Source organism: Solanum dulcamara, chromosome 12 (assembly GCF_947179165.1).
Source record: "Solanum dulcamara chromosome 12, daSolDulc1.2, whole genome shotgun sequence".
Classification (NCBI taxonomy): Eukaryota; Viridiplantae; Streptophyta; class Magnoliopsida; order Solanales; family Solanaceae; genus Solanum; species Solanum dulcamara.
This window is the reverse complement of record NC_077248.1, coordinates 50,929,112-51,001,200: the sequence shown is the minus strand read 5'-3', so window position 1 is coordinate 51,001,200 and position 72,089 is coordinate 50,929,112. Positions and strand designations below refer to the sequence as shown.

The following is a 72,089-nucleotide window of genomic DNA, read 5'->3' as shown; positions in this document are numbered from 1 at the left end:
GAAAAGGAAACGAACATAAAATATAATAATAAAAATAGAAAAAATAATCAATCAATCAATCAATCAAACCCAGTGTAATTCCACTATGTGGGGTCTGGAAAGGGTAAAGTGTACGCAGACCTAACTCCCACCTTGAAAGGTAGGACGACTATTTTCGAGAGACCCTCGGCTCAAGAGTGAAAAGCAAGACAAGACAAGACCAGATAAAAGATCAAATAGGGCTAATCATATCGAAGACAAAATGAGAACAAGGAATAACGAAAGCGAGAAAGTCATGGTAGAATAGTACAAAAAGAAAGAGGCATTATGGCACGACCCAAAAATCATTGTCACGATTTAAATAAAAAGAAAGAAAATGAAGAAATTATCCAAAACCTGGTGTCATAAGTATAAAGAGTATCTAATACAAGGTTCGAATCTGAAGACACAACATAAGTCTCTAAATGATACAAAAGACTGAAAAATAAGTATAGACTAGTGACGATCCGAATTCTGGAACCTCACCACTAATCTGAGAGTACACAATCCTCTAGAGTATCAACTGTCACGTGAGGTACCCCGACTAGTATCTGCATCAAAAAGGGATACAGAAGTAGGGGTGAGTACAATTCACATGTACTCAGTAGGTTTTAGCTGACTGAATATAAGGAATTAATCAAACCTATGAAATAAACTAAGGAACGTTTCCACCTGCATAAAGAAAAGTCCCACTTCAGCATCGGTGCCGCTAGTTTATATATATAGTGGTACGAGTAAAGTAAACTCATAATAACAGCTCATAATCACAATTAATCAAATAATTCAAGCAGCACAATTATCAATGCAATGCAATGCAATATGATGATGCAATGATGTGGTGGTATGGTGGAATCAAGACTGTCGCACATCCTGTCGTATACACCTGCCGAGCTGTGCTACCAAGCAGGACCCATGGGGGTCTCGCAGACCATATATCTCAATCAAAATATCTCATCATACTTGCCACCTCCTCGTGGTCAAGGGATCACAATGCATCCACTACCCTGCCATAAAACTGCCTCGGTCAGGGAATCAAGATACAAAGGTTTAAAGGTGTTTCATTTTCTTTCTCAAAAAGAATTTCCATATTTCTCAATTTCCATATTTCATGATATGATGAATGAGGATGAATGCATTAAAACACATATGACATGAAAGTAATATTCAACTCAAATGTGGTACAAGGTTCAAAGTTCTCAAAACTTAACCTACACGTGATATTCACCCTCAATAGGTAGTAATGGGAAGGAAATACTTAAATTAAATATTCACCCTTTCTCAATAATATTTCAATACTTAAGCATGTTCAAAATCTCCAACTCAACCCATCAAGCGAACATCACAAGTCAAATAATATACTCAAGTCTCTCTCTTAGAAAAATCACGAATCACATGCTCTCAAAGCAAATAAGATAACCAATAAGGCCCCCACACGGCTATGTAATACAAATAAACCCCACACTGTAATATATTAATAAATAAGCCCCCACACGGGCATCACAATATGTATAACATTCTCAACTCACACTACAACCCCATCCCAAAGTCTATAACATATGAATGACTAATTGCCCCATTTCAGTCTCAAAAAAGAATAACCAAACCTACCTCAATTGCCTAAACCGCACTCGAACACCTCCATCGAACAAGCAACTCTCGAATTCAATGCCCGTACTGACAACCCACTATCAAAAATAAAACATACACATCACAAGGAGTCCAATGACACCCATATTGATAGGTTTCGAAACTGGGGGTAAAATTGTCCAAAAAAAAAATTTATTTTCGAAAAGGGTCAAATCTGGAATTTAATTTGAAAATTATGTTCTACACATCGATTAGGATTCGTGGCTAAAAATCCCATTAAAATCGAGCAAGAATCGACTTCCAAATCATGAAAATACAATTTTCTAAAAATCACCATAATTTCATTACGAAAATGGCAAACGACAGCAACTTTGAACAACGATTTACCAGAAATGAAGCCTCCACAGCTAAAACTGATCACACCATAATGATCCTTATGAAAAACTCAGCAATTTAGCCTCAAGAATCACTGAAAACGGACCCAAAATGCTCAAGATATCAAGTCTCAAAGTTCAGCAAAAATCTAATCCGAAAATAAAAAGGGCAGCTGCTATAACGCGAATCTTACCTAAAAAAAATCTTCTCCATCACTTTATGATTACACCACTGTATTCCTATGGAAAAACTACATAATTTAGAGCTTTGAATCACTGAATTCGGATCTAAGATGACCAAGAAATCATCTTACAAAGTTTACAAAAAATCTGAATCCAAAAATGGTCGAGGCAGCATCTAAAATATTAAATCTTACCTAAAACAAAGCTTCTAATCAAGATTCCGAGCTCACCAATGGATTCCTCGCAAAAATTTCTTAAAGATAGAATCTTGAATCACTAGATTTGGACTTGAAATGCTCAAGAAATGAGAGTTCAAAGTTGAGAGAAAAGTCTGAAAAATTTGGTGCAAAATCTGCACTTTTGCACCAGATTTTTCTGGTTTTGCATTATTTAAAGTCTCCGAACGGACCCTCGGATTCGTTCGGAACCCGATAAAAATAAACCAGATATGTTACCCTACTAAATTTGATATTCCGGACTCAATGGCGCATTCAAACTTATCATACGAGACCATTTTAATAAAAAGTGAATCTCACATCAAGGTGTCATTTTAAGGCAAATTCCACAATCGGCCTCGGGATTAGACTGAAAACTTCGAGAAGCAAACGAAGGGTCGTTCTAGACCAAACTCGACATTCTGAAACTAACCGCGCTATCAGAATTTTCCGAGTGTGTTTTCCAAGAATATTGACCAAAGTCAACCATAGGCTAACTTTCAAAGTCAAAAGCGCCAAATGACCCAAAACTCGTATCGATTGTCTCGATAGTCATGCCGACAATGCTACTAGCCTAATTTAGCCATTATGGAGCTGATGGAATCATAAAAATATGAATTCGAGATCTCCTTGACCCGAAACTCAAAAAGTCGCAACTAAACCAATTTAGGCCTTCAAAATATCAAAATGGGCTCGGGACCTCTAAAAATTCAGCCAATACTTCTTCTACACCAAAAATCATCCCCCGAATCTAATGGAGTCGTCGGAATTCCATTCCGAGTATCGAAACTCTAAAAGTTGACCAAAGTCAAATCTTGACCTAAAATTCCTTAAATTCCCAACTCAAGACCTCAAATCTTTGTTACAACTCCAAAACTAATTTTGTAAACTCTCCTAGATCAATTTCCACATTTTGGAGTGCTAGAATTGACAAAATTCAGTTCCGACACCCGTAGCTCTGGTTGGTCCCAAAAGTCACTTTTTTACCTCTTAACTCTAAAAAACTCAAGAATTTGCACAATTTACAAACCATTAAGATTTTGACACTTTCAACTAAACAAACCAATCAAATAATACTCGGGGGCACTAATGATAAGGGTAAAATGGTAATTTCACACAATTTTTAAAAAAATAACTCTCAAGGTCATTTCACATTTGCTACTATAGATAAATAAGATAATCAAAGTACATGGCCCCACAACAATAAATAACAATAAAATGCAGAAATCAAATTAGCAGAACTACAACTACTATGGTGTAAGGATATGTTACCTAGCTATTATCGTAATCTGAGTCCTCCACATCCTTATATCTAAGGTCATGTCCTCGGTGAGCTGACATTGTGTCATATCCTATCTAATTACCCCTCCCTAATACTTCTTCCGCCTCTCTTTGACTCTCCTAAAACCATCTATAGCCAGCCTCTCACACCGCTGCCCTAGAGCATCAATGTCTCTCCTCTTTATATGTCCAAACTACCTCAATCTCACTTTTCGCATCTTGTCCTCCACCGATGCCACTCCCACCTTGTTTCGAATATCTTCATTCCTAATTCTGTTCCTCCTAATATTTCCACACATCCATTGCAGCATTCGCATTTCCGCAACTTTCATCTTCTAAACGTAAAATTTTTTGACTGGCCAACACTCCACTCCATACAATAAAGCCGATCTAAGCACCACTTTGTAGAACTTGCCTTTAATTTTTAGTGGTACTTTTTTATTACACAACACTCCGAAGGCTAGCCTCCATTTCATCCGCCCTACACCAATACAGTGAAATATCATCGTCGATATTCCCATGTCCATGTATAATAGACCCAAGAAACTTGAAACTTCCTTTCTTTCCGATGGCCTGGGTACCAAGCCTCACTTCCTCGTCAGCCTCACCCAATAAGCCACTGAACCTACATTTCAAGTATTTTGTCTTGGTCCTACTCAATTTAAATCCTTTAGAATCCAACGTCTGTCTCCTTCCCTCCAGCTTATCGTTAACTCCATTACGAGTCTCGTCGATCAGGACTATATCATTCGCGAATAACATACATCAAGGCACATCACCTTGTATTCATCACGTCAATTCATCCATCACCAAGGTGAATAGAAACGGGCTAAGAGCTGATCTCTGATGCAACTCCATATTAATAGGGAAGTGCTCCGAGTCTCCTTCCTATAGTCCTTACCCTAGTCTTAGCTCCATCATACATGTCCTTTATTGCTCTAATGTATATCACAAGCACACATTTAGACTCCAAGCATCTCCATAGGACCTCTCTTGGCACTTTATCGTACGCCTTTTCTAAGTCAATGAATACCATGTACAAGTCCCTCTTTCGCTCCCTATACTGCTCCACCAATCTCCTTACAATATGAATCACTTTTGTAGTTGAGCGCCCTGGCATGAATCCAAACTGGTTCTCTGAAATAGACACATCTCTCCTCACCCTCATTTCCACCACACTTTCCCACACTTTCATAGTGTGACTGAGCAGCTTGATACCTCTATTGTTGTTGCAGCTTTGAATGTCTCCTTTGTTCTTGTACACGGGAATCACTATACTCCACCTCCATTCTTCCGACATCTTCGTTGTCTTAAGAATGACATTAAACAACCCAGTCAGCCACTTTAATCCTACCCTGCCTGTATTCTTCCAGAATTCCCCAAGGATCTCGTCAGGTCCGGTCGCTCTTCCCATGCGTATTCTACGAACAACTCCCTTAACCTCCTCAACCTTTATACTCTTATAATATCCATAGTTGTGATGCCTATCCGAATGCTCCAAGTATCCCAACACAATTTCTCTATCCCATTCTTCATTCAAGAGTTCATGAAAGTATGACTGTCATCTTTGTCTAATGCGGGTTTCCTGTACCAACACTTGACCATCTTCGTCCTTGATACACTTCACTTGATCCAAATTGCGTGTCTTCCTCTCTCTCTCTTTAACGAGCTTTAATAGCTTCTTATCCCCACCTCTGTCCCCTAGTTCTGCATATAGGCATTCAAAAGCTGTCGTTTTAACCATCAAGACTGCCAAATTTGCCTTATTTTTTGCCACCTTATACTTTTTCCTCTTCGTCCGCTTCTCTTAATCATCCTTGATATCCATCAACTTCACATATGCCTGCTTATTTGCTTCTATCTTCTCTTCAACTTCGCCATTCCACCACCAATCCCCTCGGTGCCCACTATAGTGGCCTCATGAAACCCCCAATACCTCTCTAGTTGTTTCCCTAATACAACTAGCCGTCCTATCCCACATATTGCTCGCATACCCACTACCATCCCATGCTCCCATAGCCATCAACTTCTCTCCCATATCTAGGGCCTTAGGCAGAGTCAAACTCCCCCACCTAATCCTTGGTCGATAATCGTCCATGCCTCTCTGCTTCTTCTTTTTTCTTATCTCTAAATCAATCACTAATAACTTATGTTGGGTCTTAAGATTATCACTTGGAATGACCTTGCAGTCCTTACAGAGTCCATTATCATCTTTTCTAAGAAGCAAATAGTCTATTTGCGTCACAATAATCGAGCTACGAAATATTACCAAGTGCTCCTCCTTCTTCGGAAAACTCGAGTTGGCTATTACCAATCCAAAAGCTTTTGCGAAATCCAGGAGTGAGATTCCTCCACCATTTCTGTCCCAAAAGCCAAATCCTCCATGTACCTCATCATAGCCCCTCGAGACAAACCCAATATGCCCATTGAAATCTCCACCTATGAAAAGCTTCTCGATAGACGGTATACTTACCACCACTTTGTCCAAGTTTTCCCAAAAGTGCCTTTTTACCTTCTTGTCCAAACCCACTTGTGGCGCGTAGGTACTAATAATGTTCAGGGTGAATCTTCCAATGACTAACTTAATCGTCATCATCTTGTCATTGATCCTTCTAACCTCTACAACCTGATCTCTAAGCTCACTATCTATTAAGATCCCTACCCCATTCTTATACCTCGACTTGCCTGAGAACCAAAGCTTGTACCCATCCACCTCCTTAGCTTTAGGTCCTACCCATTTAGTCAACTAGACGTAATCTATTCTAATCCTCCTCGTCTTGAGAATCTTAACTAATTCTATGGATTTACTTGATAAAGTCCCAATATTCCAAGACCCTACTCTCAACCTAGAAGCTCCCTCACCCCTCTTAGCCCCTCAACTCTAGCCCCCGATCCCAACTGAGAATATGACTCTAGTCTACCACCCCTCACCACAGCCAGCAAGGCAAATGTACGCTAGTGAAAGGTTAACCTAAGATAAACGAGGGATCACTACTAAAGCGCAAGTTAGCAATAGTCTATGAGCAGCAAAATAGGTATTTAATACGGCTAACAAATAAAATTTATAGGGCTAAAAGTCAAAAAATGGGTACTGGAGGTACCCACTCCAAGTAAATAAAACTTGTTCACCCCGAGAAGATCTCTGTTTGCCATCGAAAAAGCTGTTCTCTGTTGGAAAATGTGCTGGAGTACTATTCACCCGAGCACTGTTCACCATAGTTATTGTTCACCAAAATTACTTTTCGCCGCGGCTGCTTCTCGGCCTTGTTCTGCAATGCGGGGCAAAAAGAAACCCCAAAAAGGAAAATAAAAAGGGAAGGCTAGGGGGGAGGAGCGAAACCTCCCAAATCCTAATATGGTAGTATGGACCTACAGTATTTGTGGGAAGCATTAGAAGAAGGAGAGGAGAGGAAGAGAAAGAAGCTAAGCTGTGGAGGAAAAGGAGAGGGAGAGAAAGGGGGAGCGAGAGAGACAGAGAAGAGGAGAGAGAGGTGTTGTCACTTACTTGTGGCGGCCTCCGATGGTCGTTGGCCGAAAAAAGGATGGGTGGTCACTGGCTGGAGATATTACCATTGGATGAAGAGAGAGGGAAGAGAGAGATGAGATAGATAAAAAAGGAGAATAAAAAGAAACAAATAACAAACTAATAAAGGAGAATAAACAAACAAATGATAAAAAAGGAAAAATAAAAAGAAGAAAAAGAAGTATATAAAATAAAAATTGAGTAGAAATTAGATTATTGTGTAAAAAATAAATAATAAAATAATATGGGAAAAATTAAATGAACAAAAATACATAAAAAAATAAAAAAGAAATGAGAAAAAATAATCGAATAAAGAAATAAATGAGAAAAAAATATACATATAATAAATATTGAGTCTGAATCAGATTATGGTGTAAAAAAATAAAGAATAAAATATTTTAAAGAATTAAATGAAAAAAGAAATATAAAAAGAAAAAAAAGAGAAGTAGAGAAACAAAAAACAAAAGAATTAAAAGAAGCTAAATAGCTAAAGCTACGAGAAAAGGGGACATTTTCTGTAATTAATTAGGAGGCATAATTGAAAAGTGATATATGTTTGTAATTATTTACTTTTATTGACATAAAACAAATCCAAAAATAAATTGATTTAGTCAGTTTTTTAAAATTATTAAAATTCAATTACATCAAATATAAATTTATATTTATGAATTTGGTTGTTGCCAGTTTTGATTAGTTTTTTAAGAAATATAATGATACTTTTGTCTCTTTTTTTTCCTTCCAAAATTTAGAAAAGAATTTTCTAATTTATAATTTATTATTAATCTTTTAATGTGGTGGCTAGTAGACTATAGAGAAATAGTCTTAATATGCCGTATAAGTTTTGATAAAGTGAATAAAACTGATAAGAAATATATATATATATATATATATATATATATATATATATATATATATATATATATATATATATATATATATATATATATATATATTGAATAAATGAATTGGATTCATGAATTTCTTTTAATAAATGAGCTTAAGGTGTAAAGTTCATTGGTTTATCAGAGAATAGTAAACTTTTCATGAAAAAATATATAAAGTATTTAAAATTATTTAGAAAAAGTAATATATTGTGGATATATAATTATAAACTTTGTGTATATAAATTATTGGTTCGGTTTGGTTCAATTTTTTATTCGATTTATTTTTAATAAAAAAATAACCAAATAAAATATTATCAGTATTTAAAAACTTAAATCTGCACCAAATCAAGACCAAATAAAAATTAATTATTTAACCAATTTAGCTCGATTTTTAATTTATATTATTTTATAATCAAACCGTGAACACCCCCTACCTTGCGGCTTCAAGGATATTCATAGTTGATTATCCAACCCAACAATCGATATTATTATTCTGAGGGGGGGAGGATATACAATTTAAATTAAAATCAAATCGATGAAAATAGGTGAGTTAATTATTGAGTCAAGATCCGATCTATCTAAAGATTGTTTGAATCAAATAAGTTAGACTAAAATATGGCCAAACAATGAGTCATAATTTAACTCGATCAATATAACTTAATCAATCTTTATAGATAATGATACAACAAATTAAACCAACACAAAATTAAAATGTTACTTTCAAGTTTTGTATTGGTGCATGAAGTTAAGTCTTAGAATGGGTTTAATTACAGGTAAAAAATATTTAAAAAGAATTCTGAAGTTAAAAAGTTAGATGGGGAGAAGAAAATGACAAGTAGTTTTAAAAATATTTGCTAGTAAGTCCTTTGATGAAATGAAATAAAATTAAACATCTCGAAATCACAAAAAGTAGAAGTCACACATAATAATAATAAAAAGTATTGCAATTTTCGTCACTTTGTTACCAATATTAATAAAACATAGATTAGCCAAAATTGACCCATTATAACTCAAGTCAACTCGTCAAAAGTGTGAGCCAGTTTGGGTTGAGCCCCAAATCATCTTGTGAACAAATTACCTCCATACAAATTATTAAAATTTGAGCGAATTGAGCGGGTCAAATGAATTTGGGTTGAATTGCTACTCCTAGTTATTAGAGACATAGTTGAATTATTATCTTTTACATATTATCTAAAGCTGAAATGTATTCATCATCTTCAAAAAAAAATCAAAGTAAAGAAATTTTATGAAAAGTCTAATTTCAATCTGTGGAAGATTAGGATGAAAGACGGTTGATGAGGACTTTCAAGTAGAGATGAAAACATTAGGAGAGAAATCCTTGTAGAAAAAGCATGCAAAAGTTGAAAGATTTGTATTCGATAAAATTGTTGATAAACCATCTATGCTTGAATAGTATTACAATTTCAACTTGTAACTTATCTATTGCTTAGACTTGATTGGTGTAGTATACTACTCAATAGAGACCTTGAAATGTTGAAGGCAAGACAAATAGTTCTTGTTCTTATTGATCAAAATAATTCAAGTTAACAGAATGATTTTTTGCTTGTGTCTTGAATTTCGTGAATCTTAATTATGTTAGAATTCATAGTAGGTTTGGAAGACCAATTTATGTTATAAATTAGAAAAATCATTGTCCTTATAAATATAAAAGATCATATTTTATAAAATTAGGAACTATCAATCTATATAAAAGAGTTGCAATATCATGAATCAAATCTCCTTAATTATGATGTCACTTGAATATTCAAAATTAGATGAACCAAGACAATCATTCGTCATGTTATTTCAATTACGATCAATAGTATATTTTTAAAAACTACACAAAAAAGTAAAATGTCAAATATGTAAATTAAAACAAGTATTTTCACGTGGAGAACTCCTTATTATAGGGAGACAAAAATCATGACTTACATTCTATAGAATTTTCTTTAAACTCTTCACTAAATAAGCATTTTAAGGCTACATATATTTTAGCATACCCAAGGAACGTAACTATTCCCAACAGTCATTGTAACTAATGTACAAAAGGACTTATTTCTTCCTCTTCTTTTGATAATCTATTTCTCATGACGTCTATCTTAGAACTAGACTCTTCCTTTGAAACCCTTTTCTTGGGAAGGGGGGTCAGCTTCATCTATCTTCTCCTTATTTGTATTTGATTTATCAAGCTCATCAATCAAGTTGAACTCTTTTACTTCTTCTCCTCCTCTTTCTCCTTTTTTTTGTTCTTCTCTTTCTCCTTCTCCTCCTTCTTCTTCTCTTTCTCTTCCTTCTTCTTCTTCTTCTCCTCCTCCTCCTTCTCTTACTCCTACTCCTCCTCCTCCTTCTACTTCTTCTCCTGATTTTTCTCCTCCTGTTTCATTTCCTCATTCTCCTTCTTCTTCTCCTTCTCCCTCTTTCTCCTTCTTCTTCTCTTTCTTCTCCTCCTTCTTTTTCTTCTTCTTCTTGTAACCCTCCTCCTCCTCCTCCTTATTCTTCTTCTCCTTCTCCTCCTTTTGCTCCTCCTCCTCTTCCTCCTCCTTCTCCTCCTCCTTCTTCTCCTCCTTCTTCTTTTTCTTTGTTGTCTTCATCGTCGTCGCCAACGTTCATCATTTTTATCGTGATCTTCTTCTTTTTCTCTTTTTGGTCCTTATTTCTATAAATTGTTTTGCTTTGATTTTAATTTTTTTGAATATTTTATTTTTAAAAGTAATTGAAGAAAATTTATAGAAAATCAAGCAACTATTAAAGTTATTGCAACAACTACTATAGTTGCTATGATAATTGTTGTAGCAACTATCGTAGTTATTGCAGCAGATATCATAATTGTTACAACAACTTCATAAGTTGTTCAAATTGTTGAAGCAATTTCAATAATTATTTGAGTTGTTGTAGCAAATGTTAAAATTGTTACAACAACTTCAACATAGTTGCTTTGACAACTTCGACAGTTGTTTAATTTTCTAACAGAAAGTGAGGTCAATAAAAGGATGGTTATAACGACAAAAGAGGTATTGGTGTTGGTGATAATAATGAAGGTGGATGTGCTGGTTGTTGTGGCGGAAGCAATGGAGAAGAAGGAGGTGGCAATGGTGGTGGTGAAGGAGAAGTGGTTGTAGTAGAGAAGGAGGAAGTGGTGGTGATGGATGATAACATTATGTTAGTGCTCCAGGTTCTGATGGACTGAGTGGACATTTCTATCAAAGTGCTTGGACCATCATATGCTATAATGTCCACAAAGCGGTGGAGTTTTTCTTTCAGAGTGCTAAACTTCCTAAGTTTCTCACACATACTTGCCTAGTAATGATTCCCAATATTGACCATGCCCAAAAGTTTGCTGACCTGAGACCTATTAGCCTTTACAATGTCTCTAGTAAAGTCATTCCCAAAATCCTCAATAACAGAACCTCCAACATACCCCCCAAGATCATCTCCAAGAACCAATATAGTTTTGTCAAAGGGAGAGGAATTTATGAAAATATCCTCCTATTAAACAAAATTATCAATGATATTAAAAAGACTACTAGAAAAGGAAATTTTGTCCTAAAATTAGACATGGTCAAAACTTATGATAGTCTCTTGGAATTGTTTATGCCAGGCTTTAAGAGATTTGATTTCTCTGAATGGTGGCCTCAATTGATCTACAATTTCATATCTAGTAACAGGTATTTTGTTATTATTAATGAGAAAAGACATGAATTTTTTAAATCTAGTAGAGCCTTGAGACAAAGAGATTCAGTATCCCCCTCTTTATTTATTATCAGTGTTGAATTACTCTCTAAAATGAGGAATAACTTGTATGATAAACAAGGCTACAAGGGGTTCTATATGAACATCAATAGACCAAGGATAAACCACTTATCCTTTGCAGATGATACTATCCTATTTTGTAATAGTAGCAAGAAACCTCTTTATATGATGCTTAAAACTCTGAAATTCTATGAGGAAGTTCTAGACAATTACTCAATAAGGATAAGAGTTGCTTTGCAGTGGCCAATAACACTAAAACTGCCACTATTAATAGGCTCAAGAACATTTCTGATATGAAGCATCAACTATTTTCTATTAAATACCTGGGCTGCCCTCTTATTACAAGAAAAACAATTGATCATCAACAAGATTAGAGGTTGACATACCAAATTCCTGTGCACTGGTGGAAGAGCTATTTTGATTAGACATGTACTCCTTGCTCTTCCAGTGCACCTTCTTGCAACTACCAACCCCCACCCCCAAGGTACTATTGAGCTAATAGAGAAATACATTGTTAGATTTTTTTGAAATGCTCAAGACATTGGAGGTAAGTATCATAGGGCTTCTTGGAAGAATTTGTGCTACCCTTACGATAAAGGTATAACAAATTTCAAAACTTTTGAAAACACTTTTCATGCTTTTCAAACAAAACAATGGGGGAATCTTAAACTCATAAATTCACTATGGAGGAACTTCAAGAGAGCCACATTCTTCCACACTATGTACCCTATCAAGGCTCAATGGAGTAGAGAACAACCACAAAGTTTGAGTGCCCTGCGCAACTTTAAGAAAAAGATGGATAATAACATCAGGTGAAACATTGAGAGAGGAAATGTGAATTTTTGGTATGACAACTGGAATAATAGTGGCCCTTTATATCTTTTGGTTCCTGGAAATGAACCCCATCAACAAATCACTATCAAATATGTATACATTGATGGAATGTGGGAGTGGAAAAAACTATTGATCCAATCTGATATAGACACTAAAGAAAATGTTAGAGAGCTCAATATTGTACCGCAGAGTAATAGAAGAGATAAATCCATCTGGACCCCTAACACCAATAAATATTTCACTATTAAATGCTCCTAGAACATTTTTAGACAAAGAAACAACAACAACAATTTTATCAAAAACATCTAGCATGAAGATATTCCTTTTAAAATCTCATTCCTCAACCGAAGAGTCATTAGAGATAAACTTTTTACCAATGAAAGAGTCTTCAGATTTGGAATTCAAGTTGACCTTAGCTGCTAATGGTATAACAACAACAATATGGATCATATCATATAAGAAACTAATCATTTTTTCTGTCAAGGTGATCATGCTAAAAGAATTTAGAGTTTTTTGTGGGACTTCTGGAAATTGATCTCAACAGCAGGAGCTACAAGAGGATGTTGCTTAGTTGGTGGAACTACAAGTCCCACAACATCTTTGCAACTCATACAACCAAAATAATTCCTTTGATCATAGTGTGAAAGCTATGGAAAGCAAGATACAGTAGAAAGTTTAAAAACTTGAAGGTATTCTTTTATAGAACCAAGACTAATATTTTAAATACTCTTGTACAGATCCTAAAAATGAAGTTTAAAAGAGCTAACATAGGAGAGGAATGGAGAGCAATCTGCAAGTCCTGTGAAGCAAACATTAAGCAGAGAGTTTCAAGAGCTATCAAATGGAACAAGCCTCCACTCCACACTGTTAAGTTTAATAATGATGAAAGTTGTGTATATGGTATATGTGGAGGAGGGAGAGTGGTTGAAAACAATAAAAAAAAAATTATTTGTGCTTACTCAATACCACTAGGACCAACATGATAGAGGCAGCTTCAATGTTGTTTGGCATAAAGTGGTGTGTAAATAATGGATAGTATGATTATTGGAGAAACTGATTCTCTTCTCATTACCAAATGCGTCAGAAGGGAATGGAAAGTGCCCTAGAGAATTCTACACATCATCAATGAAATCCAGGAGTTAATTAAAGAGCATGGATTTGAAATCAATCATTATTTTTGGGAAGCCAATAGACCTGTTGATAAATTGGCAAGTATGAGCCATAATTTTAAATCAATTTATGTCTTCAACTCTCATGCTGAACTTCCCAATCAAGTAAAGGGGCTAGTTAATATGGACAAATGGTATGTACACTCTTTTAGGATCAAAAAAACAAACCATCCCATATCATCTATGATCCTCCATAGATTTTGTTTATAGTCACATTTTTTACTAGGTTTAGCTTAGTAAACTCCCATCAATGATCATTTATAAATTTTATTATGCCAAACTCAATTTGTAACTTTTTGCACATTAATGATCAATGAAGTTTTGATTATAAAAAGATGAGAAAGTGGTGAAGGTGGTGGAGGAGGAATATGAGGAAGTGGTGGTGATGGAGCAGGAAGAAGAAGAATTGGTGGTAGTGGAGGTGGTAACGGCGGCGGTGATGGTCCGGGGATGGTAGCGATAGAAGGGTGGAGAGGGGTGAGATGGAGTAGATAGAGCTTTTGCGTAAATAATAAAATTTGAGGATATCATTAGCATTAATCTTAAAATTATCACCTCTACTCAATAATTAAAATTTGTGTTACTTTTTCTTAATTTTAAAACTCTTTTGTCACCCTGAATTAAAGTTTCCGCCTCTCTTAGAAAGATATCTTTGTTAATATTAATCAATATTTTGATTTTGTTAATTTTTCTAAGGTAAGTGTTTTTATTACTCACTGTGTCTCATATTAGTTGATCATTATACTAAACACAGTTGTCTAATATTAGTCATAAATTAAGAAATCATTAATTAAATATTTTTATAGTACCCTTGCAATTAATTCATTTTGAAAGTATTCACATTTGTTTGCAAAATTCCCAAGAAGTTTTTGCAGGAAGAAATTAGTAAAATTATCTTCTTATTTATGATTTCTTAAGTACCGTGCAAAATAAAAAGTGATTAATTAATATAGAACAGAGGGAGTATATGACAAACTCGAAAGGCAAGAACCAATGAACTTTAATGGGATATTTGTGAAGCAATAATAATATGAACAAGGCACTCTCTTTGATTTACAAGAATATGAAAACAATTTGCTTACTACTATTTTTCCAATACATGTATCTAATCATACTACTGATGGAATTATTATTGTTGAACAAGATAATGTTGTTATGTTTACAAATCTAGCTTACACAAGGAGAAGAAGATGACAAGCATTGAAATGATGATTATGGACAACTTTTGTACTCCAATTCAATTGCCTAAGAAGATCATCACCGTTAAAGCACTAGCAATTGGTGTAGTGTAGAAAAACGTTGTGACAATTACGAATAGTCAAAGATACAAATTTTATTTAATGCAAAAAATGTGATTGATATGATAATGAAAAGGATTGTCACTTTGTGAGATATAGAGCCTACTTGAAATATAGTTGGAAGCTTAAAATTTTCTTTGAAAATGTACACGTTGTACTTATTCTTAAATCTTAGAATATGTTAGCACACATAATTTAACATAATTTTCAATTTCATTGTTATATAAATTTGTTTGGCTTTTGCTTTTCTGTCACGATTCGATTTCTCAGATCATGATGGCGTCTGCTAACACCCACTAACAGATAAGCCTAACCCTCACCCCTTAACCCGAAACCAGAGGTAACGGGCTATTAAATAGATGATAAATAAATAAAGTGGAAGGTAAATAGCTGTGAGAAGAAAAAGAACAACTGAAATAAAGTACAAAGAACCACCCCAAGACCTGACATCAATCGGTAATCGAGCATCTAAATCAAATAAGAGTACAAGATTTTTAGAGATACAATATAAGTACAGATAGCCTTCGAAAGCAAGTAAAGAATAGTACTAATTCAACATAGATGTAAATCAGCAACTCTAGACACCAGGAGCTTACCAAATCTCTGAATCAAAAGCTGCTCCGCACCAATCCAAGTCAACGGCGGCAACTCATACTATGATCTGCAGGAGGCAGAAGTGTAGTATGACTACCAAACGAATAGTATTTAGTAGGTATAGGCCAACTGAGCTTCATAGATAAAGCAAATATAAATCACATATAATCAGGTAAATACAACACAAGTCACTAGTTAAGAGCTACACAGGGTAGTACAAGAAATAAGGCAAAGAAATAGGATACATAGAGAAAACAACAAATCAAGAAACGCACCTAAAAATGCCAACCAATAACCTATTTACGATAAGAAAGAACCATATGAGTCAACTAATTAAAGACGGAATACTGACTATCACCGTTAATCACATAGCCGCCTAAGGACTAGGCCAACTAAAACTAACAGAAAATGCCAACAACAATCCAGACTAAGACACACGGTAAATCAACTATCAATACAATAAGAGATAAGTACAAGTATAAATAAATAATAACCGACTAGACGCCCATACTCTCGGAAGGTACAAACAATGACAAACATATCCCCGGCATCCACAAAATCGAGGGACCACACTATATAAGTATACTGGTGATAGGCAATGCTAATGAATGCAAGTTTGTAATAAAAACCAGTAACATAATTGGTGGCTCTCAGAGATCATCAACCAAGTGTATAGACCACATCCGCCTTCGGCCTGCCAGTTGGGACCCATGTAGCTCCTTCATCCAATTTAGTGGTGCACTGGCCAGAGAGGGCTATAGGGGACGCGGAAAGTCCTATACATTACATGGGCCGAATCAGGTCTTACATAAACATATAGTATCCCTATAGCAGTACAGGAGAGTGAACAACCAACCAGATGTAGAAAAGGGCGACACCGCATTGGATATCAATAAAAACTGAGTGTATCCTCGATGCCTCTAAAACTGTTAGTATAAAAAGGAGCATGTCCTCGACACCTCGTAAATCTTAAAACCAGTGTCCAAGTAACCCAGGTGGTAAGACTTTTGTTAAAAACCAGTTTTAAAAATAGTATAAGTGTGAGAAAACCTTATAAAAAATAGTAGTAAAACTCCATGAATAAACTGGGATCGTACCACAAAACATATAAAAATTCTCAATTAATGTAAGCATGTCATCACCAGCATCAAAATAAAATACACAGACAGTTCGAAAAGTACATCAAGTCATACCATACTATTAAGGCAAGGAACTAATCTGGGATCCAATTGCTCTTAAAATATGGCATCAAACCCAACAATAAATAATAGGTATAATGGCTTCACAAGCCTACCGCTAAACACAAAGCGAAGCAATCGAGACGTGGATCAGAAGCAGATAGGGGGAGAAAATATCTCTAGGATCAATGCCTTACCCCAAAATATGCCATCTCAGCTCTCAACGAGCACGTATAAGCCATAGAGGTTTCAAGCACTAGCATAAAGGCACACCCACCATAACCAGATCTACTGAAAGCTACGGCTAGCTATAAGGGCAATGGAATACAACTGAAATATCTAGGGCTTAAACCTGGTCTAAGACCATTAATACCAATCCTAAGAAGGATAATCCCGTCAATACAACACGCAACTAAAGCCACAAGCCTAAGATAAGGATTTCAAGAAACTACGTTAGTCTACGGCTCACTCGAAGTCAAGAAAATAGAATAGAAGGAGGAAAGTCCTAAACTCAAAAAATACAAACCTAAATCATATGAAATATATACTAAACAATGTCTACTAAAGCTCAGTTAAAGTGGGAGACTGTAGCCTACCTCGAAGCCAATCATGCGCGCTCCAAATCTTTCAATTTGAAGCTTTTGACCTCCGAATCACCTCCAATTTCCACCACGCTAATAAAATATTGATCACGAGGTTAATATGAATGTTTTGACACCAAAATTACATTTTCAAAGACGGATCCAAAATTAAATCTAAAATGGGCTTATGGGACCTGCATCAAAAATCCTAAAATTGACTCCTGAAAAAGCTTCATTTTAGCTTAATGAACTTGCATTCCAAATTACAACATAATTGGATACTTGAAACTAAGTAAAAATAGCCCATGCAATAAAATGACCATTAAAGTCAAGAAAATAACAAGGACAACAGGTTCTATGCAAAAATTATCTCAAACAAAGAGTATTCAACAGTTATCGACACTCCACTATGTAGCCATGCTAATTCCAAACACCTGGGACTTTGAATCACCCAAAATGGAGTTGTAAAACTTGAGATATGGAGGTTTGAAGTTGAAGGAAATAAGCTGAAAATGGACTTTGAAGGGCTTTAAGCATAGGGCTGGGCGTTCGGTATTCGGTTTGGTATTTTCAAAGTTTGGGTTCGATAATTCGGTAATCGGTAATTCAAAATATATACCAAATACCGAATTTTCAAACTTCAATTCGGTAATCGATAAATCAAAATTCGGTTCAGTACGGTAATATCATATTGAAGTCGAAGTCCATACAGAATATGTTAGTACATCATATTCACAATAGCAACAATAAAATATGTGAAGATTTTTAATAACAAACTAAGCAATGGATCGAATACAACTGAGAATACAACTGAGTCAGGGAGCTGATCAGTGATCTTTGAATAGGTATTCTTATGTTTAATAGGTATCAACTTCAATATTACTACAACAAGTAGGCTTGCAGCACCAATTAAGACACTGAGCAACCATAGTTCCCAGCTGAGTGGTGTAGTGCTTGCAAATGTGCCTAAGAACTCAACGATTTTAACTTGCAAGACAACAGTGGAAGTTATGACACCTAGGAATATCCAACTTCCAAAAATGCCACGAAAAACATTTATCTTCTCCATGTCACGATTATTTATTTTATTGAAGACCTATATCAAACCCCGAAAAATAAATGATAACCTCTTCATAAAGGTACATCTCAGTGACAATATTACAAATACAAATCCATAGCACAGAAAATGTTCATTCTTTTTTTGAAAGAGCAGAAGAAAGCAGTGTTGATTGTAACGTCCAGAAACAGAATAAAAATGTAGTATTTGAAGGCATTTAAAGGAAGAAGATAATGGAGGAGTAGAAACTAGCCAAAGTTAAAACTTAACAGAATTGAGTTTGTGCTTACATCTTTAAGTCTAATATATCCAGACTCTATCCTGAAGTTCTTTTCAAATGCTTGAAATATGTTCCAATCCCACTCTTGGTATGTCTTGTTTCCAGTTAAACGCCAGAGGTAAAACAGTGACTCAACTGTCTCTGGCCTTAATATGTTTCATGATGTGCCCACCCTCACATCCTGGAGAGCATTAAACAGGAAGAACAATTAAAGTGAGTTATCACTTATCACTATAACAAACAACAAAAACAAACATCATCCTGAACTAAACTGAAATCACTGACTTGGCCGTCATTAAAAAAATAGTTCTCTCCTGCCAATTTTGTAGGTGTTGACTGGTAAAAGTTATAGCAAGCTACAAGAGAACACTAGAATATTCAACAAAATAAAAAAGCAATACTAGAACTTTCTAACAACAAGACACAACACTGTAGTCATTAAAAGCTCCTGCAGATTGAAGAAATGAAGAACTCGTATAGAACATTGAATACCTGAAATGCATGCGGAGATAAAATTGATCATCAAAGCTGTTGTACAGATTTATTCATTTACTGCAACTCTTCAAAAATCATAGAAAAACAGAATAAAATAATTTGCTATTAGCTGCTAGTAAAATTCCTAAAAACAACCTTGCCCCAAAACAACCCTGAAAAACAACATAAACAAAATTCTTGAAAACCTGCAAAGGCAGAAATGCCATACTTTTGACAGTTCAGTTACTGAACTAAAGAAATGACACAATACAAAAAGAAACAGTTTGAACTGAGAACACATCAACACATCATAGCTTGGAATTTTTGCTCACAAATAGCTCTTCAGAACATCCATAACTGATCCAAAATCTGCTTTCACTATTTTTCAGCATGAACAATGCAGTCAATATCATCAATAGCTAAAAAAAATTTAAAATATGTCAATAATTAAACTAAGTAAAAAAATATAAAAATAAAATACAAAAATTGAAAAACATACCAAGTTCAAGTTTCATAAGATCATTAAAATCTTCTTCAACATTTATGGGATAAGGCTCATTTCACGCCAATCTTGAAGACAAATAACAGCTTGCACCAATTTCGGAGTTAAAGAACTCCTAAATAAATCAAGAATGCGGCCCTCGGTGCTAAAGGCACATTCCGACTCCACACTAGAAATTGAAATTGCCAACACATCACGAGCCATCTCAGAAAGAATTTTATATCTAGCAGAATGAGCTTTCCACCACGACAAGATATCAAAATTGTCGTCATTATCATTCGGCTCTAGTTTTTCACTAAGATACTTTTCCAACTCCGACTTACCACCCAAACCTGTACCATCTTGTTTGTTTCTCTTCATTTGGATCTTATTTCTTACTTTTGTTGATTTTATGCTAGTTTTAGAGATAGATGAATCCGATGTCTGACCCGATAAATCAGAGAGAGAAGATGAGCATCGAGATGTAAGAGAATTTTGCTACATACTCTTCAAACATAGATTTCATGTAAGTCACCATTTCATCTTTTATTTCACTCCCCTTTTCATCTCCAAACATATCCTCAAGTGCGTCGCCAACATACTCAAATTTGTTATGAGGATCTAAGATAGAGGCAATAAAAAGCACTTTATTCATTTTTTCAGGATCACCCCAATACTTGACAAACTTTTCTTTCATTTTTTCTTCTATTTTTGCCAAAGAAGGATCATTGTCTTCCATACACTCTCTTAAATGATTGTGAAGCTCAACTATATCTTCAAAGTGACCATTAGAAGTGACGTAGAGTGAACCTGAAACCTTCTCAGTTATATCATAAATTTTTTTAAGAAATATTATCATATTTCTCACCTTTTGCCAATCATCACTTTCAAGTACACCTGCAACACTTTCATCTTCACAGACATGATTAGCAAGATAAGTTGACAATCCACCATCTTCAAGATCAAACCTATCAAACGCACTCTCAAAATGTTGTGCGGCATCCAACATCAAGTAGGTCAAATTCCACTGGATTGAAACATCTAAACATAATGACTTCTTATTGTCTATATTTTTTAGTTCACAACATTCCGCAAATTTTTTAATCCTTGCGGGAGATTGTCTAACATATTTCACCATTTGCCTAACACGTTTGATAGATGGACCAACTTCTTTCATGACATCTTGCACAATAAGATTTAAAATATGAGACATACATCTCACGTGAAGATGGTTACCACATTTTATGTTAGATCCCCAATTAACCATTTGTTTGTGTAACTCTTTCACCATGTCATCATTAGAAGAAGGATTATCTACAGTTATTGTGATTATTTTCTCTAATTTCCAATCAAGCAAACACTTACTAATACAATGGGTCATTTCATTACCCTTATGACTAGTAACAACCTCAAAGTTTAAAATTCGTTTATGCAAGAGCCAATCACTATCAATAAAGTGTACTGTCAAAACACATATAATTTATTCTTTGTATAGAAGTCCATGTGTCTGTGGTTAGACAAACTCTTGATGATATTTCTTTCAAATACTTCATAAACTTTTGTCTCTCTTCACCAAAAACTACATAACAATCCCTAGTCACTGTTCTACGGAGGAAACTCAGAATAAAGGTTGGGTTTTTTTCATAAACTTCTTAAAACCTTTTTTTTCAACAAAACGAAAAGGAAGCTCATCAAGGATTAACATCTCAACTAAAGCCCTCCGAGATACCTCTTGATCAAAAGTCCAAATTGCCCCATCACGCATTTCACCTTCTAATGAAAAGTTTAAATTTGATTGTTTGTACTTGGAATTGAAAGTGTTAACCTTATTTGGATTTTTAGCACAAGTTTTTAAATATTTATCCAGTCCACTTGTTCCATTTTTAGTTGAATCAACTAAGAGAACTTTGCCACAATGCTTGCACTTTGCTTTATTAATTCCATCTTCTATGAGCTTATCATAATGCGGCCAAGCAGCAGATCTTGATTCTATAGCTTTTCTCTTCACAGTCACTGAATATTGTTCAACTTCCGGTGTTGAATCAAGAGACTCAGTAAGAGCCAGAGGTGCGCTTCCACTGACATTGGTTGTTCGACTTGTTTTATCTTCCATCTAAACATAAAAGAGATTACAAATGTTATAAGACATAAATTGGAAGTGTAAAACAAAATTAAAAAAAAAATAGATTTTGCTCACCTCTGATAGAAGAATTTGCGCTAAACATGTGTTACAATTCCACAAAAAGATTAGAAGACAAGGAACAGACAAAGGGCGAGCAGAGAAATAGAGCTTACACAGATGAATAACCTATTCGTCAACAACAACAACCCCCTTTGCCGCTACTAAATAGTAAACACACTATCTCACAACAAAAGATTGCCCAATATTCCCTTCCTTTCCCCTTTGTTGTCCTAGTGTTTTCAAAAGTGCTTGCTTTAGCGCTTTAAGCGAGAAGCAGAAGCAGAAGCAAAGTGCACATAGGGCTTTTCTAAAGTGTGCATTTCTGAGAAAGGTGAGAAAAGTGAGAAGCATGCGCTTTAGTGAGATCTTGGTCTTTAAAAAACAAATTGTAAAAACATACTTACAAGTTACGGCAGCTGCGACCTGCGACTTCTTTTCCGCTGCTCTTCGTCTTCGACTACTGGGACTTCTCTTCAAGGTAAGTTCTCTTCTCTAATTGTTTTCTTCTTCTCTGATCCTCTTTTTAATTTTTTTTCTCCTCTTCTTCTTTTCTCTGTTTCCTCTGCTGCTATAGTGATACTCGATTGCACTGTTGAGTGTTGAGGTTGTGAACTTGTGATCTGTGAAGGACTGAAGGGAGAGCGCCGGCCACCGAGCAAAGAAATAGAGCTGTGAAGGTCTGATTTCTGAAGCTCCTGTGAACTAATTTTGTGAAGGACTGAAGTGAAAGTCTCAACTAGGGCTGGGCATTTCAGATTTGGGCTGTATATACATATATTGACAATGAGCCTTATTTTTACTCTTTTATGCCATACACACCTTTAGGCCCAACAAAATACAATGGGCTGCAGAATTGGACTATTGGTCATTTACTTATTTAATTTTGGTATTCGGAAAATATCGAATACTGAATGGTAAAATTGTAAATACCGAAACTAAAATATAGAAATATAAATTTCTATACCGAATATCAAACCGAAATATCGAATTACCGAATACCGAAATAGTCGATTCGGTTCGGTAATTTAGTTTTTGATATTTTATGTCCAGCCCTATTTAAGCAGCTAGAATTAACCCTCTACAAACGTGGAGATTCCATGCCCGCGAACACACAGAACAACCTCATTAACCCTCCGCGAATGCGGAGCTTCCATGCCCGCGAACACGGAGAACAAATTTGCTGCACCAGAAACTAGAAAAAGACCAAGTGTCCCAAAACTTCGATCAAGAATTCGGAAATCATTTGGAGTCCAAACAACACAAACCAAAAGTGCAAACCACTTGTAAATGATATTTCGAACTCAAGGCACAATCAAAATTTCCATTTGAGGTCATTTCGATAAAAAATGGGTCCCACACCCAAGCACAATTTTAAGCCAAAATTCATAAGGAGGCTCGGAATGAGATCATAAGCCTCGGAAACCGTACAATAGGTCATTCTAGACCAAATTCGACATTCCGGAGCTAACCACACTAACAAAGTTTCAATTCGAGCACGTTTACCAAGAATGTTGACCAAAGTAAATCTTAGGCCAAATTTCAAAGGCTAAAGCGCCAAATGGCCCAACTCGCACTGAATGTCTCGATACTCGGCCCGACCATGCTACTATCCTAATTAGGTCATTCTGAAGCTGATGGAATCGTCAAAATTTCATTCTGAGGTCGTTTTCTTGAATTTTTGACCGAAGTCAATCGTTCAAACTCTAATAACTTCAAAACAGGGAAACGGACATAAAACCCAAACAAACGACCAGACGACCGAACTGTCAGTGTCAGTAAGTTATAAATGACTTGAAATCACTACATGAAATCTCTAAACGCTGGGAAAAAAATCATAAAACAAAGAAATAACCTCGAGGGTCATTACATTTCCCTAGTTGGATCGTAAACATTGTTATTGCCTTTCTTAACCTTTAAGACCGTTTGTGCAATAATACAGAAAGGTTATCTGTTTTAAAAAAAATTATTCATTTCATTAAATAATACTAGTGTCAAAAAATGGTCATAAATGACTATCATTTTCAATGACTGAACTGGTCTTCCACATTTTCGGTCACGAGGATTTTGTGCGCGCAATTGGTCAGTAAACTTGTATACTTCAGACACATATATATACACACACACTATTGTAGCGTACGTGCGTTGCACGTATATGCCATATTAATATAAAAGATTTCATCCAAAATGAATTTATTATATAGTATTGCAACTGAAATTATAATACATATAATTATATTAATTTAAATAAAAAAATATATCTTCTAAATTTAATATATGTGTATTGCACGTATATATCGCGTCAATTAATTAGCATAAAATACATTAAAAAAAGATTATATTATTAAAAAATAGCAATTAATACTAAAAATAAATGCAGTATTTACAATCGCTTATAAAAAACACAAATATCAATCTACTACATAACTTTATCTTACAAAAAACTTCACTTCCTATTTATGATAAGCAATGTAAAATTTGGATTTTTTGTCATAGCAGTCAACTCCTCTTTATTTTAAATTTTTTTGACTTTAAATTCTAGGATTTGGGACAAAGTAAGTATATCAATTTATAATAAAAGAATCCTAAAGTTAATAACCTAACTAAAACCAAAAAGCCTAATTAAAGAAAAATCTAAAGAAGCCTAAACCTAATTAACTACGTCACTTTTTATTATCTCCACAAAAATAATTAAAAATTCTAAAGAAAGAAAACTTAAAAATTCTAAACTTAGCTAAAGAAAAAAGTCTATAATAGACACAGTAATTTTGATTTTCGTAAAAAAATAATTATTAGTATTACTACTGTACCACTATCATTATTTTTATTGTTAATTACTATTATTAGCTACTTGATAGATATTATATTAATAATATATTTGAAAAATATTGTATTTGATTCAATTAAAAGCTCGAAAAAGTACATTAAACACACACTCCATTCATACCAAATATATTAGGACTTCTAATAGTTCTAATACGGATGTTTTAATAAATAAATAAAATTTTAATTGATTTTAAACTTCTAAATAAAGACGATTTTGTCTAAAGTAGAGTCTTTTAAAGAAGGGAAAAAAGTTCAATCAATATTTTAAGAGTCTTCGTACTTTTAATATAGCATAGATGATATATTATTATTTTAAAAAAAACTAACAATTTATAGAAGAATTTCAAGGGCCAAAGTATCTAAATTTCACAGTGAGCTCAGTTTTTTATTTTTGGAAAAAGGGTATGATATATCCCTCAATTTTGTTATTTAGAGTTGATATATTCCTTGTTATAAAAGTAGCTCATTTATACTCCAATCGTTACACAAATGATTCACATATACCCCTATCATTACAAAAGTGGTTCACATATACCTTTTAATCTAACGGAAGTGAAATAAAACCCTTTAAGTTTTAAAAAATTCATATAGGGGTATATATGATCCTTTCACACATAATTTTTATTTGAATTCTTTGATTATCATTATTTTTGTTTTCCTTGTTTTCCTTGTTTCTCCTCCCTTGTTCTTCTCTCTTAAGCCGAGAGTCTTTCGGAAACAGTCGTCCTACCTTTCAAGGTGGGGGTTAGGTCTGCGTACACTCTACCCTCCCCAGACTTCATATGGTGGGACTATACTGGATTTGTTGTTGTTGTTGTTGATTATCATTATTTGAGTTTTTTTATTCTTATCTTATTTATTTATTTATTTCAGTAGAGTAAAAATATGAGGGAAAAAGTGTGATTGAGAAAAGAGAAAAAAGTAAGAAAAGAATTTTAAGTTAATTATTTTTTGAATAGATTGTAATTTATTTTTTGTATTTGTACAAAAAATTGGATGTATATGATAAATTTTACAAGAAAGTTAGTGAAAAAATAAATTTGACTATCAAAATAATAAATTCAAATTAACCGTTGAGTAAAAAAAAACAAAAAAATACATGTGAAAAACATCAAATATATCCCTACATGAATATTTTTTAAATAAAAATTTAAAAATAAATTTAAAATTGATTTTTTCACTTACGTTAGAGGAAAATGGGAAGAGTATATGTGAGTCATTTGTGTAACATTAAGGGTATATGTGAATCACTGTTATAACGAGGGGTATATCAGCTCTAAATGATAAAGTTGAGGGGTATATTAAACCTTTTTCCCTTTATTTATTTTTAAAAAGTACATTTGGTAAATACTATACCATAATCCCTTAAATAATAATAATAGGAATACTAAAGGGTTGTGGTGGAGTGATAAGTATTCATTCATCCTTGATTATAGGTTTCGGATTCGAGTCTCCATGGTACGGAGTCGCCTTTGTTAGGAAGCGTTTTATCTCCTAATATGTAATTTTCTAGCACAAATTTAAATTTAATCGAATTTCAATGTTAATATCAAACATCGAATGAAAAAAAAATAAAATAAAAAAAATAATAGGAATGCTAGAGTTATATAAAACGGGGCATAGCTAGTACGGGGAATATTATTATTTTTTCCTTCTTTGAAGGAATGGGGAGGGATGAGAGGGGTGACACACCGACAAGGGGCAAAAGAAAAAAATATATTAATTCACTTTATTTTAAGGATTTGAGTAATTTATCGTCTAAATTTTTTTAAAAAAACTTTTGATATAATTTAATTTATAGAATATTTTCATTAGTTACGATTTTTATTAAGTCTATTAATTAATATTTATCATTTAATTTATGTCATTACTTTTAAGTAATTTGATTATCTAAAAAAATTCACACGACCAATACAATATATAAAAAACTCACATCACTATTAGAATAAAGATTTTTTCCACCGCGAATCAATTGAAAATTTGTGCTATAAATATAATTTTTTTCATTCATCTTCACCAAATCAGTGTTGAGTTTTAAAGGCATGAATGAAAAATGAAGGATTGTGATTTTTCCAAAGAATCGTGACCTTTTCGAAAGGTTGTACTTTTTTCAAAGGGTTGTGATCTTTATGAAAGGTTGTTCCCTTTTTAAAGGATTGTGACCTTTCTGAAAGGTTGTCCCTTTTCAAATGGTTTTGACCTTTCCGATAAGATACAATTAACACATTTTCATACTACCCGTTGTTGGCTATAAATAGAAGGGTTTTCTTCCTCAGTTTTCATTATTGAATTTCTCCCTCTTTTGCACATATTTTCTTACAAATAAAGTTGAGTTTTTGTGTGATTTCGTTTCTCATTTTTGAACTCACTGAAATTATTGAAGTTTGAAGTACTGCTACTTCTTTAATAGTTAATCCATTTTATTCTGTAAGAAAATAATCTATAACATCGGGTACAGTGAGGGGATTAAATTCCTTAAGGAGACACAATAAATTCTGTGGACTTAGATAATGTTTTTTCTTAAACTTAAAAGTATTTTTATTTTACTATATTGAATATAGAAACAACAATCAACTCATTAAAAAAATGCATGATAAATAATAAATTCTCACTGAATTAGTGGAAAGCTCCCTAATTTTTCTATATAAAATATTTACTATTTTTTCATATCTATCTAATCAAAATGATCATTCAACATTTTTCGATAAAAAATTTTTTAGCAGTGCACATCGCACAAATAAGGACAGTTCCGTAGTCAATAGAGTATGGTTCCTCATGTGACTGATTAAATGATCACATGACACAGGAGGCAAAGGAGAGTGCTCACTCTGCCATTGTTACTCTTTAATTATTTTTTTCTATTTCTTAGATCTTGATTTCTTTAACTAGAATTAAGAAATTGGAGTGATACTATTTTCTTATTAATATATTCAAATCAAATTCAATACATTTCAAAGAAATTTACATCAAGAAATGGAGAATCTTGATATTATAATTGGGACCACTCATGTGTTACGTATCCCTTGCCGATATATATTGAAATATTAAAACTTTATCTATGTCAATACCTTGGTAAGAGGACCTTAAACCATTTTTTCTTAAAAAATAAAGTCTATATTGATTATGGAAGAACTAAATAAATTAAACATTTACCTAATTAAAATCATTTATCAAAAGACAGGTTATGAATATTCCATCTTATTTTCCGAGCAGCTTAGAATTAATTATTTCTATTAAGTTTTGAGCATTAACTAATAACAGTTAGTCAAATAGGAATATGATCTATTAAATACCTTTATGAACTAGTTAGTGAAATGGATATGATCTATTCCTGGGCGGCTCAAGCATTTAGCCAAAATAAATTGGAGGCCTTAAACTTTTGAAATAATAATTAATAATATATTTTTTATTTAAAGTTTATTCTTATAGTGTATTTTATAAGATACAAAGTTGATAATATATTTCTTAAAAAAATTATTTTGAGATCCAAAGTTGTATCTTTGTTTCTATATGTAAAATAAAATTACCTTTTGTATAAATAATACTCTCTTCGTTTCATGCGTTTCAATTTATTTGTATGATTTTGACTCAACAAAAAATTTAAAATTTAATAAAAAAAATAAAAAAAGTCTTTTGAATTTTATAGTATTAAACTACACAATCAATACAATTTTTTAAAATATTTATAATAATTTTATTATTGCTAAAAAATAAGAACCCACAAATTTGGGACCTAAGACAAGTGCCTTATGTTTTTTTAGGCATAGAGCCGTCTCTGGTCATCTATTAAATACTTTTAAAGGTAATATATATTGACAGAAATAGTTTTATGAATTTCTTTTACATCATATCAAATATGAAGAATTGAAAAAGAAAAAAAATTAAAGAAATTTAGGGAGACTTTGGAAGGGAAAGTGAACATGTTAGTATTCTGAAAAATTGCAGTGGTCACACCATCTTCCCGGCCCAATGGCACATGACCTCAATAATGCACTAATATAATAATTGTAGTAAGTAATACGCTGAATCTATTCTGCCATTTGTTTATTCCCCTTCACAATGCATATAATCTTTTCTTCATGTTCGTAGGTATTCTCAGAACCAAAATTTTTATTCCAATTTCCAAACTTAGTTAATTATTGCATTATCCTACCAAATTCACCAATTTGTTGTCTATTAATACATGACTAATATCGATCTTTTATCTTAAAAAGTCTCTTATTTTTACTTTGTAACACAAAGATCTCTCAATAATACCCCCCACCCCCTTTTGTCTTACTTCACTTGCAAATATTTAAGTGCACACTGCAGTGCTAAGTTCTATATCAATCCCTTACTCATCAGCCCCTCACACACTTACTCTAGTGGGAGGAATAATTCCCCAGCTCAAATTTATCTCTCCATATATACCAAAACTTTATATTAAATCAGCATTAATTTTCTGTCTATAGTTTTTTGCATTAATCGGAAAATATGGATGTCTACGGACGGTCAACATCGGAAGTGTTTTGGATTGATGATCTTCTTGATTTCTCCAACGAAGAGATCTTTTCCTCCTCTAAAACTACAGTCAACTTTGACCTCAATCACCATTACCAACCACCTTCAACCGACAACGTAGCTGCCGCAGCTAGTTATTACGATTCTCTTCCCAATTCCGTCGACTTTACTGACAAACTCTGCGTTCCGGTAAGTATAAAGACATAAATACATTTTCATCAAATTAAGAACTATTAGAATGTGTATAGTATACCATGAAAGTAAGAAGAAATTATTTTAAGAAAATGTCCTACTTTTCATATAGGAGTAGTAATTATACTCTTCTATTTTAATTTGTATGACATATTTTTCTTTTTAGCTAATTCAATTAAAAAATATTTAGACATTTCCTCCCATTTATCTGATAAAAATTCCACAAAAGTGTATTTATTTAAGAATAATTTGGAACATTATAATTTTTTTTATATTATTTAAATCTAATCAAATCACGTCACATAAAATGAGGGAAAGAGTGAAGTATTCTGGGATATGGTGGGAGAGTCAAAAATATTTTTTGATAATAAAACACTTGTTAAAGACTCAAATATTTGATTATTACTACTTTAGTAAAAGTTTGGATTATTGAGGACATATAATACTCCCTCCATTCCATATTAATTAAATTTATGAGGCAATATACACATATTAAGAAGAACATTTAAGGATATAAATTTGAACCATTTTTTTCACTATTGCTTTTTATAAAATCATAATTATAACTATCCAAATAGTGTGATTTATCTCCTAAAAAATATATAAAACTTCAATAAATGAAAGAATAAATATGGAAAAAGTTTCAAACATCTATCTTGAACTTTGAACAATTCACTTATTTTGAACAATGAAAAATTTCTCAAAAATTCACTTAATATGAAATGAAGAGAGTAATGTTTAGTGTTTGTTAAAGTAAAATACTTTCTGCCTAAAAGTGAGGAATCGATCGGAAGCTATTTTCCCACTTTTGGTGAAAGATTTTGTAATGGTAAAAAGTTACTTAGGAAAAAAAAAGTTAAGCCTTTTATTTAGATTTTAAATTAAATACATTAATCGCATAAAGGTTAGTACAATTTAATCTGTCATTGCATATTTGGGTGTAAATTAACCTGATAATGTAAAAAGCTTGTATATTTGAACTTATTTATTTAATATTCTAATTTCTAATTGTTGTTGTAATTTGTGAAGAGTAATGATGTAGCGGAGTTGGAGTGGCTATCGAATTTCGTGGAAGACTCATCCAATAATTTCCCTTCAAACTCCTTAACACAAAACATGTACCTCAATAATTCAAATAATACTAGTACTGCTACTACTACAATATTGCATAGCAAATCAAGAAGCAAACGTTCACGTAATTCAAACACTAGCTGGAGTAGTACGAATTCCTCACTCCAACAACACAAGTCCATCCACCAAATCTCGAATCAAGATGAAAGTTCAGTTAATTATACTAGAGACAAATTTCCATCATCTTCAAAGTCAGAGATTATTATACCGAGAAAATGCACCCATTGTGCATCAGAGAAAACTCCGCAGTGGCGAACAGGCCCATTGGGACCAAAAACACTGTGTAATGCTTGTGGTGTTCGGTACAAATCGGGCCGGTTGGTACCCGAATATCGTCCGGCAGCAAGTCCAACTTTCGTGTTGACACAGCATTCGAATTCTCACCGGAAAGTAATGGAACTCCGGCGACAGAAAGAGGTTCTTGATCAACAGCAGCAGGGAATGTATGGACATCACTATCAGGTCTGCTGATGTCATTGTATGCCACGTGTCACCATCATCAAGCTAAACTGGATGCTTCTTTTTTTTTTTTCCTTCCTAAAAGACCTTTATTGTCTTTTGAATATTTTCTTTTGTTACCTTTGAGACTATGAGCCCGTTTGGATGGGCTTAAAAAAAATAACTTTTATGTATGAAGTGCTTTTAGAACTTTAAAGTGCTGAAAGTTATTTTTATAAATAAGCAGTTGAGTGTTTGGATAAAAGTGCTTAAATGATGAAAATTATGTGAATTTTAGGGTTAAAAGAATAAAAAGGGTAGTTTGGGAATTTAGTTAAAATATAAGGGATATAAAAGTAATTTCCATGGTCAAAGAAAATGACTTTAAGCACTTAGGAAAAAAAAAGTTAGGAATCCTAACTTTTCATTTTTGACTGACTTTAAGAACTTTCTGGCTTAAAGTTAGCATTAGGCAAACACGTCCAAAAGCTGAAAAGGGGCTTTAAGTTGGTTTTGACCAACTTAAAGCCAATCCAAACGGGCTCTATCACTTTCACGATTATATTTTTAGATTGGTGATCCATATCTTATGTGTTTTAAATAGTAACTTAATAATTTAATTTATATTTATTACCATTCGGTATATAAATTTAAAGTCTTTCACTTAAGGTTTAGTTTTCACTTTTATTTGTTGTTGCCTCAAACTCTTGGTTATCATACAATGTTTAACATTTGTGTTTGAGCAAAACGCAATTTATCAACTCATTTGCATGATTTATTTGGTTTGTCACCTTGTTTCTAAGTGATTTTCAATGGTTTTTTGTATCAAATCTTAACGGTTAAATCGATAACCGAACAGATAATGATCAATAACCGATAAGCCAATATCTTAATGGTTCTCTAATGATTTGACATCTCTATAAACCAATAATCGATAAGTCAAATCGATAAATTTCAATACCAAATCGAATAGACTGATACACAGCCCTAGGTGTAGTTTTTTTTTCTTTCAACTATTTCCCTATAATATGAGTTTATGTCTCTATTTATTGTGTTTATAAACGCATATAAATGGTGGAGTAATACCAAAAAAAAAGACTTACATATGATATTCATTGATCTTGAAAAGACATACAACAAAGTCTAGAAGAAAGATACTTGGAGGTTAGAGGTGTATAAATTACTTACATTAATGTGGTAAAGAAAAAGTATGATGGAGCCAAAACTCAGGTTAATATGGTGGGAGGAGACTTAAAGCACTTTCCAGTTGAGATAAGGTTACACCAGGGATCAATTCTTAGTCTGTTCTTATTTTTCTTGATGATGGATAAATTGACATGGTATATTCAAGATGAGGTGCCTCGATGTATGTTACTTACGGATAACATAGTACTGATTAATGAGACAAACATAATAGAGTTAATGATAGGTTGAAAGAGTATGGTCAAACTTTCTGAAGCCTAAACAGTTCAGGTTGAGCAGGACTAAAAAAAATATTTTGAGCGAAAATTCAGTAATGCAATGCACGAGAAGGGTCTGGAAGTGAGATCTGACACAGGCTATCCTCAAAAAAAATAGTTTCAACTATCTTGGGCCTGTAATATAGGAATGGGGAAACATCGATAATGGTATCAAACATCGTATTGGTGAGGTATGGATGAAGTGGAGTTTTGCTTCTGAAGTTTTTATGATTAAAAGATACCATAATATACTATTAAAACTGCTTAAAATTCATTTTTGTCCTTGTTGCTTTTTCATTTGCGACGGACTGCGTCTCTTCAAAATGGAGGACAGGATCCTTCTTTTTAAAAAACAATTTCTACAAAATCAATGGATGGAGTCATAATATTGTAATTAAAAAAATAAAAGTTGTGATGTTTGTCGCTATGGTTTTCATATTGAAGAACAAAACGACGAATGGTTTCATTTTTGTAGAAAAAAATATTTTAATTTTTTTTAGAAAAGCTACAAATAAAGGGACCCTGACCATCGCTTTTCTGCAAAATTTTTTACACCAGAAACTCCATCTACAAATAAAATTAAATTTATATAGATTCAATTTCAGCAATTTTAAACAAACGAATTTACTATCAAATACATACAATATCATAATAAACATCATCAAAAAACAAAAAATATGTAACATAAGGACTTATAAAATCTTTCAAAAGTTCCAAAAACTTCAAAATGCTCATAAAGTGTTAAAAGTAACAAAATGACAATAGGAAGAAGGGATGCTAAGGGGTCCATGCTATATATTCGTCTTCATCACTTTTGGTGTGTCACGATCCAAGCTAGACCCTAGATGTAATATGGTGATTAAAACTTCAAAGGACTCTAACCAAGATTCTTAGCATACATAGCATGACATGAAATAGCATACAATCAAGAGTAAACGTAAATGCAGAAGATAGTCTCAAAACATAAAAATCTCGATAAAAGAGAATTCGAAACATGACATTCGAAATAAAATAAAATATACTTGTCTAGTCTGACAATGCCTTTACTAATATAGATGGTGGCATAGGACAAGCCTTAGCTCACCCAAAATATAAGGAAGTGAAATAGTCTGAACATGAAGAAATGACATAACGGTTAAGTCCTCAAATGATGAGGACTCACCAAATATAGTAACTCTGAGTAGAACTTGTGTTGGACACGTGAATGGGCAGAAGTGTCATGACCTATATTATGAAATAATATAGACAAACGTATGCATTAGTACATAAAATTTACTAAGTATGTGAGAAATATGCATAAGGTAAAGCATGACATCATTATAGGCATAAACATGAGATGCATGACCAAAAGTTCTTGAAAACGTGAAATAAATTATAAAAATCATGTGATAAGGTCAATGCATCATAAAAATACATCATTCAAAAACTTGGATTAAAAACACAATAATTTTGTGAGATATGGATCGTATCTGACAATAAAATCATGTGAGTTATAACATGGAGTTTGGTGTAACTCTTACACCGAAAAAGGAGGCTACTTGCCAAGGTAGACTCCGTGGCATTATCATCATGAGCTATATGTGGATCCACTAGCTAAGTCATTTAAGACAACCTACGAGGCACGCATTTTGGGACTAGAGAATATTGCTACTAGAGACTACCTTACCAAGCCTCCACCTCAAGTCCTCTCGATACTAAGTCAAATCCCAACGGAATAAATACAATCAATTATTATCATATGTTTAAGAAAGACAATAAACACATACCAATCCACATCATAAAATCATATAAGATTAGCTCCTTTCAAATCACGATTCATAACATAATTCATATAGACACTCATCTTTCTAAGCATCTAAATCATGATTTCACTCATATTGTGAGAAAATATTTCACAATTCATTGATACATATTTGAAAGCATCCTTGAAACATAGTTCACCATCTTCATAAAACATGCATAATTCTTCCATCAATTTTAGGATCATAATTCATAGTTTATATTGAAAATCATAGTCATAATGCATGAGTCCATAAGAAATCTATTGGAAATCATGTATCTTTGTAAATTCGTGCACAATTAAGTTAAATAACTTGATTGAATCAAAATAGAAAGGACCCATGAAGAATTGACATGAAACCCTCATTGAATTGGGTGAAATTAAACTTGAAAGAGAAGGATCTTTTGGGACCCAATTGATGAAAGAAATCCATTGGTAAATTTCCACATACCTAGATAATCAAGGCCCTAAAAGCAATGGATGTTGAAGGACTTGAAGCTTGAAACCCTAGCTTGACTTGGAGGAGAAACCTTGGGAGAAAATCCTTGATATGTTAGGTGATTTTAGGTGAATAAGAGGGAATGGAGTTAGTTTGAAGGATTTGGGTAATTATAGGACGTCCAAAATAATCTAAAATGACATAGTTTAAGAGTTAAACGAAAGAGAATTATCCAAAATAACCCTGACTACAATCTTTCGGAGTGACCTACGATTGTAGGTCCTCCTAAGACCTATCAAACCCCTTTGCAAAACCCATGCCCATAACTGACCCGCTCCTACGACCTTTGTCCTACGGGTCATAGATTTTCTACAAGTTGTAGGACTCGCCTGTAGAAATTATGCACCCAAAATAGTAGCTATTGGAAATTGGACCTTAACCTTATGACTACCACCTATGGGTCGTCGAGTGGTCTATGGGTCGTAGACCTTCCTTCTCCAACTAACTTCCAAAATTTTCTAAATCTTGACCTATGGGTCATCCCTACGGATCATAAAACTTTCTACGGTCTATAGGAACCTCTCTTTAAATGGTTTTACACTTAGTCAAATTTTCAAAACCCTAGGGCTTTTCGACGACCCCCTTCTACGGATCGTAGGACCTTATACAATTCGTAGAAGCCACTCATTCTTCGCACCCAACACTTGGCAATTTTTCAAACTTCAGTGTCCTTTCTACGAGACCTTTCTATGGTTCGTAGGATTTTCTATGACCCATAGGTCAACTCGTGGAAACTGGCACCCGTAGATTTTTCTGCAACTGTTTTCCTCATTTGACTTTCTAACTTCCAGTCTTTTACAATATCTCCCCCTTGAGAATATTTGTCCTCGAATGGGACTCAAGCAAGCATGAATAGAATAGGCAAAGATATCTAACAACCCAACACAAATGAAATAACACATAAAAATGTATAAACTAAAAAGTAATCAACCCCAAGCTAAAACATGACTTTAAAACTCATTTTATGAACATGTATGCATACAGAAACATGGGAATGACTGAAACGCGTGAATTTGAAAGAGTGAATATGAGGAAACTAAATACCTCAAGCTGGAACAGAGGAAAAAAGATGAGGATAAAGAGATATCATATAGGCTTCGGCCTCCCATGTAAGACTCCCAACTAGTTGGTTCCTCCAAAAAGATTCACGGATGTAACCTCTTTATTTCTCAACTTTCGGACTTATCGATCCAAAATCTCAACCGGAACCTTTTCATAAGACAGACTATCTTTCACACTAATGCTTTCTAATGGAACAATAAAAGTAGGATCACCAATACAAGTCTTCAACAAAGAGACATGAAACATCGAATGGATCGATGCCAACTCCAAAGGCAAATCAAACTCATAAGCTACTTTGCCAAAGCACCTCAAAATTTGATATAGGCTTACATAAGGGGGACTAAGCTTTCCTTTTTACCAAAACACATCACACTTTTCATAGGTAAGATTTTTAAGTAAACCTAATCATTGACATCAAACTCATGGCTCTTCCTCCTTACATCCAAATAGGACTTTTGTCGGTTTTGGACAATCTTCAACTTCTCTTTAGTGAGTCTAACCTTTTCCAGAGCTTCACAAACCAACTCGGGCCCTATTAGAGCGACCTCACCAGCCTCAAACCATATAATATGAGATCTACACCTCCTACCATATAAGGCCTCAAATGGAGCCATTTGAATACTCGAATGATGACTGTTGTTATAGACAAACTCAATCAATGATAGATAGTTATCCCAATTCCCTTTGAAGTAAATCACATAAGCTCTTAACATATCCTCCAAAGTATGAATAGTCCATTCGGCTTGACCATCGGTTTGAGGGTGAAAGGCGATACTAAGCTTAACTTGAGTACCAAGACCCGTTTGAAACGATCTTCAAAACTGAGTACCTCGGTCTGAAAAGATAGTCAAGAAAACCCCATTGAAGCTTAAACAAATCCCAAATATAATTTTTTTGCATAATCCTTAGCTAAATAAGAAGTTTTAACGAGAAAAAAATGCGCTAACTTAGTCATTCGGTCCAACACAATCCAAGTTGAATCATGTATCCTATGAGTACAAAGCAAATCCATAATGAAGTCCATATTCAAGTCTTTTCATTTTCAAGTAGAAATCTCAATGTCTTGAGCTAAACCTTCCAGTTTTTAATGCTCAATCTTCACTTGTTTACAATTTGGATACTCAGCCACAAAATCTGCAATATCTTTTTTCATGTCATTTTACAATATATTTCTCCTCAAATCACGATAAATTTTGGTGGATTCCAGGTGGATAGAATATCGGAAATTATAAAATTCGTACAATATCATTTCCTCAAGCCATTAACATTGGAAATACATTATCGACCTTGATAACGAAGCACACATCTCCCCCTTGGGAGAAACCTCAATGGATTTCCTAGCAACCACTTTCTTTAACTCAACCAAAGTTGGATCATTATCTTGTTTTGCTTTCACATCTGACACAAGGGACGATTTTGAACCATTTCGAACAACCGCATCACCATCTTCACAATCAACCAAGTGAACACCCAAATGCGCTAGTCTATGCACATCACGAACCAACTCATTTTTTTCATCCTCAATGTGTGCAATACTATTCATGGAAAGCCTACTAAGGGCATCGACAACCATATTTGCCTTTTACGGATGGTACAACATACTTATATCATAATTTTTAACAACTCAAGCTATCTTCTTTGTTGAAGGTTCAAATCTTTTTGCTTGAACACATATTACAAACTCTTATGATTGGTGAACACATCAACATGGACACCATAGATATAATGTTTCCAAATCTTCAAAGAAAACACAATCGCCGCTAACTCCAAGTCATGAGTCTGGTAGTTCTTTTCATGCACCTTAAGTTGTCTAGAAGAATGGACTATCACCTTACCATTTTGCATCAGCACACAACCAAGTCCAATTCTCGAGGCATCATAATACACAACAAAACTATTGGATTCTTTCGGTAAAATCAAAATTGGTGTTGTTGAAAACTCTTCTCATAAGTTTTGGGCTATTGACATTTTACCTTTTTTGAATTAAAGTAGTCAAAGGCGAAGAAATAGAAGAAAACCCCTCCACAAATCGTCTATAATAATCGACTAAACCCAAGAAATTTTGAATATTTGAAGGAGATAGAAGTCTAGGACGATTCTTCGCCGCCTCAGTTTTCTTAGGATCAATTTGCATACCATCACAGAAAATAATATGGCCAAGGAGCGCCATGAACCTCAACTAAAACTCACACTTTCTAAACTTAACAAATAATTGTCGATCCTTGAGAATTTGCTAGACAACCCTCAAATGATCTGCATGCTCTTCCTCACTTCGAAAATAGATCAATGTATCATCAATTAACACGATGACAAACATATTCAAGTACTTCTTGAACACCTGTTCATCAAATTCATAAAAGCTTTAGGAGCATTTGTTAATCCAAAAGACATAACCAAAAAATCAAAGTGACAATACCGAGTTCTGAAGGTCATCTTCAAAATGTCATATTCCCTTACTCGAAGCTGATGATAACCCAATCGGAGATCAATCTTTGAGAAATGACTAGCTCTTTAAAATTGATTGAACAAATCATTAATCCTTAGGATGAGATACTTATTCTTAATCGTGACCTTGTTTGATTGCCGATAGTCAATACACATATGAAGGGAACCATCCTTCTTTCGAACAAAAAGAACTAAAGCACCCCATAAAGATATACTCAGTCTAATGAAACCTTTAACCCTTATATAACAAGTCCTTTAAATGATACTTCAACTCCTTAAGTTCTGCCAGAGCCATTCTATAATAAGGGATAGAGGTAGCTGGGTATCCAAAGTCTATTTCCCTTTTTGGAGAAATAACAGAAAGATCATCGGGAAATACTTTCAGAAATTCATTCACCACCGAAATTGACTCAAGAGCAGGGTCTTCAAAATTTGTATCCCTAACCCATACAAGATGGTAGATACAACCTTTAGAAATTATTTTTCGAGCTTTAAGGCATGATATGAATTGACTCTTAAACACGGAATTACTATCCTTTCATTCTAGGACTGGCTTATTAGGAAACTGAAACTTAACCACAAAGGCTTTACAATCAATAGATGCCTAACATGCATAAAGCCAATCCATACCAAGAATAACATAAAAATCGATCATAACAAACTCTACAAGATCAAATGAGGTGATTTTATAAAAAACTGAGATTGGATAATTTCTATTGACTCGTTTAGTTAACATTGAATCACCAACAACAATATGGACTGAGAATATCTCTAACAAGGTTTTGGGACTAGCATCAAATTTCATAGAGAGGTAAGGAGTCATAAAAGAAAAATTTACTCCAGGATCTAACAATGCATAAATATCAAACTGAAAGACTCATAACATATCAGTGACCAAAATATGAGAATCCTCCAATTCCTGTGGAGTCTGAAGAGCATAGAATCTATTCTGGAACTGACCATCACCAAAACCTGATGAAGTATCCTACTGAGCTGAATGATTGAAAGTAGTAGTCTGAGTCTGAGGACAACCACCTCTACCTCTATCAACGCCTGAAGAAAAATCTCTCACTCTATGAACTATCTTTTTGCAACCATAACAAGCATCAGAACCCATCAAACATTCTCCACGGTGGTTCTTCACACACTTCCTATATGTGGGATAATCTGACCCTTCATATTCCTTGCTTGAGGCTTAGGGTTACCCTATTCTTTTTGAAATTCAAAGCCAAAATACTTGAAGAATTCTAATCATAGAACTTTTGGTGAAATTGAGAGCGACCACCATTACCAGACCTCACATGTGAAAAGTCACTACTATTGGTTCTTGCCCTCTTTGACTCCCTAAATTTCTCCTTAAGTTTTTCTTCTTCAATTTGCTCGGCATGTATCATCAATCTTGAGATGTCCATCTCTTTGATTAATATATCAGTTCTACACTCTTTGATCACCAAGTCTGAAATACCTAAAACGAACGGTGTCATATGAGCTCTAGAGTCAGCAACCATAAACAAAGCATATTTTAACAATTGTGTGAAATTCAAGGCATACTCCCTCACACTCATGCTACCTTGCTTTAGATTGATGAACTCTTAAATTTTGACCTTACTTAGATCAAGGGAAAAGAAACGGTCAAGAAATACATCTTTGAACTCCTCCCAATCTAAAGGACCCACATCCCTAGCTCTTTCATCCTTCTATTGATTGAACCAAATTTGGGCCACACCTTTTAATTAGTATGCAACCAAGTCCGTTTTATCCACCAGACTAACTCCCATGATGTCAATGATGTTGTGAATTCTATGTACTTTTGTAGATCCTCATCCACCTTTGAATGATAGAACTCTAGGGGATTCATTCTTTTGAAGTCACGCACCTACTAGTCGTTGTACCCATATTTGGGTTCACGGGAGCAACCTTCTCATAGTTGGATTGTGCCGCCATAGCTTGGGCAAAAGTATGCATTAGTACATGTAATCTACTAAGTATATGAGAAATATGTATAACATAAAACATGACATCATGATAGGCATAAACATGAGATGCATGACCAAAAGTTCTTGAAAATGTGAAATAAATCATAAAATAATGTGATAAGGTCAATGCATCATAAAAAGACATCATTCAAAAGCTTGTAATAAAAATATAGAAATTTTATGAGATATGGACCGTAATCAACAATAAAAATATATGAATTATAACATGGAGTCAAGTGTAACTTCTATACCAGAAAAAGAGAGGCTACTTGTAAAGGTAGACTCCGTATCATTATCATCACTACCTAAGTCATTTAATACAATCTACAAAGACACGCAGTTTGGGACTAGAGGTTTCTACTAGAGACTCCATTATTAAGACTCCACCTCAAGCCTCTCGGTGCTAAGTCAAATACCAACAAAATAGATAAAATCAATTATCAATATATCATTAGAAAAATCAATAATCATATATTAATCCACATCATAAAATTATATAAAAGTAGATCCTTTCAAATCATGATTCATAACATAATTCATATAGACGCTTACCTTTCTAAGCATTTAATTTATGATCTCATTCATATTGTGAGAAAACCTTTCACAATTCATTAATACATACTTAAAAATATCCTTGAAATATAATTCATCATCTTCGTAAAATATGCATAATTCTTTCATCAATTTCATGATCATAATTCATAGTTCACATTGAAAATCATATAATAATGCATGAGTCCATAAGAAATCAATTGAAAATCATGTATCTTTATAAATTCATGCATAATAAAATAGAATACCATCAATTGAATTAAAATAGAAAGGACCCATTAAAAATTGATATGAAATCCTCATTAAATGGGGTGAAATTGAACTTGAAAAATAAGGATCTTTTGGGACCCAATGGATGAAAGGATCCCATTGGTGAATTCCCACATACCTGGATAATCAAAGACCTAAAAGCAATGGAGGTTGAAGGACTTGAAGCTTGAAACCCTAGCTTGACTTAGAGGAGAAGCCTTGGGAGAAATCCTTGATGCCTTAAAGTGATTTTAGGTGAATGAGAGAGAATATGGCTAGTTTAAAGGGTTTGAGTGGTTATAGGATGTCCCAAATAGTCCAAACGACGTAATTTAAGAGTTAAATAAAAGGAAATTATCCAAAATAATCCAACTAAAATCTGCCGGAGTGACCTACGGATGGGACCTACAGTCCGTAGGCCCTCCTACGACCCGTCAAACCCCTTCGTAGAACCCTTGCCCAAAACTGACCTAGTTCCTATGACCCTTGTCCTACGGGTCATAAATTATTCTACAAGTCACAAATATTTCTACGAGTTGTAGGACTAACCCGTAGAAACCATGCACACAAAACAATAGCTACTGGAAATTGTAATTTGACCTTACGATTACCACTTACGAGTCATCGAGCGGTCTATGGGTTGTAGACTCCTCATTCTGCCAACTTCCAAAATTCCAAAATCAAGGCCTTTTTAGAGGCAATAAGGAGTCGTCTATATTGCAGTATGATCCTATCTATAAGAAATCAATTGAAATTCATGTATCTTTACAAATTCATGTATAATAAAGCAGAATAAAATCAACTAAATCAAAATATAAAAGACCCATGAAGTATTAACATGAAACCTTCATTAAATTGGGTGAAATTGAACTTGAAAGATAGGGATCCTTTGGGACCTAATGGATGAAAGGAATCCATTGCTAAATTTTCATATACCTGGATAATCAAGTCCATAAAAAATGGAGAATGAAGGACTTGAAGCTTGAAACCCTAGCTTGACTTGGAGGAGAAACTTTGGGAGAAATCCTTGATGTCTTAGGTGAGTAAAAGGGAATGTGGTTAGTTTGAAGGGTTTGGGTAGTTATACGATATCCAAAATAGTCCAAAATAACATAATTCAGGAATTAAATAAAAGAAAATTATTCAAAATTACCCTAACTAAAATCTGCCAGAGTGACCTACGAAATGGGACCTACGGTCCGTAGGTCCTCCTACGACCCATCAAACCTCTTCGTAGAACCCATGCCCAAACTGACCCAACTCCTACGACCCTTGTCCTACTGGTCATAAATTATTCTACGAGTCGTAAATAGTTCTACAAGTCATAGGACTCCCCTATAGAAACCATGCACTCAAAACAGTAGCTATTGAAAATTGCAACTTGACCTTACGACTAACACCTATGGGTCATCAAGTGGTCTACAGGTTGTAGACCCTCCTCGTCCTGCCAACTTCAAAATTTCCAAAATCAAGGCCTTTTTATAGGCAATGAGAAGTCGCCTGAATTGCGGTACGATCCTATCCTACTCTGGTTGCATAGTTTATGAGACTTTGAGTTATATGAACTCTTATCCAAATCGGTGCTCAATATTACTCTTAAAAACCAGAAACATCAATAATGGTCATCTGATATTTGTGTTGAGTTAATACACAAAGCCCTAGGTAGGGATAATTGATTTTTAATTTACTTGACTACTTTATTTTATTGAAATGCTTTTCCGAAAACCATTTATGCTCTTTTCAATATAATACCTCTTTCCTCAGTGCAAAATAATGCAATTATAACCATTTATACTCTTTAAAACTCTTCTTCAATGAAACTTTGAAGGTATTCATGAAAGTACTTTAATATCCAAAATCAACACAGAAAAATTATTGCATAAAGGATTTAAATCAAATTATCAATAACTAGGGTTCATGTGATCAAAACATGAACAATAATTTCAAGTAGATCAACCAACATATAGTATCATAATTTAATAAATGAAGGAAATCAGGATGTAGCATGCAAAACACAACCAACACAGAATTCATGGAACTTTGGATAAAATTCTAAACTTAACTTTTTACTGACTGAATTTAGATGTAGAATGTAAGAACGAACTTAGTCCAACACTATGAGTAGCCTTACATAACTGGAAGAATGATTTTCTTGGCGAGAATCAAAGAATTCAATGGATACACTTAAATCCTAGCCCTTTTTCCCCTCTCCAACCCTTGCTCTTAATTATTCCAAGTGTTAATGAGGGGAAAATGTCATAGGGTACTGATAAGGGGCTATACTTAGTCCAAAAGGATCGAGGTTTCGATTGGGAAATCATGGAAAAAGACCCAAATACCTCTCATTAAAATTGGGAAGAGTCGCCTAGGAGAGGCCTTCTACAGACCGTACAAACTTCTACGGAACGTAGAAGTCTCTCGTGGAAAGTTGACTGGAACTAGGATTCTTGGAGTTTGGGTCTACAGGACTTTCTACGGTCCATAGACCTTTTCACGAGTCGTACAAATCATTCATGGAAAGGCACTAGGATGGTTTTCTTGAGGTTGGATTTACGGGACCTTAAATGTACTGGGAAGAGTGATTTCACGTATCAATCCACGAATCATGGAGGGGTCAGTGAAACCTCCCTGGCAAATTTATCATCCTGACCTCAAGTCCACGAATCCCTTCACGGTCCGTGGTTTCTTTCACGGTCAGTGAAAGGGTTTGTAAAACCCCTCTTTACAACTTTAGTTCTTGGTTCCAAGGTCTGCTCTGAACTATAATTTTTGGGGTGTTACAAAGAGTTAAACATGTCATATTACTACTATATAACAGATCAACTAAGTGAAATAGTTAAGTATTAAAGCATAAAGTTAGTTAGTTAGTTAGTACTCATATTAGGAAAAATAAATAAGAAATGGACATTGATATTAAAGTTTAGTATTCACATTACTAACTATTAAGCATTAAAGTTAGTCAGCAACCAACTAGATAAACACGGTAAGTATTTAAGTTAAGGAAACACTACTACATAATAGATAAGCTAAGTGAAATAGTTAGGTATTAAAGCATAAAGTTAGTTAGTTAGTTAGTACTCACATTAGAAAAAAAAAGAAATGGATTGTGGTGTTAACGTTACTAATTGTTAAGTATTAAAGCTAGTCATACAACCTAATAGATAAACATTGTCAAGTATTTAAGTTAAGGGAACAATACTACATAACAAATAAGCTACGTGAAATAGTTACGTATTAAAGCATAAAGTTAGTTAGTTAGTTAGTACTCACATTAGGAAAAATAATAAGAAATGGATAGTGGTATTAAAGTTAAGTATTCACATTACTAACTGTTAAGCATTAAAGTTATTCAGCAACCTACTGGATAAACACTGTTAAGTATTTAAGTTAAGAAAACACTACTACATGACATATAAGCTAAGCGAAATAGTGAAGTATTAAAGCATAAAGTTAGTTAGTTAGTACTAACATTAGGAAAAAAATAAGAAATGGATAGTAATATTAAAGTTAAATATTAACATTACTAGCTATTAAGCATTAAAATTAAGTCAATAGTCTACTAGATAAATTATTAAGTCTTAAAAAAAATGCTAAATGTTAAAGATAAGTCAAATAAGCTAAGTAAAATAGTTAAGTATTAGAGCATAAATTTAGTTAGTTAGTCATATTAGGAAAATGATGAAAAAATGGACAGTGTACTAAAGTAAGTCAAATTAGGAAGAGTGGTTGTTTTTTTAAACCTAAATTAACTTAGCTGATTTTTTAAGTGGCAATCATAAGGGAGTGTCGGATTCTTATGGACCTATCTAATTTTAAAGGATGACAATAAATAATAAAAAATCTTAACAAGTAGCCAAACAAGCAATAAACAAGAAGATAAAAAAATCACTAAATCTCCGAAAACGACAATAAACAAACAATAAATCTGAAACACAGTATAAAGAATATTTTTTAACACAAAGGTGCACAATCCCCTAACAAATCTTTGAAAACGACACAAAAGTAAAACCCTAGATATATGTGAAGAAACCCCTAAAAATCACATAGAATACAGATTGTAGACAAATATTATACATGTCTGTGAAAATCGAAGCTCAAGAGCATCATCCTTACCCACTACAAATGAAAAATATAAACAAAAATTCAATCATAAAAAAATATAGATCATAAACAAGACAAGAAAATATGAGTTGATTGCAAAAATGTGGTACCTATGATCGAAGGTTGGATCTGTTTGGCCGGGAAAGATGGAACGAAAAAGAACACCAACGACCTAGAGTTTGGAGTTCTTTGTCTGTCGTGAGTGAGTAGAGAGAATTTGAGGATGATTTGATTTGGGTATATTATTTAGGGTGTAAGTGAGTGGGTGGATTAAATAATTATTTGGATGAGTCTTCTTTAATTCAGGTGTAATTATGAGTTAAATTTAAATAAATAATCAAATAGATGCACAAAATGAGAACACGTGTCCGTCAGTTAGTTAGTGTGAAAGATACAAAAGCTCCACTTTTTAAACGTCAAAAACTTTAATGTCTTAATAATATATCGGAGAATATACGAATACCATTTTTGAAAGTTCCGATATATTTATCCTTTTACCTACCAAAGAGGGAAAAGCACAAGAAGTTCACAACTGCCACTTGTTTCTTCCCCGTAAAACTCAACAGAGCAAAAATGGCAACCTGCTTCTCTCTTCCCGCCACTCCAAATTCCTTTTTGCACTTCCCTTCTAATCCCAAATCTCACAAAAGACCCATCCATTCTTCTTCCCTCACATCTCAATCCCAAAAAAACCATCTTCTCAACCTAATTTCTGACCAAGAACGTGGCCTCAGGACTCAATCCGACCCCCCAAAACTCTCACAAATAATCCAGGCTATTGACGATTTGGGTTCCATTGGACGTGACACTGTCACCACTGGAAGTTCCCTTTCGGCCACTTGGCGTTTGCTTTGGACTACGGAGAAAGAACAACTTTATATTATTAAGAATGCCCCTTTTTTCGGTACTAAAGCTGGTGATGTTCTTCAGGTTATTGATGTTGAGAAAAGAACACTTAACAATGTTATCACTTTTCCCCCTGATGGGGTTTTCTTTGTTCGGTCTACTATTGAAGTTGCATCTTCTCAGCGTGTGAATTTCAGGTCATTTTCATTCACTCTTGGTATATTTGTTGGAAAAATAATAGGGATGTTAAGATACTTGAGGATTTATTGTTAGGGATTTGATTGTATGCATATTTTATACTTTGGATTCTAGGTAAAGAAGGAAACTCTTTGGTGCAAAATTATAGAAAAGATACATGTCAACTCAGTGCTATATGTAGTCTTGTATATAGTTTTTCTTTTTAGAGAACGCTACCCATCTTTTATTCTTTGTTTACTTGATGTTGGATCCCGATCTTATATTGTCCATGCTCTAGATATATATCCTGGGCTTGCGGGTAGTGTTGAGTCATACATCAGCGGGGGGAGTGTGGAGTCATACAGCAGCAGGGATGGGAGTTATGTGGCTCTTTATATGGACCATTCTCACCTTATGAGCTAGTTTTTGAGGTTGAGTTTGTCCCATTCTCAAGTTCTTATTGACGGATGGTAATGCTAAGAAGAACATTTAATCAACAAACAAGACATTATAGTAGATTATAAAAGAAGTGATGAGTGGTTTGGATGCGAAAAACCGGTTAGAGGCACGCTATGTCAATCTTCTAATGTGTGCTCAAATAGATTTCAATTAAGAGTGAATAAAGAAAAGGGACTCTTAAAATAGAATGCCAAGATGAAGAATTCTGATGTAGAATTTCTGCAAAGTGGGATAGGTATTTATGGAGATTCAACAAGTAACTAACATACACCTTCTCAAGAATAAATGTACCCTTTTAAGATTAGATTGCAATTTTTCACAAAGTAGGTGTATCCTTTAAAGAATGGGTAACACTTTTCCACAAAATATTTTGTCTTGTACCAAAAGTTATATTTAAATTTCGAATCACTTCTAAATAAGTACTAACAATGTTACTGCCTGGGTAATTCTGGAAACAGTTTCGAAAAAAAATACTTTGGAAAAAAATAAGTTTGTAAAGAAGTATTAGTTTGGATAGTAGTTACTGTTTTTTGAATATTTTAATGTTATGTGACTGGAAGAAAAGTTTATATTTTAATAGTTTTTCTCCTGTGTGGTTTGCGAGGTATTGCATAAGAGCAGGGTTTTTACCTTGTGCGCACCACCTAAAACGTAGCGGCTGCGGGTTTCCCTTGTCATCAAAAAAAAGAAAGAAAGGTTTTCATTTTATTTCACCTCGACATCTTTAGTAAATGGTTTTTGAAAAGAAAACTTTTTGTAAACATTTTCTCGAGAAACTTAAACAAGAACTTTCTGGACAAAAATTTGCAAGATTTCAATAAATTTTCCATGGTCAAACAGCACAGTATCCATTTTCCACCTTGAAGTTTGTAGACCAGCAGATAGTGAGAAGAAAAAAGGTAAGAATCCATAAGTCCATGTTGTTGATGCTGCTTTGTTAGTGAATGAGTGTATAGCTCACCAATTTAGAAAAGAAGCCAAATGAGTGTTACGCAAGTTAGATTTGGAAAATGCTTATGATCATGTAAACTGGTCTTCCCTTACGCAAATTACATGTGATCGTTTCCCTACTGTTTATTTGAGTCTTCCACTTGGTGCCAAGCACAACGATGTGTGCGTGTCGGATACTCCAAAAGTAGTGCATTTTGGAGAATCCGACACGGCTGCGGCAACAATTATGGAGAGTCCGAGCAACATAAGTTATACCACTAAATGTGAAGGCTCAATTGTTGAATTGGCAGGCAAAGAGGGTGGGAATAAAAGATTTGGAATACAGCCACAAAAGATTTGGAATACAATACCTTTTGTGACATTATGCTTACTATGTGGTTAGAAAGAAACAAAAGATGCTTTGAAGGAAAAAAAAGCAGCAACTCTCTTAAGTGAAAGATAGATGTTTACAGGGTCTTTTGTCTTGGTCTAAGGATATAGAGAAATGGAAAATGTGAACCAGTTTTTTTTGATTTTTTTTAGACTCATATGAAATTGATGTAGTTATTGAAAAAGTATAACTTTCACCTTTTTCGTACTCTTGCAGTATCTTCTTGGTTTCATTATTAAAACTTACTTTAGTTAATTAAATGTTAAGTCCAGAGTACAGTAATTTACTTGGATTGCTGCATTTCATGATAACAATCTTTTCTGAAAGTGGATAAAGAAGTTAGTCGATCTCATAGTGGGATGAGACGTGCAAAATAGAGATGATGAATATTGAAGATTCATTTGGGGTTGAGGCGTTGTTGTTTGTTGTTGTATGCTAATAAACCTTTCTGGAACAGACTCTAGATGTTAGGTGAGTCACCTAAAAGTTGGTAAATTCACTTTTAGTTAGGGGTGAGAAATTTCTTGAAACATTAGAGAACACTGATAATAGGACAGAGATAGTATTTCCCTGTTTTGCAACTGTTGTTATATTGTGTTCTTTGTGATGGTCTATTGACAATTGTTGCTCTGTTGTAGATTCACAAGTGCAGTTCTGCGTGGAAAAAATTGGGAATTTCCTCTACCACCATTTGGACAAGGGTGGTAAGTGTTTGTCTTCTTTTATTGTCTCAATCAACAGCATTTATAATATATGGTATATGAGGAGTTCTCCATATATCTGATTGAAAGGTCAAGTATAGTGCGTTAGGAAGTTGCAATGCCTTCCAAAGTACTTTATCTCAAGCATTTGTTTCGTCCTTTTTTTCTATTTCTTTCCCACTTCTCCTCAGTTTTCTTGCTTGAGTCAGTAAGTGTGTTCAGATTACTTTTGCTTGGGTCAGTGATGGTTTGAATAACCTTTGTGTAGGTTTGAGACTGTGTACCTTGATGATGAGATTCGAGCAGTCAAAGATATCAGGCAAGACTACCTGATTGTCGAACGTGCTCCTTATACTTGGAAAGAATGATCGTCGGATTTGTCTTCCGCTATCTCTGTACATAAATTTCACTGTAAGTTCCCTTCTTTGAACTCTCATCTTCATGCTGATATAACTGGAGAGATTATGTTTCCTATAATTTTTCTCCTTGTTCTGAATGTATAGGTGCTGCACCATCCTCTTTGTAACCATGATTTTCGTAATGTTAAGTGGAGACATTTGATGTATTGTCATAAGATTGAGTCACTAATGAGGCCAAATTTGTACCTTCGTTTATGTGAAATATGCAAATAAATTTATTCAGTTTTACCTCTATGTTGATGATGTACAACTTATTCTTTTACTGATTTAGTTGTGTATCCTGCTTAGTTTTGCACTATCAGTTTATCTCCATTATACATATGTCGGGTTTCCTAACGTTGCTAAATCAACTAAGTAGCTTGTCTGGTAAAAATGATTAGCTTCTTTGAAATGTTTTTGTAAATATGTAATGCATAAAGTTGTCTCAACCAGTTCTGTAAGTCCATGTAGGAATCAGTGTGAGAGTTAGATGACCTTTGCAACTTGGAATGTGAGGGGACTTAACAGGTTAGCTAAAAGAAACCTTGTTAAGAGTTTAATGTTAATTTGGAAAGCTGATATCTACTGTTTCAAGAGGTGGATGGAATGGCTAAACAATTGTGGGCTTGTAGATGGATGAAATGTGGTTATCTAAAAGCACAAGGAAGCTGTGGGGGAATAATGCTTTTATGCGACAGCAGAGTATGGAGAGGGGAGTTAGTTGAAGAGGAATCATATTCAATCTCATACAGGTTTGAAGTTGTACAAGACGCCTTTTCCTGATACCTTACTGGAGTGTATGCACCACACACCAGATTGGAGAAAATTGATTGTTGGCAAGAGATTGCAGCTGTTAGAGGTTTGATGGTAGGCCCCTGGGTAGTATGCGGGGACTTTAACACCAATAGATTTATGGTGGAAAGGAGAAATTGCTGAAGAATTACTAACATATTAAGAGATTTTTCTGAATGGATTGAAGACGTGGGTTTACATGATCCCCATTTGAATGGGGGTAATTTCACTTGGTTCAGGGGGATTAATCACAACAGTGTAGCAAGACTTGATAGATTTCTTTTCTCCTTGGATTGGGAGGAAGCTTTTAGAGACATAAGACAACGAATACTTTGTAGAGCCAACTCCGTTCATTCCCCAATTTCTTTGGAGTGTGGAAATTGGAATCATAAGAAGTCTTATTTCAAATTCGAAAACTGGTGGCTAGGGGTGGATGGTTTCAAATATTTGATACAGAAGTGGTGGAATGAGTTTAAGGTACTAGGCTGACCTGACTTTCAGTTAGGTAGTAAACTCAAAATGTTAAAGAGCAAACTTAAGGAATGGAGTAGAACAACTTTTGGGGAACTGATAAATAAGAAGAACAACCTTCTGAATGAGTTAGCTGAGTTAGATCAGACTCAGGACAACAGAGAACTTAATATAGATGAGCTGATGATCAGGGCAACCATTATGGTTGAACTGGAGGAATTGGCCAAAGGTGAGGAGGCAAGGTGGAGACAGTAATCTAGAGTTTTGTGGCTTCAACAGGGGGATAAAAACATTAAATTTTTCCAGAGAATCGCCACTGCTCATAAGAGGTACAATACCATAGACAGATTGAAAGTCAAGGATGAAGTTATGGTACAAATGCCTGAGATTAAAAGAACCATGGTGGAACTGGAGGAATTGGCCAAAGATGAGGAGGCAAGGTGGAGACAGTAATCTAGAGTTTTGTGGCTTCAACAGGGGGATAAAAACATTAAATTTTTCCAGAGAATCGCCACTGCTCATAAGAGGTACAATACCATAGACAGATTGAAAGTCAAGGATGAAGTTATGGTACAAATGCCTGAGATTAAAAGAACCATGGTGGATTTCTATATGAAACTATACTCAAAAAAGAAACTTGGAGGCCCTCTTTTGAATTCCTAGATTGTCCCAAAGTCAATTATGAAGAAAGTGAATGGTTGCAAAGACTGTTTTCAAAGACAGAGGTCCTCAAAGTTATTAATATGTGTGCGGTGGACAAGGCACCTGGTACGGATGGCTTCACAATGGGATTCTTTAAAGAGTGTTGGGGAATTCTCAAAGAAGATATAATGTCCACTATTCAGAATTTTCATCAGAATGAGGTCTTTGAGAAGTCCTTCAATGCTACTTTCATTGCTTTGATTCCTAAGAAGAATGGTGCCGAAGAATTAAAAGATTTTAGACCTATGAGTCTTATAGGCGGGGTATACAAGATCTTATCCAAGCTTATAACAAAAAGACTAAAATCAGTAATGGGAAGCTGGTTGATGTGCACCAAATGGCGTTTCTCAAAGGACGACAAATTATGGATGTTGTAGTACTAGCTAATGAATTAGTTGATTCCATAATCAAATCCAAGAGGCCAGGAATCATATGTAAGTTGGATATTGAAAAGGCCTATGATCATGTCAACTGGGAGTTCTTGCTGAAAATTCTCAAACGCATGGGCTTTGTAAACAAATGGATTAACTGGATAAGATTTTGCCTTTCTAATGTAAATTTTCTGTTTTGATCAATGGGAGCACTGAAGGTTTTTTTCAATCTCAGAGAGATCTTAGACAAGGTGATCCAATGTCACCTTTTCTATTTTTGTTAGCCATGGAGGGACTTAATCATATGATTAAGGTTGCTCAATCTAATGACTGGATAAGTGGCTTTGGTTCTCAATCTAATGGTACTCAAGTAATGGAAATATCCCATCTATTGTATACCGATGATTCTTTAGTTTTTTGTGAAGCTAAAGTGGACCAGATCAGACATCTCAGAGCCATTCTTACCATCTTTGAAGTTGTGTCTGGATTACATGTTAACTGGTCCAAGAGTTTCCTATACCCAGTTAATGATGTACCAAATTTGTTGTCTGTTGTGGCCTCCCACACCTGGACCAGGCTAAAAACGATGAGTCTTCTCTTTTCAGGGTTAGACAATATTGGATGTCAGGTGGGTGCTTTGCCTACAATCTATTTGGGGATGCCTTTGGGGGCCAAAAGTCTCTCTATAGAGATTTGGAATAGAGTCGTAGAAAGATTTGATAAAAAACTATCAAGGTGGAAATCTCAGTACCTATCTTTAGGTGGTCGACTGACTCTTATTCACTCTATATTGGATGCTTTACCTACATATATGATGTCTGTTTTGAAAAATAAGATTGATAGATTGAGAGGAGATTTTCTCTGGCAAGGCAATAAGGAGAATAAAAGCATTAATCTAGTTAATTGGGATGCTCTCATTTTAAGCAAGGAACATGGTGGTTTGGGTATAAAAAAATTGAGACTACACAATAGAAGTTTGTTACAAAAATGGCTATGGAGGTTTAACAATAAGGACAGGGCACTTTGGAGGGTTCTCATTTCCTAGAAATATCGGATGCTAAATCAGTGGACTACACATGAACAACAATGCATATGATTGTAGTGTTTGGAGAACTATTCGAAACCAGTGGCAGAATTTTTGGGGTAATGTGTAGATTACTGTGGGCAATGGTATAAAGACAGATTTCTGGGCTGATCACTGGATTGGGCAGAACAACTTGAAGTCTACCTTTCCGGTCCTTCATTCAACAAGTCTACAACAACATGACATGATCAATCAATTGTGGAGTCTACAAGGCTGGGATCTGATCTTTAGAAGAGCTCTAGATGATTGGGAAATTGAGAGTTTTATCAGAATGTTGCAGTTACTGGGATCATTTGGTGGTACATTCCGATTGCCTTGATAGACTTAGATGGAAAATGGATAACAAATGGATTTTTTCAGTAAAATCTGTTTACTGGAATCTGAATCAGAGAGGCCCTATTAAGGTAAATTGGCCTTGGAAATAAGTTTGGAAAGTAAAAATCCCAATGAAGGTGTCTTGTTTTGTTTGGTTGGTGATTAGGAAAGCGTGCCTAACTGAAGTCAACTTACAAAGAAGAGGTTTTCAGATTTGTTCAAGATGTCTTTTATGTGGCCAGGAGGTTGAGAGCAATGAACACCTCTTTTTACATTGCAAGACAACTATAAATCTGTGACACATGTTCTTTTGTATTTTAGGGATAAAATGGGTAATACCTAGGTCTACTCTGGGGCTTCTGAGCAGCTGGTGGAGTGTAGGGTACAGAGAAGGGGAGGAGGATTGGTGGAAGATCATCCTTGCTTGCATCTTGTGGAGTGTGTGGAAAGAAAGGAATTCCAGATTTTTTGAAGGCACTAACAGTTCTATCCATAAAATTAGGACAAATTGTCTTAGTTTGTTCTTTTTTTGGTGTAAACAAAGTATATGGGGGGAAGTAGGTGACTTAATTGGCAATGTATAAAAATATAGGTTTTTTGATAGTGGTCTTTTGTACCTTTTGGTGGTTTTTGTAAAGATCTAAACTTAGCACTTTTTTGGGGTGTCTAAGTTTTGTTTAATAGAAATACAATTGTTACCTTCCTCAAAAAAAAGAGAAATAGTTTCATGTGCTCTACAGCAGTAACTAAGTTACCAACCTCAAGGAGGATTCCTTTTTGTTTTCAGAAATAGTTTTGTATGTGCTAAAGAAGAAACATACTTGGTACATTCCTTTTGATTTTAAGAATGATTTCACTCACGCTAAAGCAGTAGCATACTAAGTTTGTTTTCCTTTTCATTTTTAGAAATAGTTTCATTCACGTCAAAACAGAAACATACTTGATCTGTATGGGCATGCTGTGCAGGTTGCAACAAGTTGCTAGTCGAAGGTTTTGACCAATTGCAAGTCATTACTATCTTGCGTGCTTCTAATTGATGACTTGGTACAGAACACCTAATTTTCCCTACATTTATAAAGGGCTACTCTAGTACTTATTTTCACCTACCAAACATGGGAGAACTGTTACATAGTCTTGCTCTTAGTACCCCATTGACTTTCCAAGTTGAGAATAGTTTTCATTTCCTAATTGTCATCCAAACTACCCCTTGTTTATTTGGTTGTGGTCCTGTGGTTGTTATTCCATTTACTTCTCTAAACGTAGACAGTTACGGAAGATTGTTATATTTCATTTATTCATCTGAACATGGAAACACCTTTACATACGTCAAGCGTTTTACTTGAGTTTTTTTATACATTCCTTTTAGAAATAGGAATAAAAAGAACATAGCTATATTGTTCACATTGTAATGTGAAGATGGCCATATGCAATAAGATCTTCATTTGTGCACTTTGTATTCTCATTGTGATTGTAGCACTTTGTTATGTTGATTAGTGCAAGAGCTTTTCCACCTTATGACCTAATTTAATTGAATATCTTCTTACAATCATAAGTACTCCCTCCGTCCCAATTTATTTGAGTTAGTTTGACTTGACACACATTTTATGAAAGAAAGAAAGACTTTTGAAACTTGTGGTCTAAAATAAGTTATAGATGTTTGTATGCCTATAAATCATTTCATTAAGGGTATAATGGGCATTTTAAAATTTTTAACTAAATATAGAAATGTGTCATTCTTTTAGAGACCGACTAAAAAGGAAATTGAGCCATATAAATTGGGATAGAGGGAGTATTATTTATTATTTTATTTTATAGTGTAAAATCTAAACTTGAAGGCAAAGCAATTTCTTTTGACTGTATTCTTATGAGTTGTGATTGAGAAGTCATTTAAGTTGTGCCAAAGTTTCAATAGCATTTTTGGTCCCTATAGTTTTTATCATTATTCGTCCCTGGGTTATCCAAATTTAGCAAACCTGTATTCGCATATTTCCCATTAAATGTAATGGAGAATGAGACATTTTCCTAATCCCATAGTCATCTCCCTCCTTGTCATCTGGTTGACTTATTTGAGATTTCAAACAAAATGTAAAAAGTGTACTTAAGTTGATGAATGAGAAGTTTTTGTGTGCGTTGGTAGTCAAGGATATTCTGGTTTAAATTTAAAGGAAAAACCAGTAATTCTTGAACAAAGTGGTGTAGGTTCAGGTAGGTGATGAATAATGCACGTTTTGAAGGTGGAGAGAGGAAGATGCTGGGTAGATGTCGAACAAATAAGCATTTTAAAACTAGATGGGGAACGGTAGATGACTTGAGCAAAGGGCTTGTGGACCTAGGAGCTGGTGTATGGGCAATGGGAGCTACAAGCTGCCAAGACACAAGGGTGGGGGCGCATTGGCAATGAACACAAGGGCAGAAGAGACATGCTCTAGGGCATCTGTTAATGGGGAGGAGACGTAGATACAATGGAGTGATGTGGTTAAGTTTTGGATTAATGATGCAATTCTTGGAGATTGGTTGAGAAGGTGATCAATTAGGCTAGTTGTGACGACCCCCTCTCTGGGACCACATATTCAGGTATTGTTTATGTCAGGATCAGCCAGTTCATCCCTTTCTTCACCCTGCAGGGCTTCGTGGGAATCGAACCCGGAACCTTAAGCTCCTTTACATCTTCTCTCAGGGGATCACCTTTCACCAATTGAGCTATTTGTCGCGCCCCGAGAGGGTATCCTAAACGTGGCCGGCACTCGAAGATCATTGCTGGTCTTCAAGCAAACCACTTGGTCCAATCACACCTTCATTCAATCACATTCTATCAATGGAAAACTCAACTCATAGGAATACTACTCATAAATAAGGCCAAAGGCCAACCATTTATCCAATCAACAACTAGTAAGAATGAAACTAGCCAAAATGAAACAAATCAACATCGTCAACACTCTAGTCTATGAAGACTCTATCAACAATCTAAGAGGTGCCAATGATAGGTTCATGGCTACTACAAATCAAATAAAGGAAAGCTAACTCAAAGCTGAAAAGATAACTGCGGTATCCTCCGAAAACAGGAAGGACTTACCAACTAGCTGAAAACGAATAGATCCTCAACGATGCTCCTGTTGCTGATCTCTAGTACCTGTCTCTGTATCATGAAACGATGCAGGCCCAAATGGACGTCAGTACGTGTAATGTACGAGTATGTAAAATGGCAGAATGAAACATGCATTAGGGTAGAATCGAATCAACTCAGAATCTCAATTCAGAAGAAGAAACAACTAAATTAAGATGTTTAAGTCTAAACAAAAATATGATTTAGATAAGACCAATCATATACAATCCAATCCAATCCGACTTAGAGTACTATCAAGACCTATATGGGAGTTTCTCTTATCCGACAGCTATCACTTATGAGCTAGTGATAGTATAACAAATCGACGTTGTTGTCACGTCCGTTCATACCTTGCCAGGGTAGGAACGAATCAACAATCATGGATCCATAACCAATCAAGTCCTATCATGTCAGGACATTAATTTGGGAAACATCTGACTTTAATGGTTCAATCCTCTCATATGTTTGGCGATGTAGTTATTGGGTTCGAGTTATTACTTTCTCTTACCCAATTCGGTGCTCGATACTCCTCCCAAGATTCAAGCTCATAAGACAATCAATCCGAATCAAACCAAATCAATAAGTCTCTTTTGGATTCTTTCAATTCATTCGTTCTATCAAATCAATCCCTTCAACCAATCAATTTCCCAATCGTTTTCAATCATGTAATTAAAAGAGATTGTAGAGAATCATTTATGACAACATTCAGGACTATCAATTTGTCGATACTATCATTACTATCATCACACTAACGTTCCAATCACAATCGTACATCCACAATTCAAGGCTCTAGACTCAATCTTAAGATGTAGACAATTCAATATCAATCAACATACTTCTAGGGTTTAAGTAAAACAAGTAGTTCAATTCATGTGTTCGAGGAATTAATTCGTAGAAAAACAATATTCGATCAATAATCAGTAAAACATGTATATTTTTAAGATAAGAACTTCTCAAGGAATACAATCATGGAGGCTCAATCCGTACGCATTCCATCTATCACAATCATGGGCACATGGAGGAACAAAATTCATGTTTTAGTTCAGCCTTACATACCTGGACTCGAAGAACAATCAAGAACTCGGAGACCTCGCTTGAAGAACTTGAACCCTAGTCTTTCTCCTCTTCTCAAATCTTCGCTTTCAAATAATCCAAGTGTTATTGAGGGTATTAGGCGTACTAGGTACTGGTAAGGGACTTAATTTAGTCCTAAAACGTCAGGGTTTTAGTCTAAGAGAGGTAGGAAAAGACCAATCTACCCTCGTAAAAACCTATAATTAGTCTCTTACGAGTCGTCATTACCACTTGTAGAAACGTCTACGGGTCGTCTTCCATCGTGAAATTGGGCTGGAAAATGTTGGGGTCTACGACTCGTGTCTACGAGTTGTCAAAGACTCGACGAGTCATGAACTCCCCTCATCCTACAGGTTTCTCAGAAGCCTGCAATAATGAGTCTCTGAAATTTCCCTACGGGTCGTTTCTACGACTTGTAGGAACTTCGACGACTCGTCAACTTCCCTCGTAGATGTGACCTTCCAGTTCAGAAATTTGACTAAGTGTTAGGTGCTTCTAAGAGTCGTTTCTACAGCTTGTAGTCATCTCTACGGGTCGTCCTATCAACTCGTAGTCAAGGTACTGAGGCTTGTATTTTCAGAATTTAGGCAAAGGCTCTACGAATCAGTACGACTTGTAGGGAGGCTTCTCCAAATCAAAATTTCACTAAGTGTTGGGGAGGTCTACAAACCGTTCCTACGACTCGTAGAACAACCTACGAATCGTAGACCTCCCTCGTAGTCCATTGTTCAGTCCAATTCATCAATCTTTTTCATGGCTTCCGAACTTAGTCTAGGCTAGAATAACACGGGGTGTTACACTAGTATTGGAAAATAAGCATTTCTAGGCTATCTGTTAAGGTGGCGGTGGGACTTGGTATACAAGCAATGGAGGACAAGGGAAATGATACTCAATACATATGTTTGTCGCCAAATATCATTTTTCTTTTCAAGAAAGGTATTGTTTTGATTTTCTGCCTGTTGCATTCTTTCTACTTTTGCTTCTTCCTCTTCCTTCTGGTGAAAATCCATCCTGTACTACAACTTTCTTTCTGTCGACAGATTCTGCCTCCTCAGTGGGGATCTACTCTGTATCACCAGTGTTCAGTGAAAATACCTGTATGAGGGGTTCTTTGCTGGTACATCATCAGTTTTCTCAACTGCCTATGATAGTTGATCTGTGTTCAAGTCAACTACCAGATGCACACCTTTTTGTTCAATTATTTCTGTTGGCGGACTAGTTCAACTAGAACTGAAGTCTTCCTGAGAAGTCTCTTCTATAGTATCTTCCTGTTCCTGTCCAATCTGTTGTTTACAACCATTCTCCTCAATGTTACTGGATTCCTGTAGTTCTCCTTTGAAGTAGAAACATTAGCTGTTTCTTTAGTTTCTACTGTAACCTCCTTACTTTTTTCATTTGCAATTGTCTCCACTTGATCATTTTGAAGTGAAAGGTTCTGGTTCTTCTGTGTATGCTGACTTTCTCCTGATTTGGATTGCTCCACTTGGATTTGCTTGGTAGTGTGAGTAGACAATCTCCTAATTCTTTTTTATGATTGAACGGGCTTAAAAATAACTTTACTCCTCTATTTTGGCATCTATTTGATTTTCTTTTTCTTTTTGTATTTCTTACTCACTCTTTTAGTCACTGTGGGCTTGTCTATGGTTTTGATATCATTATGGTTGTGAGATTGATCCCCTTCTACATTGTGCTGCTTCTTTTTCAAATTGCTCTCACCTTTTCTGTCAGTATTATCATTGTCAGACTGCACTGCATTTACAGGTACGACCTTGCTTGGTATCAACTCGTTTTCTTTAGTCTCTGTGGCTTTCTTTTTTTCCAGAACTCTACAAATCATATCATGGAGTATCCTCGTATTCAAGTTTTCAGGACATAACCCTTTGGAGGTGAGTTCTCATCCTCCAATACTACCCATACAGTTTCAGGCTGGGGTTTAAGCAAATCTACTTTTACTCTTACTTTGGCCGTGCTAGGTTGTGTCCTGCTTCTTGTCACAGCATCAGGAGCAAGTGAGTGCCCACAATACTCAACTTATTTCAAATAAGGCCATGTATGCATGTGAAATGGAAAACCAGGGAGGAGAGAACCCATACCGGAACAACAGGGATGTCCTCTTCTGGCTTAAAGTCTAATGTCCATTTTTTGAGCAACATTTGCATTCATTCAATCTCAATCACTCTTTTGAGCCGTACTAGCTTGAAGTCAACTTCATTTGTGAAGTCAAGAAACACATTATAATTGTCCTATACTACAACTTGGCCGAGCCTTTTACTGGAATAAATTCCTTGATGTAAGATGTGGCTCACGTTTGGTTTAATAAATAATTAAATATATGAGCTAAATCCCAATTTAGATGGGGAAGTTACCAACTGGTATTCTAACTCCCCACTGCTTCCCACTTATATGTTGATGGAACATGAGAAATAACCGTCTTAAACTCTAAAGTTAAAGAGTCCTCTCTGCCTTTGAAAGTGAATATAGCATATTCCATCACTGTTATTCAGAAAAGAAAGAAAGGAAAAGGGAGAGAAATACTTTCTGAAGAAGAACAAACAATGAAAGCTTCCACTCAAGATTATCAAGAAAGCGCATCATGAATTCAAGTTAGTTTTCTTGGATAAAGTATTGTTATTGTATATCCTGTGAAAATCGTATAGTCATGTTAGATTGTTTATGTGTATAATCTATTATTGTGAAAAAAAATTACACTTGAAACTAGACCTATTTTCTTGATTGTTGTCGAGTTTTCAGGAATTTGCAAACTACTGTTCTCTTGCATTCATCCTCCATTGCTCCATGATAGTCTTTAGCTTTTAAAATCACCATGAGCATACGATTACGTCTGGTCTTCATCGCAATCACCGAGTTCATGGTGAATCTCCCACAGATAGATTAACCCCAACTGGGGGATCATCTTGTCGGATGTGCCGGAATGGTGCCATCTGGCGGCTCCATCAGCAGGAGCGTCAAAAGATGTGCTGAGAATTATAGAGATCGTTGTTAAGAGGATGAGACAGGAGAGAAATATTAACTTGTTCTCCAATTCCTTTATATCACCGAAGATTACTGCTAATACTAAAATAATTACAAGGGTGATGTTAGTACAATTGCATACATGATATTGATATAATTTTGAAAAATTTGCCATTTCTTCAAGCTGATCACTTTTTTAATATCATGGACAGAGTTGCCTGCAGTTGGGCCAGTTCTTAATACATTTCTTGTTATAAAGTATCTCAAACAGTTCTTATTGTAGATATTGGAAAGCATGCATATATTAACTTGTTCTTGTTTTCTACTCTCTTTGTTTCATTTTATGTGTCTTAGTTAAATTGAATTAGAAGTTCAATAAAAATAAGGAAGACTTTTGAATAGTGTGGTTTCAAAACTAAACATGTGTAACGTACCAAAATTTTCTTAAATCATTGTGGTTTTAAATATGCCACATGAGATGTTGGAGTTCAAGAGTGACATCTTTTTGAAACAGATTAAAAAGGAAAGTATACCAATTTCAAAAAAAAAAAGTAAGATACATAAATTCAAACAAAGAGATTATTGACTGGGCGATCCTATCCTATGCTTTGGGTCACTTGTAGCCTATTAGAAAGAATCCCCCAATTAAATATTGTCTTTGTGTTAATGGATTGGAAAGATAAAGTTAATTTTTAGCAGAGAACGGGCTTGACTTCTGATATGTGATTCTTTTTTCTAGTAGTTATGAAATTCTTTAGCGTTGGTTGCTAGGAAGTATTAAAGTATATAGGTGAAAAAAAGATTGAATAATGCTTTAAATTAATCTTGTATTGATGTCATTCAGACTATTTGGTTTATTATTGGTGGATCTTTCCAAATGTTTGTCTTCTCTAGATCATAATGTTGAATTGATTAGGTTAGCAAATAATGCTCCTGAACTTGGTACATATTCCATTAGATTCTTAATGGGACTGTGTCTTTCAGTCAAGTGTACTTTTGGTAATTTAAAAGCTCAAATGATTTCTAGATCTGTGGAGAAAGATATAACTCAATAGATGAGCATCATGGCACATAAAAAGTGATTAATAAGTCGTTTAATCACATACTTATATATGTTTTTGCATTCTCCATTTTGACTTATATTAGAAATTTTTGCAATTATTAGCTATAGATTTCGTTGTTAATTTTTTGAAATTGTGCAGTAGGAGCTTAACAATAATTTTTTGAGCTTAAATCTGTAGTTTGCTTAGTGAAGAGTGAACAGTGGATTCCCACGAAGCTTTCTGTATTACAGTTACTGATGTACCGTCTACACTCTACAACAGTTGCCTGTGTTCAATAATCTATTCTTTCTTATTCATCCGTTATGATGGAAAGGTAGGACCAGTAGGTTTAGTTTTTAGAATCTTGTGGCTTTTCACCATTTTGTCAAGTCTTGAGATAGTTGCCATAACTGCTATCCAGTTTGCTCAAGTGGTGTGATTGGTATTTGAGGAGACAATGTGTTATATTCCTTCTTACTTATTCTTTATGTTTTGACTTTTGACTAAAAAAGAGAAGAAAGGAAAACCCATTGAATTTGGCTGCCTGTATACTTCTTAAAAAGTATTCGAAAAAATAATTGAGTGATTGCATTGGAACTTTCGATAGCTTGGGACTTCGTATATCCTATAAAGAGGCTTATCATAGTGCATGGACTGTGATGTTTCCTTCTTTAAGAAAAAGTCAAAAGTTAGAAGATATCGCTACATGATAGAGGAGGCTAGTTAGATCAAAGGGAATAAAAGGAAGTGGAAAGAGGAAAATTGGTTAGAAAGAATGGAAAGAACTTCACATTTTAGTCATGATTTCTTCCTGAAGATGAAAACTAAAGTTACATTACTATATGAGCGAGGTAACTCCCAAGCTACAAGACAATGCACGTGAGAGCGAGAGAGAGAGAGAGTGGGTGGGTGGGTGGGTAAGAAATGAGAGTGGGTAAGAGTAGTGGAGGATCTAGAATATAGATGTTGTAGGTTCTTAGTTGAGAGAGTATATTGTTAAATGTTTTTCAAAGTCAATCCGCACTTATTTGAACTTTTGCATCTCTTTATGTAGGGGTTGACCTAAAACTATTGAGTTATGTCGAACCGGCGAATCCATTGTTGGATCCTTCACTAGATAAGAGCTTTATGCGGGTACTCCCAATCCTCGTGAAGAAAATGAAGAGCAAAAAAGGAAGGGCTTTTTATTTATTTATTAGAAAATATAGGTTCCCAATTATAACTATTTTCTGTGAGATGAGTGCTTTCACCTTTGTAAGAATATTTATCTCGAAAGAGACTAAGGCAAGTTTCCGACCAATTTTGTAACAAAGGAGCGCATTGGCAGACTCGCATAACTAAAGCCTTCAAGTCCTATTATTGGAGAGGGACTTTTTCCAATGTTTATTCTATTTCCTATCAGACCTTGCCATTTTTTGGTGTTGAATCGGGTCAGGAAGAACAAGTTGTTCCAGCTCTGGGGAAAACACTCATCTTCCAATTTTTTCTTTCTTCCAATTTCAATATTTTGGATTAGCTTCCGTCATTCCTTTTATTGAGCATAATGATGGAATCGCTTTCCACTCTTTTGATGGTAAAGGGCTATCCTACTACGTTCTATAAATAGCTCTATGTTTTATAGGCTTTATAATATTCAGTCGGAAGAGTTTAGGTAATACTTTCAAAGTGACTCTCGACGGGAGAATCCACGATATTCAAGAAGAATTGTTAGTTTAGGTTGTATAAATATTAAAAGTTAACTTTTTCTTGTACTACAAATGTCATTTTATGTTGTTTAGGTTGTGAGTTGTGACAGTAAATGCAGGTAGTCGGCAGAGACTGCCATTTTTTGAAGTTGAAACCTTGAAGTTGATATTGTATAGTAAACCCCAAATTTTGAGGTATTGATTCAATGACAAATGCATAGCCTGTATGGTTTTTCCATTGCTTTTCATTCTACACTTCATTTATTTGTCTGAAACTTCTGTGCCTATAGGTTTTCTGAATCCTTGTTTAAGTATTTTTTTTTGTTGCATAATTTAGAAATTCCTGAGGGCCACTTAGTGTACGCTTTGAAATTCGATGGAATAGTGAGCCTATCCTTTTCATTTAGTACCAAGGTTTTAGTCTATCTCAGGTTTCAAACTCGTGATGTGCATCTACCTCACAGATTATGTATTGGGTGCCTTTACCTCCGGAAAAATGCCCCAGGGCTCCATGTTTTTAGCATTTCCGTGTGTGGATTTATCTTCTCACTGGCCTTCCTTTCATGTAGAATTGACTAATTGCTCTTCGAATTTCAGTACTTATGCACACTATGACTGGTAGAAGCTCCAAAGATCAAACTCCTAGTCTTTCGCCACAATGGCATCTGCTAACTCATGGTAAGTGTTGAAGGTCTCTTAAAACATGTGCAAGTTTCATTTGATACATATTTGGTAATAAAATACATATGAGTTCAGATCTTATTATACGTTTGTATCTAATTTTTTATTTTGTTGAATACGTATACTTAGTTTGAAACAAAAGTAAGGAATTCAGTTTAGTCTATAGAATTCGGTCTAGATTCGCCGGCTCGTATATGTCTTGGAGTATGAACCCTCAAAAATAAAATAATAAATGCATTATGAAATAAAATATTAAAATTAAAGAAAGAAAGAAAGATGAGTAGTGGCAGTATAAAGAAAAAGGCAGAGGAGTGAAAGTATAAAGAAAGAGGCAGATAGGTAATATTTCTTCTAATGTGTGTGTTCTTTCATTGTAGTGTAATGCCCCTTTTATAGGGATAGAATTCACTAATGCTAAATTAATGGTGGGTCCTTAATCTTTATGGACATCCACTTAATTATTCAGAACATTAATGGTGGGTTCTTAATTCCTATGGACATCCACTTAATTATTCACAACACACATCCCCTTGGATGTTCATGTACGAGAAAAGAAAGAAAAATATGTACATAATTATTTGTAATACACATTGGTTGCTGCTTCATTAAAAACGTTACTAGGAAAATCCAGTGGGATAAAATCTTGGTTAAGGGAAAAAGAGTGCAATGCGTATTTTACTCCCCCTGATGAAGGCATCATTTAATATCTCGAAGATGACGCATTCTAATCTTATATCTTAGTTTCTCAAAGGTTGAAGTTGACAATGTCTTGGTAAACATATATGTTAAATTCTCACTTGAACGAACTTGTTGAACATCTATTTCACCTTTCTTTTGAAGATCATGAGTAAAGAAGAATTTTGGTAAAATATGTTTTGTCCTATCTCCTTTGATGTATCCTTCCTTCAGTTGAGCTATATATGCAACATTGTCTTCATACAATATTGTTGAAACGTCTCTTTTTAAAGAAAGACCACATGTTTCTTGAATGTGTTGAGTTATTGATCTTAACCAAACACATTCTCGATTTGCTTCATGAATGACTATTATTTATGCATGATTTGAAGAAGTGGCAATCATAGTTTGCTTTGTTGAACGTCATGATATAGCTGTACCACCACATGTAAATAAGTATCATGTCTGCGATCGATCTTTATAGGGATCAGACAAATATCCTACATCTGCATAACCAATCAATTGTGACGTGGATTCATTTGAGTAAAACAATCTCATATCGCTGGTCCCTCAGAGGTATCTGAATATATGCTTAATTCCATTCCAGTGTCTTCGTGTTGGAGAACTAAATCTTGCTAACAAGTTTACAGAGAAAGCTATATTTGGTTTAGAATTGTTGGCAAGATACATTAATGCACCAATTGCACTAAGATATGGTATTTCAGCACCAACAAGCTCTTCATCTTTTTTATGAGGTTGAAATGAATCTTTATTAATATCAAGAGATCACACAACAATTGGGGTACTCAGTGGATGTGCTTTATCCAAGTAAAATATCTTTAAAATATTTTCAGTATATGTTGATTGATGGACAAATATCTCATTTGCAAAATGTTCAATTTGTAGACCAGAATAAAATTTTGTCTTTTTGAGGTCTTTCATTTCAAATTTTTTTCCAGACATTTTACTGCCTTTGAAGGTTCTTCTGGAGTTCCAATGATATTCAAATCATCAACATATACAACTATTATGATAAATCTAGATCCATACATAAAGAAACAAGGGTAAATTGGATCATTTTTAAATTCTTCTTTTAGCAAATATTTGCTAAGATGATTGTACCACATTCTCCATGATTGTTTCAACCCGTATAAGAAATTTTGAAGTTTTATTGAACAAATTTTCTGGGAGACAAGTTTCAAATATCGTTGTCTAGAGAGCCATATAAATAGACTGTAACGACATTCATCAGATGCATGCCAAGTTTTTCATGAACTATCATATTTATAAGATTCCTGAAACTGATTGCATCCACCACAGGAGAATACATTTTCATATAATCAATATTAGGTCTTTGCGATAATTCTTGTGCCACAAGTCGTGTTTTATATTTTACGAATTCATTTTTCCCATTTTTTTTTGCCAAAGATTCATTTGTACCCCACTGAATTTATATCTTTAGGTGTTTGGACTATCGGTCCGAAAATTTTGCGTTTTTCAAGCGAAATTAATTTAACTTGAATTGAATCCTTTCAATTTGGCCAATTATTTTCTTGTCTACTTTCGTCGACAGATTTTGGTTCAATATCCTCATTTTATTGCATTATTTCAATAGCAATATTATAAGCAAAATTATTGTCGACAATTACATTATTTCAATTTCATATTTTTTCTGATGAGACATAATTTATTGAAATTTCTTCATTATTTTCAAGTGTCTCAATCTCTTTCAAGGTTTTATCAATTGTCATGTCTCCTCGCTCTTCTTAAGCATGTTCTTCCATATTATGATCATCTTGATTGTTTGCTTATTTTCTTTTTTGATGATTTTTATCTTTGGAATCGAGCGGCCTACCACATTTTAAGCGTGGTTTAGACTCATTTACATTAATTAATTGTCCTACTGGGACATCAACTCGAATTGGAGCATTATTAGCTGGAGTATGAGATTTAGTAACTCTTGATAGGTCAGTGAATACATGTGGCAGTTGATTTGCAATATTTTGCAAATGGGTTATCTTCTGAACTTCCAGTTCATGTTTATTTGTACAAGGATCTAAATGAGATAGTGATAATGCATTTCAAATTTTTTTTTCAACTACTTATTTTCTTCTCCTAATGCTGGGTATACTGATTCATCAAAATGACAATCAACAAATCTTGCAGTAAATAAATCTCCAGTCATATGTTCTAAATATTTTATGATAGAAGGAGATTCATACCCAACATATATCCTCAATCTTCTTTGGGTCCCATCTTTGTACATTGTGATGGAGCAATTAGAACATATATCGCACATCCAAATATTCTAAGATGAGAAATTTTTGATTTCTGACCAAAAACCAATTTTAATGGAGAGATTTTATGATAACTTGTGGTTCTGATCCGCACAAGACTTGTTACATGCAAAATAGCATGACCCCATAATTAAATGAAATTTTTTGTTTTCATAAGCATTGGTATAGCAATTAATTGGAGGCGTTTAATCACTGATTCTGCTAGACCATTTTGAGTATTCACATGAGCAATCAGATGTTCAACTGTTATCTCAGTGGACAAACAATAATCATTAAATGCCTGAGATGTGAACTCACCAGCATTATCAAGACGAATTGTCTTTATTGCATAATTTGAAAATTGTGCTCTTAACTTAATTATTTGAGCAAGTAATCTCACAAATATCATATTACGACTTGATAATAAACCGACATGTGATAATCTTGAAGATGTATTTACTTAAACCATATAATATTTAAAGGCCTAACCCATCGGTGGCCCCTCAAAGTTGGCACCAACTTTCACTTAGACACCTCAACTAAGCTTTGTTCATTTTAGACATCTCAAGTAAGGTTTTGATGTGTCATTTTGACACTTTTTTTTACAATCACCCAAATATCTAAAGTGTGTGTAATACACTTGATGCTGATGTGTCAAAGTGACGAATTAAATGAAGAAACGTGATAAGATATATCAAAAATAATTTTAAAATAATGACTTTTGATTAGAAAAAAAGTGGCCATTAACTTCATTTAATTGGTCACTTTGACACATCAGCGGCAAGTGTATTACACACACTTTAGATATTTGGGTGATTGTAAAAAAAAGTGTCAAAATGACACATCGGAACCTTACTTGAGGTGTCTAAAATGAACAAATCTTAGTTGAAGTGTCTAAGTGAAAGTTGGTGCCAACTTTGAGGGGCCACCGATGGGTTCCACCATATTTAAATGGTCCACATGATGGATGAATGAGACCACATATATCACACCTTGTATACATTCCAGAAATGATGGGGATTCAATTTCCACTTTGATTACTGATGGTTTAGTAATCAATTTTCCTTGAGAACATGCAGCACAAGAAAAATTTTTAAATTGAAGAATCTTTTGGTTCTTCAAAGAGTGTCCATGTGAACTTTCAATTATTTTGCGCATCATATTAGAATCGGGATGACCCAACCGGTAATGCTAGATAATAAAATCATTTGAGTTAGTTATCTTTGATTTACTATGGCATGTGTTTCAACCATACTAATACTTGTGAAGTATAAGTCGAATGATAGAGCGGGTGGTTTTTCAAGTATAAACTTCTTGCCCGACATCACTGTACTAATATAAAGATATTAATTCTTTTCATCATTTGTAGTCTCAATATGATAGCCATTTTGACAAATGTCTTTGAAACTTACTATAATATAATGCTTTATTAATTATCAAATTTGTTACTCCAATAAGTACAATTTTAGCTTTTTCGAATCATTCAATTAATCTTGTACTATCAAATATTGTATTAATATTAGCTTTTTAAAGAAATCGCACTAAAAATGTAGAAATTAGTAAGACATAATGCTTTAAGAAAAGCATTTAAGAAGGACAACACACTAGCTGTAACATCTCAAAAATTTTTATGCCAAGACTTGAACCATTCTTTTTAGGCGTATAGGATTGAACTCGGTGGCTTTTAGTTGTATATATGAGTTAGGATCAATTTCTAAGTATTTTAAGAGTATTAGATGTGTTTTAGGGTCATAAGGGATCTCTAACTCCAAGCCGATTTCAAATAATTTTTATTGGCTAATTTTCCGAATGAGTTCGTATAAGGGTCAACTTCAAACGACCATATCTCCTAGAATATAATGAATTGGATGGCCCATAACTTATCAAATTAAAGGTCTTTGAGTCTTCTTTCCAACGCTACCAAGATTGCATTTTTTCGAGTTCGGAGTCAAAAGTTATGCTTGGTTGACCAGAGAGGTCAGCAACAAGTCCGAGTCGCAAACCTGAAGAGAACTTTGCCAATTTTTTCAGATTTTATTTTTTGTCGAACAGAAAGGTGCGCGACACGTCCGCGTAGCGGACTTGTCGCGGACTTGTCCAATTTTTCAGATTTTGTAGGGGCATTTTGGAAAAATTACCTAATATCCATATATACGAACTTGGACGCATTTTTGGTCATTTATTTTCAGTCTTTCACCTCCAAAGAACTCTAATCTTCATCTTCCTCTCTCTCAAATCATCCGCTCCAATTTTTCTATCAAACTCAAAGGATTCAAGGCTCCTCATTGAAGACCAAGAATCAAGTTTTCTTAAAGTTTCACTCTAAGGTATGTGAGTTTTCATCCATGGGTTCTTCCACCCATGGAGCCCAAATATTTTCTCAACTTGATGTTTCAAATTCCAAATGGTGAATTCTTATGGGATTTTTCATGATGATTCAAAATGCATATATTATGGTATATTTGAAGCTTTTTGTGTTTAAATTGATAATTTGACTCTCCTTTATGAAATGAAATTTTTTGTTAGTGATCCTATATGAAGGCTTGAAAGATAGTTTTAAAGTGTATATGGTGGGTTGTTTGATTCGATGCATTTATATCACTCTCATGCATACAAGTATTCTTTAAATGTATTTGAAGGTCTTTATGAATTGAACCCACCTAGTCTTCCTATGTATTCATGAAGTTGAATTGAAAGTTTATGAGCAAATGCCTATGTTTAAGGGGGTCTTGTGAAATGATTGAATGATGATAAAAGGGCTTTTAGCGAAAGAAATGATTCAATCTGAAGGACAATTCTCACATATTTGCATCAAATGAAATGTTTTAATGAGCTACTCCACCGATGATGATTTGATGTTAAAAGTTATACAACGCTTATGTTATTATGATATTTAAATGTTATTTCGTGGGATTGACCTAGCACCGAATGTAGCATGTAAAGGGGGACATGACCTAAGAGGTCCTTAAGTAAAGTCTCATTTTTATTAACTATGCGCCAACATAGGAACCCTTGTAGGCTATTTAGGCTAGTGGATCCACAATTAGCCAATAAAGTTAAAGTTAAAGAACGTTAAAGTTGATGGAGTCCTACCCGGCAAGTAGACTCCCCGTGCTAACGTAGGGGGTTATGTTAGATTCCATGTGATAGCTTCCATGGACTTAAATGTCGGTTAAGGTCACTTTCCCACAAAATAAATGTTTTAAGGTTTCTTATGATGATGTTTAATGTATGCACTCATTATGCACATTGCTTGTTCATGTTCCTCTTATGTTCTTTATTTCGTAGCATACTCACATACTTAGTACATTCAAAGTACTAACGCATATTTTTGCCTACATGATATCACTATGTAGGAACCGACGTCGCTCCTCGACCTTCTCCACGTGACTAGCTCGAATTAGTTTGAAGATTGCTTGATGTTCTGGGAATAACATCATTTATATTCTAAGCTCATGTTTTGTAAAACATTAAAACTTTTATGAAGACATTTCTTGACACTTATTTTGAGAGTGAGCTAGGGACATGTCTTAGCCCCCGCCAAGTCTATTAGTAGAGGTATGTTGGGACATAAATGAAAAATATTTTGAAGTTGCTAATGACTATTGTTCCACGATATTTTCCTTAGTCCCGGTTCTCTTTTTATTTATATACTTTCCGCTTGTTATCGTATGCCATTACCAATGAAATGCTTAACGAATGCTAAGATGCTTGGGTGAGGCACTTTCGGATGTCTCATTCGCTGTGTCACGTCTAGGCCCTAGGCCCGGATCGTGACAGTAACAAACATAATAGGAAAAAATAATTATTTTTATAATTTTTATCCCCAGTTAGATGATCAGTTCTTTAGTCAATATTCTCTTAAAAGTCTTCAGCTTCTAAATGAGTAATATTTGGGAGGCCTTCAAAATAATCATTTTTATAATCAAGATTTGTCTCAATATCTTCATATTTATTTGAGAGAGTTGCTTCATTATCATCATTTCAAAAATTCAAGTGTGCCTCCACATTATTATCTTTTTTTAGAGGCTTGATAAAATTTCACAAAATGATCGGACATACGACAATCACGTGCCCAATGACCCTTCATACCACACCGGTGGTAAATAATAATTTTACCTCTAGAAGGATTATTTTGAGAAATTTTATCGTTCTCATGTTTATTTTCACCATGATTACGATAATTGATTCTTCCTCTACCACGTCCTCGTTGGCGTCCACGACCACGATAATTATTTAGTCTTGATTCAGGTTGATTATGTGTTGCTACAACATTCGCTTCAGGGAATGGAGCAGACCCAGTAGGACGGACTTCATGATTTTTCATTAGCAAAATATTATTTTGCTCAGTCATAAGTAGGCATGTAATTAATTTAGAATATTTTTTAAGCCCCTTTTCACGATATTGTTATTGTAGCAACACATTTGAAGCGTGAAAAGTGGAAAAAAAATTCTCAAGTAAGTCATCATTAGTGATAGTATCTCCACATAATTTTAATATGAAATTACCTCGTGAATAGCAGAATTATACTCTGTCACAGTTTTAAAATCTTGAAATCGAAGGTGTATCCATTCATATTGAGTTTTCGGTAACACCGTAAGTTTTAGGTAGTCACACCAATTCTTCAAATTAGTCCATAATTTAAGGTCTTTTACAGTTAAATATTCAATTTTTAATCTTTCATGAATATGATGACAGAGATATATTATGGCCTTTGCTTTATCTTGGATTGATTCTTTATTTTCTTTTTTAATAGTATCACCAAGACCTTTAGCATCAACGTGAATTTTAGCATCAAAGATCCATGAAAAATAATTTTTTTCGATAATATCAAGTGCTACAAACTCAAGTTTTGAATAATTTGACATGATGAAAATTGAGATAGAAATTAATTTAGAAATATCAAAGACAACTAAAATTAAATTTCTTCAATAGATCCACTAGATATAAAAATATAATTTTTTTGTTCATCCTACCTGAAATAAAAGTTAATTTATCCAAAAAAAAATAGAGTTTCGTGCTGATAACGTGTTATGAAATAAAATATTAAAAGTAAAGAAAGAAAAAAAGAAAGAAAGAAAGAAAGAGGAGAAATGACAATAAAGAAAGAGGCAGAGGTGTGAAAGTATAAAGAAACAAGCAAAGGAGTAATATTTCTTCTTATGTGTGTTCTTTTTATTGCAGTATAATGCTCCTTTTATACAAATAAAATTCACTAATGCTACATTAATGATGAATCTCTAATTTCTATGGATATCCACTTAATTATTCAGAACATTAATGGTGGGTCCCTAGTCCCTATGAACCTCCACTTAATTATTCACAACAAAATGCAATATATTCTGTTAATCATTTTCTATGGAGTCTTACTTTGGCTTGATGTATATGAATGCAAAACGAAAAGACAAGCAAATAAAGGGAATTTTGGTATATTTAATATGTGGGTTGTGATTAACTATATCAAACGAGCCGTAATTTTCTATTTTCACATGTTAAGCGATGCGGTTCTGTGAAATTATCTTCTTGGTAGAAAAGGGATTCTAGTCTATTTAATTATATTTTGTTATAAAATAAACTGAACTTAGCAAATTAACAAGAGGGGGAGATAATAAGAGAAAGAGAGAATTTAGAGAATTTTTCTATCTATTTTTTTTCATTTTAAGCTGCCTAATTTATAGGCAGTAGGTAATGATTGGGGGAGGGGACAATGCGTGAAAGGAGAAAGGAAAGAAGAGAAAAGAAAGAAGAAAATGTTACAGGAAACAAAAATTTTCAAAAGAAAAAGTAAAA

At 34.4% G+C, this 72,089-nt stretch overlaps 2 protein-coding genes across 6 annotated transcripts; both read left to right on the top strand.

Annotated features, from left to right (window-relative positions):
* The first annotated feature begins 28,923 nt into the window (after positions 1-28,923).
* On the top strand, positions 28,924-31,563 carry LOC129877085 (GATA transcription factor 4-like). The gene is made up of 2 exons (XM_055952565.1): positions 28,924-29,455; positions 30,488-31,563. The coding sequence occupies exons 1-2, from the start codon at positions 29,240-29,242 to the stop codon at positions 31,058-31,060; spliced, it is 789 nt and encodes a 262-aa protein (XP_055808540.1). The 5' UTR covers positions 28,924-29,239; the 3' UTR covers positions 31,061-31,563.
* Positions 31,564-45,631: 14,068 nt separating this feature from the next.
* LOC129875920 (probable plastid-lipid-associated protein 11, chloroplastic) lies at positions 45,632-69,894 on the top strand. Of its 5 annotated transcripts, none has more exons than XR_008763246.1 (5): positions 45,632-46,194; positions 48,593-48,658; positions 48,924-49,066; positions 63,264-63,344; positions 69,655-69,894. XR_008763246.1 is itself a non-coding variant. In XM_055951159.1 (4 exons), the coding sequence occupies exons 1-3, from the start codon at positions 45,725-45,727 to the stop codon at positions 49,021-49,023; spliced, it is 636 nt and encodes a 211-aa protein (XP_055807134.1). In that variant the 5' UTR covers positions 45,632-45,724; the 3' UTR covers positions 49,024-49,066; positions 53,755-54,130. The 5 variants fall into 5 exon arrangements, 2 of the variants coding, with proteins under 2 accessions (XP_055807134.1, XP_055807133.1); XR_008763245.1 differs by lacking the exons at positions 63,264-63,344; positions 69,655-69,894 and adding exons at positions 58,788-58,851; positions 58,939-59,330; XR_008763244.1 differs by lacking the exons at positions 63,264-63,344; positions 69,655-69,894 and adding exons at positions 58,727-58,851; positions 58,939-59,330.
* The last annotated feature ends 2,195 nt before the right edge of the window (positions 69,895-72,089 follow it).

Bases quoted from the DNA above. Each gene is read 5' to 3' on its own strand.
- LOC129877085 (XM_055952565.1), top strand. From the start codon at position 29,240: ATGGATGTCTACGGACGGTCAACATCGGAAGTGTTTTGGATTGATGAT. The intron at 29,456-30,487 runs GTAAGTATAAAG...TAATTTGTGAAG, and splicing joins CTGACAAACTCTGCGTTCCG to AGTAATGATGTAGCGGAGTT.
- LOC129875920 (XM_055951159.1), top strand. From the start codon at position 45,725: ATGGCAACCTGCTTCTCTCTTCCCGCCACTCCAAATTCCTTTTTGCAC. The intron at 46,195-48,592 runs GTCATTTTCATT...GCTCTGTTGTAG, and splicing joins TCTCAGCGTGTGAATTTCAG to ATTCACAAGTGCAGTTCTGC. The intron at 48,659-48,923 runs GTAAGTGTTTGT...ACCTTTGTGTAG, and splicing joins CCACCATTTGGACAAGGGTG to GTTTGAGACTGTGTACCTTG.